General features: G+C 36.7%; 2 protein-coding genes across 5 annotated transcripts; both read left to right on the top strand.

The window, feature by feature from the left end:
* Positions 1 to 15,359: 15,359 nt before the first annotated feature.
* On the top strand, positions 15,360 to 35,008 carry sertad2b (SERTA domain containing 2b). Of its 4 annotated transcripts, XM_067386230.1 has the most exons (3): positions 20,386 to 23,022; positions 23,130 to 23,953; positions 30,764 to 35,008. In XM_067386230.1, the coding sequence occupies exon 3, from the start codon at positions 30,768 to 30,770 to the stop codon at positions 31,893 to 31,895; it is 1,128 nt and encodes a 375-aa protein (XP_067242331.1). In that variant the 5' UTR covers positions 20,386 to 23,022; positions 23,130 to 23,953; positions 30,764 to 30,767; the 3' UTR covers positions 31,896 to 35,008. The 4 variants fall into 4 exon arrangements, with proteins under 4 accessions (XP_067242332.1, XP_067242328.1, XP_067242331.1 ...); XM_067386231.1 differs by lacking the exons at positions 20,386 to 23,022; positions 23,130 to 23,953 and adding an exon at positions 15,360 to 15,571 and having other exon boundaries at positions 30,761 to 35,008; XM_067386227.1 differs by lacking the exons at positions 20,386 to 23,022; positions 23,130 to 23,953 and adding an exon at positions 15,360 to 15,571.
* A 6,736-nt stretch (positions 35,009 to 41,744) lies between these two features.
* Positions 41,745 to 49,068, top strand: lgalslb (lectin, galactoside-binding-like b). The gene is made up of 5 exons (XM_067385253.1): positions 41,745 to 41,783; positions 42,209 to 42,295; positions 42,374 to 42,462; positions 45,992 to 46,181; positions 48,925 to 49,068. Exons 1-5 carry the CDS (start codon positions 41,751 to 41,753, stop codon positions 49,066 to 49,068), a joined length of 543 nt encoding a protein of 180 aa, XP_067241354.1. The 5' UTR covers positions 41,745 to 41,750.
* Positions 49,069 to 52,437: the final 3,369 nt, after the last annotated feature.

The following is a 52,437-nucleotide window of genomic DNA, read 5'->3' on the forward strand; positions in this document are numbered from 1 at the left end:
GTTGTGAACCATCGGAGCATCTACTTCTAATAGCGCAGCAGCTGTCTCGGAGAAAGGCAGACCATGCAGACGCCTTCACCACTTCATCAAACAGATGCTCGATATCTAATCCGACTCATTCACGTAGCGTGTCAGGGTCAAAATCATGGCCGAGTGTGAGAAAAAGCTGTGGGCACTGTGTGCCATATGAGATTCCCGCCCTCCTGCTTGTCGTGATAGGGTGGGTTGTCAGCGTTGTGACCTGCTGTTTGACAGGCCCTGCTCCTCCCTTTTGTCAGCTGGCTATTAGGAAACTGAGCACCTTAAAGCTCTGTTTGGAGTCACATATTATATTTCTGTTTAATTCTCATTATGGTAGCCAACATAAATAAAGTTTGGTAATAAGAGATAGACAGCTATTTACTGTCCTGCCTGAGTACAACATCAAGACAGAGACACCACCAACCGCCTTATGTCAGTCTATGTTTTTTACAAACCGGCAGTGGGGTTTAAAAGTCAAAGGTCATATTGAAAATCTGGGATTCAAAGACTAATTTAAACTGGAAATAAGCCAAAAGTTTTATAGCATTTTCACTATGGATTAGTGTTGCAAAAGTACCAACTTCCATACCATGTGATGCTTTTAGTGCTGTTGAGCAGATTCTATAACACCTCTGATTGGCCATTGTGTTCAAACGCTCAACATATATGTCTGTGATTGGCTACAACAATCAACGCAGATTTTGAAAGCACACAGAAGTGTTTGAATTTGAAAGCGGGAGCGTGTATCAGTGTAAGCACTTGGTGAAGAGTGTCATTGATGTCTATTTACAACTTGTTTTGAAGTGTTGATTATTGTAGCTAATCACAGACATATCTGATGAGCGCGTGAACACAATGGCCAATCAGAGGTGTTATAGAATCCACTCTTACAAATCCGCTCAACAAATGTTTTTAAGTTGGTACTTTTGACAACACTACATAAGATGCATTGTTTGATGTCTATGATAATATTGCAATCCTTCAAAATTCAAGATATAGGTGCAAAAATGCCCCTGTATGAGTCCTTGTTTTTTATATGTATATCATATGATATAACAATATCACACAAACGAGTGCTGTTTTTTACCTAAATATCAGCACAATTGCAAATGTGATATTGATTGACTTAGATTTTAAACACAATATTGTCAATGTTGTATGTTTTCACCAACAAAAATGCCATCTCTAAGCAACTGTTGTCAATATCACACACCCCTACTATGGATGCACAATATATTAGTACCTTAACAGTTGATATTATACTTTTTTTATTTATTAAACTAATATTGGGCAAGTTTGGACCTATTTATGTCCTTCTCACTGTATCTTGTGTGACTAGCAATATGTCTGCATTAAGGAGGGCAAGATACCTTAAAAATGCCTTCAATGTTTCAAGCCAATGTTATATTTACCATATTAGTTCAAATAATGCTCTGTGTTTTCATTTAGCCTGGGTCTACACATTTTGTCAGGACGTAGTCCACATAAAAGTGTATATTTCTTTTAGCCTCATATATTCAGTCTTTGTTTCCCAAAATTATGTTGGCAGATTAGACCTGTGACAATGTGTTTACCTAATTAAGATATTTAGCAAGTGAACCAAAACAGCAAGAAAAATAAGTTGGAATGGAGATTTACTTTGATTTGTTTAGTTATTGGTTTGCTTCAGCAGAACATGACTTGTTCCTACTACTTTTCTGGCTAGACTCCTAATCACTGTTAGTGCAGAATATATATATTTTGCCAAGTGAATGTGGACAAAGGACTTGGTGTTTGTGTGTGAGGATGGTGGGAGGGGTGAGGGTATGAGGACAGAAGGGGTGTGTGTGTGTGTGTAGAGCGAACAGTTTGTAATGTGGCAGTGGTGCTGGAGAGGATGGGAGGAGATGGAAAGGGTTGGAGGGGAGGGATGTGCTTTTGTTTTGTTCTCTGTTGCTGAGCAATGGGGACTAAAGCATTGGGAACAGCTGTGATGGCCAAAGCTTTTCTCTTTCACTCTGCCGGAGAAGCCCTGAGGCACATACACAGATACACACACACACACACACACACATTAAGCTGTTTTGTGTGTGTGTGTGTGTGTGTGTGTGTGTGTGTGTCTGTACCAGGGAGAGGGAAAAAGAAAGGGAAAAGGAGGCTGATATTAACTGAAGGAGGCATTAGTGCTCTTATGAAGCTCAGGTAATCACTGTGTAAGTGAGTGCAATTAGTACAAAAAAAAGTGACTGCTGAAGCAAATTAGTTCAGATGGCTTTGTGTTGAAGAGGATGCTGGGAAATGTAGTCACAGAAATGGAACGAAACGTAGAGAGTTAAAGGCATATATACACTACCATTCAAAAGTTTGGGGTGAAATTTTTAAGATTTTTTTTTTTAAGAAATTAATTATTTTATTCATCAAGGAAGGATGAATTAAATTGATCAAAGTGACAGCAAAGACATTTATAATGTTACAAAATATTTATATCTTTTGAACTTTCTAGACATCAAAGAAAAAATGATCACGCTTTCCACAAAAACATTAAGCAACACAGCTGGTTTCAACATTGATAGTAATAAGAAATGTTTCTTGTGCACCAAATCAGCATATTAGAATGATTTCTGAAGAATCATGTGACACTGAAGACTGAAGTAATGATGCTGAAAATTCATCTTTTACATCACAGGAATGATGTGATTATATGGACTATGTCCCAATAATGGTTGTAAGATAATTTGTTAATGTGAACCTCTCATATTATCAGGCTCTGCAAAGAGGCTTTTATTTTGAAGGATTTAACAGTTCTAAACTTGAAGCTTGTGTGTTTACACTGAATTTTTGTGCAGTGAATATTCACAGAATGTGTTTTCTATTGTCACCTGATTTGCTGTGTTTGTTTGCTTGGTTTTTATTGTATTTATTTGATATTTGTATTTTTAAATTGAGTTTTTGCTATGAGAATAGCCTCAGATGCTAACATGGCATTAAATAAAATTATACCATGCTATACTATAGTCACCTGACTACAACTTGAACATTCTACTGATATTTTTGTGCATTGATACACCTCCTGTCAGATACGTATGCTGCTTAATGCATGTGAGACCTGCTTTCCTCAGCCTATTACCTATGTCTTACAGTTATATCATTATCTATAAATGTTAGAAAGTCTAGTATTTACATTTAGCATAAAGGTTTGTCCTGACAGCAAATGAGTCTCTGTTAAACTTTACTGACAAAGCGCCAGCATGCATGCACATCTAACAGACAAAGCACGATAGAATGAGAGCACAATAATTCTGATTAAATTTACATTTTGCTAAAATGTTTTGCACTAATTTTAAGTTAAAGACAGCACCATAGTTTTTTCAGTAAATCACTGTTTAATAAAAAAGAAACTCAATTTAATATTTTCCCTCTGCTGTACCAAAAACATACCGAACCAAATGTACTCTTAAGGTTCTACAATAAACCTTGAAATTGTATATAAGTTGCAAAGTTGTCCCTATAAGGGTTCAGCCTCAGTGACAAACTGTGGTGCCCCTAAAGGTACAATCTTTGCACTTTTTTTGCATGTTTTGCAAAAAGTAAAACATAAGTGTTTAGAAAAGTGTTCTTGGTGACCTTAATGTTGTATTCATGTTGTAGTAAGTCTGGACTTTAGTTATTGGAGCAGCAAACTCTCTCCATAGGGGTCTTCCTCCATCCATTGTAAACAGTCTCTCCATACGCACCCACCACTAAGCTCACTCCACTGTGCTCCACCAACTGCCACATTGACCAGGCTGAACAATGTACCCATAATGGCTTGGCTCAGGGGAGTCTGGACTACAAATATGAAATTGTGTCATATTTCTTTTTTTTAGAAGACATAAATTGGGTCATGAAACTCTGAATTTGGCTAATATTGATACTGGTATGAAAGCATCACACCGTGATCAGTGATTATTGGTGGAGCTCTTATCCCAAGTGACATATATCAGCGGTGGCTTTGGTCCAGGGTTGTCTAATCATTTCATTACCCACAATCCTAAGCACTCTGGTGCCTTTCATTTTTCTGTGTTTGATGTTCTTACTGACATCTGTGGCTTCATTCTCTTCAACAGGCCATTTCAGAGAGAGCAGACACGGCAACAAATGCTGTAGTGTTTTCAGCAAGTAAACAGAAACTAAAATAACTGAAGCAGTCGACCACAAAATACCAAAATTAAATGGGGGAAAAAAGAAGAACATGGAAATTGGGATTTGAGACATTCTTTAGGAGCCCACAATTTTAAAAACACAAGAGACATGTTGAATACGGAGGTGCTGGCATGCAGAAGCCCTAAATACCAAAATGATTGCTTTTTGCTAGGAGTTGTTTTTCATCAAGACATTTGATCTTTTTCATTTAAAACCTGCTGTTTTTCTTTTCTTCTATCATGTCTTTTAGTTCGAAGCCATGTAGCATAAAACTCTTGCCATGTTGGTGAAAACATGTTCTTTTATGACTCAGGCCATCTTCAGCTATGACTAATATTCATAGATTCATGCTTTTTTTAATCAGTGGTGCTATGGGCTGTCAACTGTACCCCATCAAACAACTGCTTGATGTGAGGAAGACCGATATATGATATGTTTAGAGAAGAAGTTTCACTATTTGTAGATGGTGCAATGTCCAACGCTAGAATGTTTATTGAATTAGTCAGCCTGCGAAAAAAAAAAAAAAAAAAGGCAAATCATGATAGGGGAATGTTTGCCGTCAAGTGTGACCTGACCACTCTACAAGCGTACCTGTTTTCTGCAATTATTGTCTCTCCCAACATGGGTTTGGTACTGTTACATTAGTCGTGAGTATATGAATAGCACACTAGGAATGTAATAATTCATTGAGCATTAAGTGTACAGACACACACCAGAAAGACTTGCTCAGTTTTTCGTGCTCGCCCATGCAATTATGCTTTTATTTACAGACATTATGGCAGATTACTCACATGCACACGTGATATTGGCGCCAGTGGACATACTCACAAAATTTGAACGCACCAATGGCAAATAAGAGTGTCCACAACAACAAAAACATAGAAAAATCTAGTTTAAAACACAGTCAAGTTCTTAGAAATGTGCACGTCATATATATATATATATATATATATATATATATATATATATATATATATATATATATATATATATATATATATATATATATATATATATATATGTATGTATGTGTGTGTTTTTTTGTTTTTTTATTAACATTTTAGACCAAGACAAGTTTAAATGTGATGATGGGAAATGTAATATTTTATGTGGTGGAGCCATATCAAGTAAAAAGTATTTTCCTTACACCTTGAAAACATGTGAATGTACACATTTTAATTATTATTTTCAATAAAGTTTTTAATTTTTTCAAAGTAAAACATTTATCAAATATCATGAATTATTAATTCATAAATATATATGTATGTATATGTTTTGGGTGAATTGCACCACATGAGTTTTTACAACCTGAACTTTGCGTTGTCAAAATTATTTGCTATTTTAAGATTGACTCTGACTTTAACTTCATGATATAGTTTCCTGTTTTATGTTGTTTTTCTGCATTTTCTAAGAAATAATAATAAAAGTTTATACCCAACTTCTTAACATGGTTTTCTTTTCATGAATTTCATCTTTATAATGAGGATTTTTCTTTATTATGATTTCAGGACAGTTGTGTCAGTAAATTTTAGACTTAATGGCGCCCAAAATTAATCAAAATGTATTTATTAAAATAAAAATATACTCATCATAGAACTCATTAGTTATATAAGTATTTGTGAATAAATTAGTAGATGCGGACAAAAAAAGAATGACATTGACCCTTTTACTTCATATTTCTGTTGAATTATTATCTTTTTATCCTCCCATAGAGAATTTCGTTTTAGTCGTGGCACCAGCCTTTAATGAAATATCTTCCTTTTCCTGCAGTATTTTATTGAGGATACTCTGTGCCAAAAGTTTATGCCTTTAATGTAAGACCTTTCCGCTCGTTCTTGGTCTTTGTGTCCACTCAAAAATTTGGCTCCCAATAAACACATCTTGAGCGTTTTGAAGTTCTCCAGCGCCAGCCAGGAGAGTCACAGAATGAAAAAGAAAAACAGCATGATGTATGATGTCCTGTCATATATGGAGTCCACTTCCAAAACCACAACCATCACTGCATTGGTTTTTCTCCAGCCGGGGTGTGTAAGTGTATTTATGTGAGCGTATGTTCATGTGAGACGTGCAAACCTATTAATGTCTGGAGGAGGGTAGGAAAACCCTGTGTTATATCAATATTGTTCTACATAATCACCATGGAAATGGGATAAAACACAAGCGTGTGTACACAAAGTTCGGCGTTCGTTCATTTTTTTTTTTTTCGGAAAGCACAGCATGCTTCATAGCACAGCCTGTATTTCTTTGCCTTAATACACAGCACCTTAGGGAGAGCAGTAATGGATGACTTAAAATAACATTTATCTTCTGTTCCCTTGCTATTGAGATGATGATTGTTATCAAGCTATCACATTTTCTGCTTATTTCAAAATAACTGTTATCAGCAAATTGCTAGTAGGCTTACTTGTAAATTCCCCCTCTTGCTCATGTTAAGATGATCCCTATAATTAAATATCTGTTTTCTTTGTGTTTCCACTCTTTATCTTGTCCTCTTTTCTTTACCTGCCCACTATCTGCAAGGCAAGAGTGTTACACACACTCTCATATCTCCTGGTTTTCCCTCCTGATTTCTCTTTCTGAAATGTTGCATGACTCAAGATTTGTAGCATTGCTTCACACATGTATGCAGTAAGAGGAGGTTTCGTGAGGGTCTGAGTGATTCTGATGTGGAGGTGGCGCAGTAGAGAAATGCTATAATGTTGGCCATTGGGGAAGTGGGCAGCTGGATTCGCAGGGGGAGAATTATGCCATGCTTGTCCGGCGGCATGGTGCACCTCAGACATGGGCTGACCACGGCAAATAATAAATAAATGAGGAACAAAAAGGGAATCAGATTTCAGACCGGCTCTAACTTCTCAACTTCCTTGGCCACAATGCTGGGCAATATACTCTAGAAAATCTCCCAAGAAATGTTTTTTAGAATTTTTTTTTTTTCTTTGCATTCGGTGGAAACATCATTTCAACCAAACAGCCATTATGGCTAACAATCTTTAAATAAGTAAAACAATTAAAGGTGCCCTAGATTCAAAAATTGACTTTATCTTGGCATAGTTAAATAACAAGAGTTCAGTACATGGAAATGACATACAGTGAGTCTCAAACTCCATTGTTTCCTCCTCCTTATATAAATCTCATTTGTGTAAACGACCTCCGAAGAACAGGCGAATCTCAACATAACACCGACTGTTACGTAACAGTCGGGGTGTACGCCCCAATATTTGCATAATGCCAGCCCATGATGTTCCCAACATTATAAAAGGCATTACACAAGGGCAGCCAGTTAACGTCTGGAGCTGCACACAGCTGAATCATCAGACTAGGTAAGCAAGAACAATAGCGAAAAATGGCAGATGGAGCAATAATAACTGACATAATCCATGATAGCATGATATTTTTACTGATATTTGTAAATTGTCTTTCTAAACGTTTCGTTAGCATGTTGCTAATGTTCTGTTAAATGTGGTTAAAGTTACCATCGTTTCTTACTGTATTCACAGAGACAAGAGCCGTCGCTATTTTCATTTTTTAAACACTTGCAGTCTGTATAATTCATAAACACAACTTCATTCTTTATAAATCTCTCCAACGGTGTAGCAATAGCCATTAGCCATGGAGGACAGCCTCAAATTCACTCAGAATAAATCTTTTAACATCCAAATAAATACTTTACTCACATAATTCGAAGCATGCATACAGCATGCATGATGAACATCTTGTAAAGATCCATTTGAGGGTTATATTAGCTGTGTGAACTTTGTATAGTCGACAGCTCGTGTGGCAGGAAGCACACGTCTTAAAGGGGCGGCGTCGAGTGTAAATCAGTGCATTGTTAATGATGCCCCAAAATAGGCAGTTAAAAAAATTAATTAAAAAAGATCTATGGGGTATTTTGAGCTGAAACTTCACAGACACATTCAGGAGACACCTTAGAATTATATTACATCTTGTGAAAGAACGTTCTTGGGCACCTTTAAATCTAATCTTAGTTTTACACTAATTGAATCAAGGTTTAAAATGTTTTTTTGATTATTTTAATTTATATGCATCTATATACATATTCTTGGTATTAAACAGCAATATTTACTTGCATATATGTTTTAACAAAATATTTTAATATATGAAGTCACACAGAACATTTTGAGTGATGATGAATCATTGAATCGGTTTTAAATTGATTCACTGAAGCCAACTATTGGAACTGATGTTTTTTTTTTTTTTTTTTCTGTTTTGGAGAAATGAATAGTACTTTTTCCAATCCCAGTGCTATGAAAGCATGTTTTAACATGCTCATATTTATGAATAACAACAAGACAAGGAACAATTTGCAAAACTTTTTTCCAGGCCACTGATATAAGTAGCTATTTATCGATGGCTCCAATCAGGTATGGCGTTAAGATGAGGGAGCACCCCCTGCTGAAGTGTGTCTGCATAATAATGAGCCAAATTAGATAATGAGGGAGACAGACGTGCCAAGGGTACTCGACAGAGTGTAGATGAGGAGTGGAGTGGACTGTGGCGTAGAAAGGAGGGTTTAGCAGCAGTTTAGTCAGGGCCGTTTCTGCTGGCACCAAAACTCTGTGTCTGTGTCACTTGGACCCTAAAGAGGCCTGTAATTAACAGCACTGCAATCAAGAGGCTCTTTTGTTTGCATAACTGTGTGTAATAGAGCAGAATGATTTCACACCACTTTTGGTGATATCAACACCAAATATCTGTCATCATATCATGGACTAAAAGGCTTCACATTTACTTGGGTCAGGCATGACCTGTTGATCTGCTGCTTTTCACTTAAAGTGACAGCTCACACATAAATTAAAATTCTGGCAGTATTTACTTATTGCAAACCTGTGTCTTTAGGGGCTTTTGTACTAGTTAGTTATAGGAACTAGCCAAGGTCAGTCCCCTGAGAACTTTTCCCTAGGGCCATTTTCCTGGTTGCATTTGCAGCACCAGTAGGAACTCTGAAGTGACTTAAGAGGGCCGACAGAGATTGGAGCTGTGTTTTTGTTGTGTGTCACGGGTTTTGTGATTACAGAGGTGGGATATATAAATTATGCATTTGAAAGAGCAAAAAAGTGGGCTAAGAGACTAAATCTCCTATGACAACTTAGTGCTACATATTATTGAGCCTGAGAAAAGAACACAATGCCACAGACAAGCAATTACCTGTCGCCCATCTATTGCTGTGTTTCATGTTCCTGGAGTAAGTATATGAAAACTGTGTTTACACAGCTTTTTAAAAATGGCGAGTGCCGGTGTTTCTTATGGTATACGTTCGGACAATCAATGTACACTTACGTCACTGGTAGTTCATATTGTTCAGGGATACACCCTACTCTGAAGTAGGAGCTAATTTAGGCTGTTTCTAAATATGCGCTCTTAAGTGATCTTGCGCCTCGTACTACGTCATCATCAAAAGTTCAATTCCAGTACTCAAGAATGGAAGTACAGAGGATGCATGGAAGTACCCAGATGTGTTCTTGATATTGAGGATGCATCAAATGCGGAATTGAGAGAATCGAACCGTTAGAAATCCCAGAAGACAGTACAGAAGCCTGTAAGCTTTACTCTTCTTTCTCCCATTATAGACTCCCGAGACTTGCGTTCTTGGAATTGAGAAACGGCCTTAGTCCTCCCAAAACACCCGTAAAACCTCCGTTCATCTTCGGAACACAGTTTAAGATATTTTAGATTTAGTCCGAGAGCTTTCTGTCCCTCCATTGAAAATGTATGTACGGTATACTGTCCATGTCCAGAAAGGTAATAAAAACATCATCAAAGTAGTCCATGTGACATCAGTGGGTCAGTTAGAATTTGTTGAAGCATCGAAAATACATTTTGGTCCAAAAATAACAAAAACTACGACTTTATTCAGCATCCTTTCCATTGAATTGATTCCATTGAATCCTTTCATCTGTCAGAGTTGGTAATGCAATTTACGTCGCCGTGGTTGTTTTTGGCGATTAGGGCATCCGCGACATTTTGAGGCATCGAAAACATCGTTATTCAGCATTGTATTCTCTTCCGGTTCTGTTGTCATTCCGTGTTCACGACTCCGCTTCTTCTTCTTCTTCTTTCCTGTTTTACGGCGGTTGGCATCCAGCTTATTGGTGCATTACCGCCCCCTTCTGCTCCGGAGTGTGGTTCACGAAGTAAGACGCTGCTGACGTGTTATCCGGTACACCAGAGCTTCGTTTACAGTCTGAGGGAGACGCACACTGTATTCAAGCTATTCTACATTTTTTGTATTTTGGTATTGCTATATTTTTTAAAATGGTGCATAAGTGTGCATGTCGCAGATGTCCTAATAGCTAAAAACAACCACAGCGACGTACAATTGCATTACCAACGCCGACAGATGAAAGGATTCAATGGAATCAATTAAATGGAAAGGATTCCAGAAGAGAAGACAATGCTGAATAAAGTCGTAGTTTTTGTTATTTTTGGACCAAAATGTATTTTAGATGCTTCAAAAAATTCGAACTAACCCACTGATGTCACATGGACTACTTTGATGATGTTTTTATTACCTTTCTGGACATGGACAGTATACCGTACATACATTTTCAATGGAGGGACAGAAAGCTCTCGGACTAAATCTAAAATATCTTAAACTGTGTTCCGAAGATGAACAGAGGTCTTACGGGTTTGGAACGACATGAGGGTGAGTCATTAATGACATAATTTTCATTTTTGGGTGAACTAACCCTTTAACTGATATAGTTAAAATAACAACCTACTGAAGTACTAATTCTGTTTTATATACCTTTTATAATATACGTACAACCACCAAAAAACACAGGTGTAATGGGAAAGCCACATGTTGAATCAAAGCTTCTCATAAGCTGAGGGAAATATTAATATGTAGAAGGTACACTGTGTCATGCACACAAATAAACACAATCATGGTAACACACAACACTAAAATAATGTAATAAAAATTAATTTAACAACATAAGATTATAAAAACCATAACTGATAAGAAAAAACTAAGAAACAGTTATTTCAATGAAAAACTTTAAAATGTGAAGTGTCACACGTAAATTATAAACGACCTGTTATTTTTCACTTCTAAAAACTGTAATTTAGTTTAATAGTATTTTACTGTAAAATGACATTAAATGTCCCATTAGATTTATTACAGTCTTTTTTTTTTTTCTTTTTTTTTTTATAGTGCAGTGCACATATTCATGTGTATGTAATGCAAAAATATCTGATTTTTTTTTTGTTTCTCATCTTAAATATGAAAGACTTGCACATCATAGTAGGATTAGTCCAGGAAGTAAAGCAATTGCTCATTATTTGGTAGTGACTCATATGGGTTTTTTTTTTTTTTTAATGGATGCCCACACTGTTCGTGCCATGTTCAGAGCTCCTGCTGAAGGGGCAATTGTTGGGAGGTTCCCACAGCAAAAGATCATACACTGTGACAATGTATAAGACAGGTTTTGTAAATGAAGGCAGGAGAGATCCGGAGAGAGAGAAAGGGAGGGGAGAAAGAGAGACACAGGGAGACAGAAACAGAGGGGGAGAGAGAGAAATGGAACAGGCTGTGTTTCCTTGCTTGCAGTGTGGGGGAACAAAGGGGATGTTGTAGATGCCGCCCAGTGGCCAGCACTTCTCCGTCCTACCTCGACTGCTCACTGAGCCATTTCCTGTTTTTGACCTGAAATCTTTATTTAGAACCACCCTTCTGCTCAGCACTCTCCTCCTCATTTATAACAACTCAGAGATAGGCAGAGGAACATGGATTCACACCGCTGCTTTTTTGTCTCACATCTACTCCAGTGATGTTTTTGTGTGGGATATTTGAGGGCTGTAGCTATAGTGAAGTGTGAGATGTGACTTTAGATGAGGAGCTATTATGCTTTTTACATTTTCTTCAGTGAAATGTTGCTGTTTGAACATGAAAAAGGTCTGCAAAGTTAAAAAGCATGAAGTCCTGATAGAGTAAATCAAGAGACTGATTCACTATATCAGTAAGCACTGTTTCTGAATTCCCTGAAAATTGTAGTCTTCAGTTTTCTGACCGTATAAGTGACAATATACCTCATTTAAATAATTCCCGCCCAAAGCTTAGTAGTAGTGATGAAAGTGTGATGAAAATAGCTGTTATGGTAAGGAGTTTGACATTACTGAAAGAGTTGACCTATCACAACACACTGATCCGGCCAACCAATCAGAGCACAGTGCGCTTTACAGAAGGAGGGGCTTCATAGAGGCAGGAAATAAACAGGGGTGCGTTTCCCAAAGCGAACTATGGTCGCAAGTTCCGTCATTACCAGTAAAGTTCAATGGGACTTACGACCATAGTTGGCTAATGATGCTTTCGGGAAACGCACCCCAGAGCGTTACTGACAAATTGGGAAGAGAGGTGCTGCAACAATGTAAAATGTGTGAAATATAGTGTGTTTTTTTAAAATTCAAACATGAAAACCTATTCTAGTAAGCCCTAAAAACAAAATCAAGACTTTGTAAAAGGGCAATTCACTGCTGCTGTTGTTGTTGTTGTTTGTACAGTATGCAAGGCTTTGTTCAACATTCAAACAGGCAATATCCTAAAGTGGCTGAAACTTAAAATAGGTGAGTTTTGTGCCCGTCAAATACACTAGCAATGGTACATGAACGGTGTACTGTATACGTGCCCTGTGTTATTGCAGTGGTAGCAATAAATCACGCTGCATTGCTGAACTGTGCAAACAGTGTTAGTTGGTTCCCTCAGAGAGTTTATTTATGTGTTTTGGATTGCGTATTTATTTTGGAAATAATACTTAATTGCAAGATAAATACAGTGGATCATGTCTAAAAATAAGAGCAGACACTGAAGCATTTTATTCTTGGATGATGCATTGCTTAAAAAAAGTGTGCCACTTTTATGATCTCATATGTCGTCTTGTGTCCAGTTTAAAATGATGTGTATTTATATCTGGCAAAGCAATCATTTAGCCAGTTTTAAATGTTTACAGAAAGGATGATTTTTTTTTAATCAGATATTATATTCTCTTTCATGTTGTGTGTTATTCTCCTGGCAGAATTGACAGTGTGAACAAGGTTGGCAACATATTTGTCAAAATGCTTTCTGCATTTGAGCTGTTTGTTATACATTTGAATTTTATTGTTTAATTTAACTGTCTGGGTTTTATCTGTTAATATACAGCTGGAGTTCTAATGTACAGGAATACAGTATAAGGCGGTCTTGAACCATGCAGTGCTTGTCCTTGCCATGTGGTGGCAGTTTGATAGCTTGAGGCCTCTATAAGAACATCATCAGTAAGGTCATACAGTATATGCAGCTGGAGTCATGCATGCATATTACTCTTTTTACAAAGAAACCCTTTTTCATTACATGAAATCTACTTAAGAACATCAGCCTTAACCATTTGCATGACAGTACACTAAAAGCATTAAAGCATCTGTTGAATTTATATAGATAATTAATATTTATTTACTATCAATATGCAATGTTTAGCAGTTTCCCTCATTTTGTGCAAAACCTTTTTATCACTTGATTACAAAAAATGTAACATTCCTTCTGCATCCTTGTTGGATATTAACTGTATTCGTACTTTTATTTTAATTTTAATACAAACTGTAGTGTTGACTGCATTCCTCATGCTCAACCTTCAACCCTGTTACCTAAGTAAAAATGATCAAATAATTTCCTTTAGCTAGCCTTTATCTACAGCTTGATTTAAAGGTGCCATCGAATGTTTTTACAAGATGTAATATAAGTCTAAGGTGTCCCCTGAATGTGTCTGTGAAGTTTCAGCTCAAAATACCCCATAGATTTTTTTTAATTAATTATTTTAACTGCCTATTTTGGGGCATCATTAAATGTGAGCCGATTCATGCTGCGGCCCCTTTAAATCTGGCGCTCCCCCGCCCACGGAGCTCGCGCTTGCCTTTAACAGCATAAACAAAGTTCACACAGCTAATATAACCCTCAAAATGGATCTTTACAAAATGTTCATCATGCATGCTGCATGCATACATCGGATTATGTGAGTATTGTATTTATTTGGATGGTTACATTTGATTCTGAATGAATTTGAGGCTATGTTCTGTGGCTAACGGCTAATGCTACACTGTTGGAGATTTATAAAGAATGAAGTTGTGTTTATGAATCATACAGACTGCAAGTGTTTAAAAATGAAAATAGCGACGGCTCTTGTCTCCGTGAATACAATAAGAAACAATGGTAACTTTAACCACATTTAACAGTACATTAGCAACATGCTAACGAAACATTTAGAAAGACGGTTTACAAATATCACTAAAAATATCATGTTATCATGGATCATGTCAGTTATTATTGCTCCATCTGCCATTTTTCGCTATTGTTCTTGCTTGCTTACCTAGTCTGATGATTCAGCTGTGCACAGATCCAGACGTTAACACTGGCTGCCCTTGTCTAATGCTTTGAACATGGGCTGGCATATGCAAATATTGGGGGCGTACATATTAATGATCCCAACTGTTACGTAACAGTCGGTGTTACATTGAGATTCGCCTGTTCTTCGGAGGTCTTTTTGAGACTCATTGTATGTAATTTCCATGTACTGAACTCTTGTTATTCAACTATGCCAAGATAAATTCAATTTTTAATTCTAGGGCACCTTTAAGCTAAAATTGTAATCCCATTACCCATTCTTGTGTAGTTTTTTTTTATTTATTTGTGTATATTTTATATAATGTTTATTTCAAGATAATTGCTAAAATCACACATCTGTTTTAAACTGTAACAAATTTGAGTAAAAAATCACAACCCCTATAGAAAAGTAAATCAAACCACATGAAATTTAGTTTGATCTCCTGAAATAGTCATTAACATTTTCTGCAGACAAAAGTGCCTGCTTTCACTGACCAAAGCTTCAGGTCCTGTTAGGTTCAGAAGAAAAAAAGACATGTAGACTACAAGAACTTTTGTCAGTCTTATTTATAATGTGCCTATGTAGAGAGACAAAGGCTGTGTCTCGAAACCTATTGAGCTGCCTGCTTCACCTAACGCGTTCGGCGTCAGTTCAACTCACGCAATGCGCCCGTGAGGCTATCTAGGTAGGCAGCACGCTAGGTTTTGAGACACAGCCCGAGAGTTAGTGGGTGGACGCGTGGAGGGTGTGCTTGCGTGTGTAGGGGTTGGACTTTTCCGAGGCCAAGCTCTGTGTAGTCGAGCACAAGTCTCACTCGACGTCATTCGCTTTCGAAGGCGATTGTCGGTCATAGTGACTGACTCCGGGCTCGCGGATAGTCTGCCGTCCTTTTCTCTCTCCACAAACTCACTGCCGACCTTCCTCATCAACTGCGAGAGTTTTATCGGTACCGACTGTCAACAATAAAACAAAGATCCATCCCGATGCTTCAATTTATTCCTCCACTTGAAGTAGACGAGGTAAGCGTGCGGCTTATTCATAAATAACTGAGATCATGTAAGTGGCGTGGAAACGCTGCGGCGTCACTGATGTTGCACATAGCAGAGGCAACAGTCATACATGTATTCGTGCATTGTTGTCTGGCGGTCGGTGCGATCTTCGGAAAGTTCAGAGGCATGTCGCAACCCAAGGCAGAACCGCTCTGTAGCCGAACCGAGTCGTTAGTTTAATCAAATTAAACATTTTAATGTTTCTTAATGTTTATGCTTGCTCTCTGTTTTACTGATATTAAAGATACAGATAGGCAACTGGCTAAAGAGTTCAGCTCTGGGACAGAGGTCCAGAACCAGACAGACACTTTACACTGAAACCGATAAAACATGATGTTGGGCCTTACTGTAACTAACTGGAAAGTTTATTTATTTAAATTTTTTTATTTATTTTTTAGGTAAAATCAAAGTGACAGCCTGTTCATTGCACTTTTCAACCACTTTTAACTGCTAATGAAGTTGTAACTCTGAAATTATTGTGACAGGTTAAATGAATGAAAACAAAGCTATTAATATGATTATTTTTACAGCCTCATTGTGTATTTGAGGCTTGCATGTTCACTTCTTTGTTGCTTGTAAATTGGCTTTTTGGTTTTGATTAGATGGTAAATTTTCATTGAATAGTTTGGACACAATTTTATTTGGCATCTGATTAAGAAAAATGTATTTGGTCGTCATGGAACAAATTCACATGCTGGAAAATGGCAGTGGGGGGATTGAAGGACAGTGTCTATATGTCTGTGTGTGAGCAAAGTTGTTCGTTTTGGTTTTTGAAAAATTGCTTTAAACTAACACTGTAAAAAAAACCTGCAGAAGTTTATTTTTTAAAGTAAAATCTTAAGTCACAACCTGCAGTGATAAATTCATCACAATGTAGTGAAAAATACTACATTGTTTTCATAACTTAACCTGATTATTTTTTATCTTTTATTGTAAAGACGTTTGTGAATCTGTGGCGACTCAGAGCTGCAGTTATTTTGCAGTTGCTATCCTTGTCAGACACACTGGCATTCAAAGTCCGAATAACTCACATGCACGCACACACACGCACACACTCAGTAAATTCAGAGGATCAAGGTCCAGTTGGATTTTCTAGTGAATGCACGGTTCACATTAAGCAAAGTAGATTACAACCCCTGCTTTCGTCAGTCTGCTCATCGTATTGCTGTCTTATTTCCTTCAAACAAAAAACCTGACATTTACATGTTGTACTCTCTGTGTCATCTTTAAATGTGCACTTCCTTCCTGCAACAGTCACAGAAGTAAAATGAGGTTTTGTCCCTCAATTAATCATAAATGTCACATATAGTGGGTGTATTGAAGGTCCAGAGAATTTCAGCTTTTTGACTTTTATAGTGTTGTGCGAGTGGACAAAGTTATTCTTTGCTTTTATATATATTGATATATTTTCTATAGAGTTTATGCTGCAAAGTTAGTATTATTAATTAGTGTTGTGAATTAGATATTGTTCTAGAGAGGATATCCTTTAAACATAAGTTTCAGTTATATATTGCTATTTCAGTTGCAAATAAAATAGCTTGTTTTACTATCTAGTCTCTTAAAATGAGTTATGACACTAACTGATTAGTAGTGAGGAGGACTAGTAATGAAAAGAAGGAAGACTAATAATTTCTGTTTATTAGTTTCATTTCACGTCACCTGTTGCTTGAGTTTTATTTTCGTTTAAATGGTGTGTGTGCGCCTATCTTACGCCTTCACATAGTGCTCTAAGACTTCTGCCCCTCTGGTCAAACCGGTTTGAATTGCGTTCCTCTCTATGCTACTGTTTAGCTGTTTTTTAACAGGACTCTGACATTTAGGAGAAGTTCAAGGGAAGCTTTTATCTTTCCACGTGTATATTGCACGCTTTTTTTTTTTTTTGGTGTTTTTGTTTAGTATATATTACAGCACAGTTTAGGGTACTCCAAAAACTGTGGTATTTTTTAGAGAATAATTTTAGTGCCAAACTACTCAGTATTTTCTGTTAAAATAAGTGCAAAGCTTTCATACATCCTTCATTCACAAAGTGAACATCTCCAATCTAATTTAAAAAGTATGTATATGAGTGCATAATACAGTGATTTGCAACATTCATTGCCTGTGGAAATCTGTAATGTGGGTTGTCTTGTTTCTCTTGCTGACGTAAAGCAGCTTCTCAGAGTAGGCTATGTGTTGCCTCTTTGCTGGTCTCTAAGACCCGCAGCTCTGCCTACTCTGAAGTGTCACCCACTCAAGCCCATACTTCATTTATGAGTGACTTCCATAAAGGTTTATCACTTTTATGCTTTTATATATTTTATATATATAATATATATATACTGCCCTCCAAAAATTTGGAAACACCGCTGGCAAAGTGTGGTTTTGGACAATGTCAGCATAAATCCTTATAATTTTTTGGTGCAAATACATTAAAGTAACTTGACATTATTATTGAAGACCAGCAATAATAATTTTCATTTAGATTACATAATAATGGCAATATATACATGTCAAAGTCAGACATGCCCCTTTGCCAGCTGTGATGCCTGGTTACTGGTTTAAACTTGGCCTAGGTTTGTAAAAGACTTTGGGTCAGCGCACCTTAATAGCTTTAACAATTGATTTCCAATTAAGTTTAGAATACAATGCACCAGTTAGAACCCAGTTGAGGTCAGATAGCTGCTAATGGTGGATATTGTGATGAATCGAAAATGTAAGTTTTCTATGTATAAACTGTTTATATAATAAAATATGTTTTCGTAGTTTGTGTTGTCCCTTATTAGTGCAAAATTATCACAAATTAAAAAGGATTCATGCCAATATTGTCATTGTTCATGCCTATATATAATATACACACAATGAAAATAGAGGGAATGCATTAAATTGAACAAAAGTGTTAGTAAGGACATTTATAATGTTACAAAATATTTGTTTCAAATTAATGTTGTTCTTTTGAACTGTCTATTTATTAAAGAATCCTGAAAAAAGTGTCACTGTTTCCACAAAAATATTAAGCAGCAAAACTGTTTTGAACTTTGATAATACGTTTAAGTTTACTTAAACTTAAACATATTGATAGTAATAAGAAATGTTTCTTGAGCAGTAAATCAGCATCTTAGAATGATTTCTGAAGGATCATGTGACACTGAAGCCTGGAGTAATGAGATGCTAAAAATTCAGCTTTGCCATCACAGGAATAAATTACATTTTATAATCGATTAAAATAGAAAACAGTTCAAATTTTAATAATATTTTACAATATTGCTGTTTTTACTGTATTCTTGATACATTTGGTGTGTGTGTGTGTATATATATATATAAATATATTAGTCATTAGTAACTCTTTTTACATATCGTTACTAGTTATGACTCACAGTGGTCAAAAAAAGCTGTTGCAGACATCTTATCTTCTAATTTGAAGAGCATCAGTTGCAGAATGAGTTTTCATCAGCTTTCTGAAAGTAAAGACAGGCAGCTCTAACGTTTTATATGGCCACATGTCTCATTTTTCTGTTTATTGATGTTTGCTTTTATTCTCAATTTTGGGCAAAACAATTGAGATCAAAGTCTAATAAACAGCAGTGCAGCAACAGTTGTGTATCTGTCCGCTTGTTTGACTGTCTTTAGTATTGTAAGTCTTTGCTGTGAAGTAAAGATCGTAAGGCAGGCATGGGTGAGGTACAGTACAGATCCACCATGCGACAGTTTTACAGACATGTTATTTTGTTAGTTTTTAAGATGTCAGACGGTTGTCTGACCCCTGCAGCTTTCGCTCAGTGCTGTGTGAGAATGTGGTGTCTGGGCCTTCTCCATCTGTCTGTCTCAATCGCTCTATGTTTACCGTCTCACACATATCTCTCTCCTTCGATCTTTTCTCTCACTGCCTTTTCCTCTGTTTTTCTTAGTCTGTCTCATTTTCTCATTTATTTGCTTGTTTGTTCAGTGTCATTGGGCCTTCATCAGGAGTTCCCGTTAAATTGCACTCCAACTTTGCACTGCTACAAATTACACTAAGTAGAGAGCCCAAGTGGAGAGAAGATGGTGAAACATGTATCTAAAATGTTTCTGTCTCTCCCCTCTCTTATCATATGTTTTCAAAGACCCCATTAAGGAAAAAATTGTTTTGTGCCTGTTAGATGATATGTGCTAACTTTGAGGCTTATCTGTTAACTCCTAATTTTTAACAAAAATCTTTTATTTAAAATTTAAATCATTTTTCTAATCAGGGAAAACAGACTAAAATGATTGATTACTCATCCTGAACTACAGTTTTTTTTTTTTTTTTTGTCTAATGAGATCTCTAGAATGTGAATGCCCCTCCCCTTAATTAAGTGCAACTGACTAACAATTGCAAGTGATTGTTAATGGCTGTGGCATAACTAATATTCATTTTCTCCACAGATAATTTTTTTAATGCTATTTTATAAACCTTCAAAGACTGACCTAGTGCAAACTAGGTTGTTAATCAATGGGATATGCCTTTTTTTTAAATAATTGTGTTCAACAGAGGAATTTCTGGTGAAAACCACATTACCCATGATTCTGCAAAAAAGAATGAAAACAAGCAAATCATGCCAAAACAACTTTTAGTGCCCACCCACTGCCATGATGCATTGTGAATGACGCTATCGTGTCAGTGTCTCTACACTTTCTCTACACAGTGTCTCTTCAAATATTTGTGTGAATAATATGCATGCTTTGCAATAAATGTAAAATTTGTAACAAATTTAAATCAGTTCGCTTTTAACTAGTTTTTCACTCAGTTGTCATTCACTTAATCATTAAAGTCATTAATTAAAAGTCTTGTTCTTTGGTCTTTTTATCTGTTTTTCAAATGCTTGTTTGCCTTAAATCAAAGTTTGTAATGTTGTGATTCACCTTGTAGCTGGTTGGTTTGGTTCATAGCTTATGACTCTTAAACAAAGACTCTTAAATCCCTGTGGGGAAAAATAGCATTATCCATTCCAGTAGCATCATCCAGATCACTCTTTCACGCTTCATGACTGGTGTTGTCCTTTATATGTGTGTGCAAATTATTAATGTCTGTATTTGTGCTTGTCATCTGATGCACCCACTTGCCATTAGTGAATCTCAGTATTTCTCAGTATACATTCGACTTTGTCTATGTTTGTGCTTTTGTATCTGCAGGTGTTTGAGAGCTAGAGACAGTGTGAGTGTGTGCTTGTGTGAATCAGTACCCTCCGGATCTGAAATAGCACTGTGTGGAGGTGAAGGGGGAGGGGAGCTCTGAAGCACAGGCATGGAAACGTGCAGATCCTGTTACAGGATCATAATATCACTGAAAACTCTGCGCTCTGTGCTCCATCCTCTCCGCTGCACTTGTTCGCCTGCTCACACCATCCTTTCTGCCGCATTCTCTCACTCTGTCTCCACCAGTACACCAAGTGCCGAAGCTCCGGCGTCACACCCGGTCCCTCATGTGCCGTATGTGTTATGTGTAGGATTGGAACAGAACGTACAGCCTGCCTAGCAGCCCTGACATATTTCCAGGCTCTGCTCTGACAACTCAGTCGGAGCTCTCCTCCGGAAAGGTCTCTGCCTTCATTTTTACGCTAATTCTACCGTTATCCGGTGCTGTGTTTCAGAAACGTACTTACTGGCTGGAGCCATATCCAGGAACTAAGTTGCTCTTTTGCAAGTGTCCTTTAAAGGTGGGCTTCTGCCAGCCATTTTGTCAAACTCTATAAAGCCTGTCTTGCACTATAGACATTTTTTGACGTTGTGTCTTTTCCTCTCCTTGGAGAGTTTTCACTCAGGATCATTGCTCAGCGCTGGTGCATTAGGGAGCATGGAGACAGGTTGTCTGTTTATGAATGTCTCTTTGCGTGAGGGAACACGGTGTGCTGCCCCAGCACTTCTTACTGAGGAGAATTCAATATTCCCCTTTTTCCTCATTCTTTCTGTTCTCTTCCTGTGGTTAGTATATCCAGGTCAGGAGCCAAAGTACAGGTTCAACAGTTAATCTGGTAAAGGCAGCTGGCCAGCATATGGAGTAAAAGAACCAAGAGAACCGAGAAGCCACAGTAGTGGTGAAGGTCTTCACACTTATATTGTCTATCTCTATGGTTGGGTCTCATTATACTTCTTAGTTCCCTTCTTAATTCCCCATGATGTGAATCACTATATATTGAACACAAAATTGGGCTCTAGCAAGGGCCTTTTATCCTCTAGACATTGATGACTTGGTTACCTATGACTTGATTACAAGTTATCACATTAAAACATAGCAGGTAATTAAATAAAATAAAATAATTTATATTTATATCACACACACACACACTCACACATTGTATTTATCATACATATACAGTGCTGCTTGTAAATTTGTGAACTCCTTCCTGAATCTGCTAAATGATTTTAATAAAATAAGAAGGATCATACAAAATGCATGTTATTTTTTTATTTCGTACTGTCCTGAATAGGATATTTTACATAAAAGATGTTTACATAAAGTCCACAAGACAAAAAAAAAAATGCTGAATTTTAAAAAATTACCCTGCTCAAAAGTTTACAGGTTGTCTGTTCATGAATGTCTCTTTGCGTGAGGGAACACGGTGTGCTGCCCCAGCACTTCTTACTGTGGAGAACTTAATATTCCTCATTCTATGATTTTCCTCATTCTTTCTGTTTTCTTCCTGCGGATAGTATATCCAGGTCAGGAGCCAAAGTACAGGTTCAACAGTTAATCTGGTAAAGGCAGCTGACCAGCATATGGAGTAAAAGAACCGAGAAGCCACAGTAGTGGTGAAGGTCTTCACACTTATATTGTCTATCTCTATGGTTGGATCTCATTATACTTCTGATGGTTGGGTCTCATTATACTTCTTAGTTCCCTTCTTAGTTCCCCATGCACTTTTCCAACATGACAGTGATCCTAAACACACATCTAATAGCCAGAACACACCAAGCTGACGCGTACGAACTAGTGGCGACGAAAGCAGACTGCAGGGTTGGCTCACGTTGGCAGCGTCTGTGTCCAAAGTTGCCCTGACACACCAAACTGACGCTAAACAGCCGATGGCCAAGTTACACATCCGTTCTGCGCCTGCGTGAGATGAAATGCCTTTCCGAACCAGCAGACGACAGTATCTGAACAGCCAATCAGAATGATCAGATGGCCAGACGGACCGACGAGCTCCAGCACCGATTCAACATTTTGACTCGGCCGAAAAAAAGCCGATGAGGACCAACTTCAGCCGACGGTGCGGAACACACTGAGAAAACTTAGTCGGCCGATGAAGAAAAACTGCCCGACGGCCGACCGTCGGCTTGGTGTGTTCCTGCCATAAGGCCACCGTTGGATTTCTGAAGAAGAACAAGGTGAAAGTGATTCAGTGGCTCCTGATCCGAACCCAATCGAACACCACTGGGGAATTCTGAAGAGACAAGTTGAGCATCACTCTCCATCCAGTCTCCTCCAGGTTCGAACACTCACTGATGCATCAAGAGCCGGGGGCTGAGAACTTTTGAACATGATGTCCAAATTTTTCTTGTTTTGTTTAAATATCTTTTTTTTTTCCCCATTTAGAACTGCCCTTCGGAAGCAACAGAAGACACTTGCAGAAGACAAATTATGTATAATTTACCTTGATCTTCAATTTCAAAGTCTACACCCCCTGGTTCTTAATGCATCGTGTTTCCTTCTGGACCGTCACTGAATGTTTGAAATGTCCTTCAATTGTCCTCAGTGTGAAAAGATGGATCTACTATAAATGTTAGCACCTCAGTACAAGTAAATAGACAAATAAAATGAAAATTATCTTTTCAATCTTCTTAATTCCTGAATAATACTTGCTGCAGTTTCATGCATGTTAGTGGGGGAAAAAATAAATTACATACAAACTCGCTTTTAAAGACCGAAAATAAGCTTTTGTCTTTGTATATTGGTACTTGTGCTTGTCCTTTGATGACATTTCCAGTAAGTGAATATAGTGAGCAGCCAATCTGTACTGGCTTTTACAACACATTCTGGGAATTTCTAGGGAGTGAATGTTTCAGTGCACTGAAGTGATTTTGACAATGGAACCGAACAGGTCTAGAAACTCCCTGGCCAGTGTACTTCTGTACTAGGGAGCAGAATGATACACACTTTGACCTTTTACACTGAAGATGAAAGTGAAATGATGGAGGGAAGCAGAAGCAGACAGAGGCAAAATCAGAAGGAATGTGTAGGGTGGGGCGGCAGTGGCATTTGAGTGCTGCAGACAGTCGTATCCACTCCTCAGCGTGAGTCACAAGGACGCGTTCAGCTGCCGTGGCATTCCTCTGTGTGGATTACTGTGGGAAACTTTATTTGCTTGAGACTTTCTTGAAAGCTTCAGACAATGGCATACAGTTCTAGGGCCACTCTTGGTGAGTTTATAGCCATAGCGAATGACTAAACACTTCTGTGGTACTGATTTTTGCCTGTTATTTACTGTCATATTTGTGTCTGTCTCTCCGAAATACTCATAGATCTCTACCCAAATTTGCAGTGACTTTTTAGCTGCGTAGTAAGATGCTATTTTTAATACTTGAGTCATTCTTACAGCCTTTTTCTTTTACTCATCCTGCAAAAAACCTCTCAAAACAGCCTGAAATTGTCTTCTCTACTGTAACACTTTTCTGTAAAATTTGTCTTTCAGTCTGACATCATTATAGACGTTACAATTGTAATTTCTGATCCTTTACTGTAGCAGAAAAGGGGTTTAGAAGTTAAACTAATTGGTGATCATATCTATGTTACAATATTTTATTTTATTGGTTATTCTTCCAATTTCAGGCTTATTTTATCTCATGCCTTATTGTTTTAAACATCAGATATCTTTTTAAACTGAAACATTCACTCTGTGTCCACCCTAAATGTTACTGAAACTGAACCAAATGGCATATGACTGTAAATCTGCATCTTATGAATTATGTGTTCTCTGCATGTAAACTGCATGCTTTGGAATGTACATCCAACTCGGGCAGATGTAACCTGTTTTTCTTTCCAGCTGGTCGTATGTTGTTTTAGATTCATCTGCTCAGAAGCAGTCCAGTCAAGGAAGAAACATTTCTTTCTTTAACTTTCCTCAGCCCCTCTTCTCCCCCAAACTCTCTCTCTCTCTCTCTCTCTCTCTCTTTCTCTTGCTCTCTTTGTCAAGTCTTTGGGTGGATTCCCAGCTGACTGTGTTTGTCATGGTAACAGGCAGCAAGGCAACAGGCCCAGCCACTTGCACTTCCTGAGTGAGAGGAGCTGCCTGACAGATCTGCGCCTGCGCTGTGTGTGTGCGCAGGCAGGGCTAGGGTGCGTGAGGCTGTCAGCCTTTATTAGGTTCAAGCACACTGCAATGCTGCCTACTGCTACCGGGCTTCATTTTATGCTAATGAGGGGAGGCCTCAGGAACGGGCTTCCTTGTCTTTCTGTCTCTCTCACTGACTCCTTGCTGCCATCTCTGTGCTTTCCTTGTGGGCTAGAGAAAAGATTGATGTGTTGTTTTAAATGACTCATACATGTTTTACTCGATAAATAACCCTCATTCTGACCTTAAAGACAATTTGAAATCAAAATAGACTCTCTTTACTTTCCTAATACATAGACTATTCATGGTCTTTTTGTGAATGATTCATTGGCACTTTTTATTCCAAAGGAAAAAAGTATTGGTCTTAATAATCTTTAATATAAAATGTAATAAAATGCTTTGCTTCTGAAACTACTTGCATCACCAAATCCTCTCTTATAGACCAGAGTCAGCTTAGACACCATATTTAATGTGTGTACTGTCTTAAGGTATACAGTCAGAATTTATTGCCTCTTTAAAAGTTTTACACACATTAAGTTAATTGTAGTTTTATGAAAATGTTTAAAATCATGTACACATACATGAGGTGAAGACTTCAGTCATATCAGTTGCATAAAAAAACTTTTTTATTTTAGATCTTAGTCAAGTGCCATCTTTCTTTTTTCTTTGTAGGAAATCCTATTTCACTGGAACAAACACTACCATTTGTGGTTAGTAAGATTTTTTTTATGGAAGAAATTAATGTTTTTTTGTTTTTTTTTAGCAATAATGCATTAAGTTGATAGTAAATGTGTTTATAATTTTACAAAATATTTATATTTCAAGTAAATGCTGTTTATTCATTAAAGTACCATATATTATATTATATTATATTATATTATATTATATTATATTATATTATATTATATTATATTATATTATATTATATTATATTATATTATATTATATTATATTATATTATATTATATTATAGAATGACATTTTAAACATACTAGAGTCTCAAAGAATGAATGAAATGTATTAAAGGTGCAGTATGTAATATTGACAGCTAGTGGTTGACATTGGTACTGCAGTCCAATTTAAAAAAAAATTGGAGAGGGTTGTTTCTCCTGCCCCCTCCTCCTCAGACTCAATGCTCAGGCTGGTTGCCAGATTGAGGACATGCAACAGGAATGAGTGCAATTGACAATGGAAGGCGACAAGCTTTAAGGCTGATTTATACTTGACGCGTCCGCAAGTTCGCTTGGGTGCGCACAACAAAAATTATTACATACTGCCAACATTCCGCCAATGTCATCGCGACGTTGGCGAAAGTGCGCATTAGGTGCGCACAAAGTCATTTCACGTAGCGGTGTGCACATCAGATTTTGTAACTCTGCGTGGCTACGCATCCTGAAATTGCACGAGTGCGAGGCGAATCTGGCCGAGTATGTACATCTCACCACACCAGCGCCAGTTTTCGCATCTAAATTAATCGTTTACCATTTACATTGTCAACAATACCAGAAATAATCCCCTTTAACGAAAATAAATGTCCATGTTTAATAAAAATGTTCACGAAACTAAATGAAGATGTTTAGTGAAATTAGAAAATATTTGAGATTAATTTAGTTGTATACGTTCTCATATACGATATATATGAGAACGTATATATACAATATGTTCTCATATCCATATATTTTGTTCTAATGTCAAAAGTAATAATCAAGGTTTTACTTGGTTTTAAACGATTCTTTTTGCTGTGTGGTTTTGGTGAAGTGTAAACTAGAATAAACAGCGTCACATGTACCTTGTACCCACATGTACTGCTTACTGATGATCGAGTGAACAATTTCTACTAGTGGGCCCCTGTCGTTTCAAAGAATAGAACAACGGCGAGCATAAACTCCTCGTCCGTTTGGGGAGATGCGCGTGCAGTCAGCGGAGGCTCGCGGAGCGAAGCGAAAGTATAAATCCAGCTTTGCACTGTAAGTTGATGAGTTGATTTATCTGCATTTGAGATGGATGCTGAAGATTTCTAGGTGGGGTAGTATCTGCGACCTCTGAGTCAGACCTAGTTTGTTTTCTTGCTTCCGTGGCTATAAAGTATGCTGTGCTTTCAACCAAATGGCAACCCGGGGTGTCCAAATATTATTGGGTAAATTGGCAGCGGGTGGGATCACACCGAACAAAACAAAAACAGACATTGCAACACGGAATGCACATTTCAAAGTAGAATAACTGGCTGTAGCATTGTTTTTTCAGAGAAACTTGGCATGAACTTGGCATGTTTCCTAAATCTCTGCAAACATATTATGGTAATTTTGTGCTTTATACAGTCAAAAAAATTACATACAGCACCTTTTAATGTAGCTCAACTAGAAGAGCATGGTGCATCAGATTCCAAGGTCATGGGTTCAATTCCCAGGGAAAACACATCCTGATCAAATGTATGGTATAATTTGAATACAGTGAAAATCACTTTGGATGACAACAGCTAGCAAATTGGTAAATTTACAATACATGAAAAAAACCTTTCATTAAAGGGTCTTTTTCAAAATAGCTCCCACATACATGTGAGTCACGCTAAGTTGTAAACATGGTGAAACGTTCCAGTGTACGTTTAACACTCAAGTTGATTGGACCATCTGTGTCTCCACACCCCCACACCCTTTTTGTCCTCTCTCCTTGAGCAGTGCACTGTAATATTACGGTGGCCCATGTGATCTGATTTAAATCTCTTGTATCATGAACCTAGAGCTACAGTATCTGAGCCTACATTCAAAGCTCAGCATAGGTCAGGCACTCGCTCCTCCTCTCCGTCCCCCTTTTCCACCAAACACTCAGCTGGATCTTGTCTTCCTGCAGCCAACATGTATTTAAGCAGGGAATGATCAGGGCTTTGCGCTCGTGTGACACATTCTTACCGTGAGTACTTACTGAAAGTCTGACACACATTTGCCTCCTTCTTCGCTGCAGCACGGCTCAGGAAGGAGTAGTCAGAACTGTATTCCTGTAAACGCTCCTGCGGTAGCGACTCATGGCGTACAGTTATTTTCAGAAGCACACCTTTCCCCAGCAACTCAAAAGTTTGAATTCTTATGTTTGGAGATTGTTGTTGCTAATGTCCTGTTGGAGACTGTGTGTACATCAAAGTGTGTTCCTATATTGTTACCTTCTCTGTTTGGCACAGTTAACGTGAGGCATTGTGGGCTGTTAGCGACTGATGCCCAGGGACTGTACTGACTCTCACCCCAGAAACGGCACCGAATGCTAATTTTTACCATGTCTGTTTGGTCAACTGGGTCAAAACAACTGCTGTGGCCTGTTTTGTTTGTATTTGTTATTCATCTATTGGATATATAGTCTAAAAATATGTACATAAGTTAGTTAAAACACTATATTATCTTTATCGAAAAACAAAAATGTGGGCAAAAATAATCGAACATGTTTCTCAAACTCCCCCTTCCTGCCATTGGTCAGATAAACAGATGGCCTCGCCCCCAAACTCACACTATTGGTTGAGCCAGTGTTGCTATATTGGACTGGTTGGAGTTCTCAAACACGAGTGACGCGTCTTGTGTTATTCTATAGTCTTTGTTATTATGCAATGTCACATATTCATGTAGAAAAAATAACACAGAAGTAGCCTCAACAAAACAAAACAATTATATTGTGAACAATAAACCCAAATAAATAACTAAATCTGAAATGTCTGATATAGTTTTTCTTAATTGTATGAATTTTGCCATTTATTCTGTTTTCGCCATGAAAATAGCCTTGTTGCTGACATGGCGTAAATAAATAAATTACTTATTTATAAATAATATCAATGTTTTTGTTACTTAAAGCAAATGGTGAAAGTTTTTGATATGACTTGCTTTCCTCTCACTGATCTGTATATGGGGGAAATGCATTTTTGTCCAAGTGCGTTATTTCCTTTTAAAATAATTTTATAAATTCATGACATATATCACTTTATTCTATAAAACCTATTTAGTTTGAATTCATTTTTAGTACATTTAAATAATACATATTAGGTGGTGCAACTGTCCGAACAAATGAACAGACTAAGAAAACTATTTAAAATGGTGTCTTAATAATAAAAATACTGTGGCATCATTTTGGGTTTGAAACCTTACATATAAACAAATTTTATAAATATCAGTAGTTTTAAAGGTGCCCTAGAACCAGTTTTTACAAGATGTAATATAAGTCTAAGGTGTCCCCTGAATGTGGTTGTGAAGTTTCAGCTCAAAATACCCCATAGATTTTTTTTTTTTAATTAATTTTTTTTAACTGCCTATTTTGGGGCATCATTAACTATGCACCGATTTAGCGCGTGGCCCCTTTAAATCGTGCCCCCTGAGCTCTCGACTATAATACAGTGCATTTACAAAGTTCACACAGCTAATGTTCGTCATGCATACTGCATGTATGCGTCAGATCATGTGAGTATAGTATCTATTTGGATGTTTACATTTGATTCTGAATGAGTTTGATATATGCTCCATGGCTTAAGCTAACATTACACACTGTTGGAGAGATTTATAAAGAATTAAGTTGTTTATGCATTATACAGACTGCAAGTGTTTAAAAATTAAAATAGCGATGGCTCTCTTGTCTCTGTGAATACAGTAAGAAACGATGGTAACTTTAACCACATTTAACATAAGCAACATGCTAACGAAACATTTAGAAAGACAATTTACAAATATCACTAAAAATATCATGTTGTCATGGATCATGTCAGTTATTATTGCTCCATCTGCCATTTTTCGCTGTTGTTCTTGCTTGCTTACCTAGTCTGATTCAGCTGTGCACATCCAGATGTTAATACTGGCTTGTCTAATGCCTTGATATGCAAATATTGGGAGCGTACATATTAATGATCCCGACTGTTACGTAACAGTCTGTGTTATGTTGAGATTCGCCTGTTCTTCGAAGGTCTTTTAAACAAATGAGATTTACATAAGAAGGAGGAAACAATGGTGTTCGCGAATCACTGTATGTCATTTCCATGTACTGAACTCTTGTTATTCAACTATGCCAAGGTAAATTAAATTTTTGATTCTAGGGCACCTTTAAAGCTGTTGAGATAATTGAAAACTTTTGTTCAGCAATTTGTATATTCTCAAATGTCAGGGTCACACAACTGCAAACATGGCTCTTTCATTATGAATTGACAAGGTAATAACAGTAAACATGATAATGCATCATCCAAAGGACCCCAAATGATCCTTGGGGCAGAGAGAAAAAAACCCTGCTAATTTCAAGTATGGGTAGGTTGGTACACTTTCCATGTCAGGTGATATAACTACAGTGTATATATATTTATATAACTATATGATTGTAACATAAAAACAGCCAAAAAATGAATTTAAATACTTTAAAATGATATTTAATAACTGAAACGTGTTTAAACACATTGTTCATGACTCAAAAATGAATGAAAAATATTTCCTCCATGTTTCAAATCAACATGGCCCTTTTAACGTCACTACTTGGCAACTGATGTATCATCCAGAATTCACAGTTTCCCACTTGTAAAAATAACTTTGCTCGGGTCACTCATGTGCTTGTAACTCCTAAGTACAACATTTCTGACTCCACTTGAAGGGCATGTAACTTAAAATTGACTAACTTGTTGTCTCTCTATATTCAACTAGCATAGAGAAAGTATTTTAACATAGAATTACACTTTTACACCTTTAACATGTCAGTTTCTTGAAATGTGTATGTTTGACATTTTTTGCCATTTAGATATTTTTCTGTAGATCAAGAGATTTATATGGAACCAATGTTGAGTCATAAGAGAGATAAACTGCAATGAGTCATGAACGTAATGAGTGGCTGTGTGGCTAACACTCTCTGTCTCTCTCTCTCTCTCTCTCTCTCTCTCTCTCTTTACTCTAAGCAGATATATGTTGGGTAAAGGGGCAAAGCGGAAACTAGATGAGGATGAAGAGGGGCTGGAAGGCAAAGCGTTGGCGGCAGGGCCCGGAGCGATGGTCGACGGGCTCTCAAAGGTCTCCTACACGCTGCAGAGGCAGACCATCTTCAACATGTCTCTGATGAAGCTGTACAACCACCGGGCGCTCACTGAGCCCAGCTTGGAAAAACGCGTGCTCATCAACAACATGCTGAGGCGCATCCAGGACGAGCTGAAGCAGGAAGGCAACCTGCGGCCTCTCTTCTTCCCTCCTTCCCCTCCACCCGACGACCCCGTGGATGAGGGTTTCCGTGAGGCGCAGCCTGCCTTTAGCGTGTTGTCCATGGTGGCACCGCCGCTGTCCCAATCCACAGCACTCTCCGCTCCAGTCCTTACATCGCCTTCGTCAGGGCTGTCAAACCCAGCGCCTCTGGAGGCCTGTCTCACCCCAGCTTCACTTTTAGAGGAGGACAGTGTCACGCTTTGCACATCACCCTCTCCGCTTGCTCCTCCTCCTCCTCCTCCGCCGCCGCCAACCCTGCCCAGACTCCCTTCACCTGTGGCCAGAGACAGTTTTTCTTCTGCCCTGGATGAAATTGAGGAACTCTGTCCTTCGCCCTTACCTACAGCTACATCAGCGCCCGGTGCTACCTCCCACTCGTCCCTTACAGTGACCCTCCAAATGCCGTTGTGTCTCCCCAGCTTAAACTCAGGGGCCTTGGACTCCAAAGACTGCAGTAAGCCTTGCAGCCCAAAGCTTGAAGGGCTGGTCCCGCTGCCCGAGGAAAGCTCGGCAGCCCCCAGTGCACCAGAAACTCTTCCTCCTAACAGCCTGGACATGAGCACCTCACCCTCCGCCTCGTCCTCGGGCTTTCTGACAGACCTGGCCCTGGACGACATTCTCTTTGCAGACATTGACACCTCCATGTACGACTTTGATCCCTGCACCTCATCCTCAGGTGCCGCTCCCTCAAAACTGGCGCCCATGGTGACGGCGGACGAGCTTCTCAAGACTCTTTCACCCTACAGCGGTGCTGCTCCTGCTGTCAGCTCAAACCAACCTTTCAAAATGGACCTCACTGAACTGGACCATATTATGGAGGTGCTTGTAGGATCATGACCGGGTTTAGAAGGGAACTGGGGAAGACAATGCAAAACCAATCAAAGAGTTTTTAAATAGAAACTGAGAAAGAAACTGAAGAATCACTTTGTGAGTGTTTGGATTTTTTTTTTTTTTTTTGTACAGTTTTGTGATCGTTTTGTTTTTAAAGACAACTGAAACTGTCCATTTTAATGGTGATGTTGCCCAGTACTACTTCTCAACACTGTGCATGCACTGTGCTTGCCTGTCCCAAAAATGAACATGAAGAAATTTTATGGAACACACTTTGGCCTCTGGCATATCTGAGTGCCTTCATTTTTGACCACTTGGTAAATTACTCTGTTTGTCTTGTCCCATTTTTTTTTTTTTTTCTCATCATTTCTAATCGAACAAGATGGATTATCAGGCAGTAGCATCTCTCTTACCCCTCCTCAGCATACAGGTGCAAAAATGTGCAACGGCAGCCCTATTTTCATATTTTTCTGTCATTTTCACAAAGCACAATGATTCTAAAAGAGGAACTTGGTTATTTTGTTTGTATGTTTTTCTATCAAGAGGTGTTTTATTGCTTTTTAGTAATATTCAAAATGGTCTGTTAATATGTGGTCATTTATTCATTTTTTTTTTTATATAAATATTCATTAAAGGGATAGTTCACCATGTACTCACCCTCATGTCCTTTCAAACCTGTATGAGTTTTTTTCTTCTGTGGAACATAAAAGAACATATTTTGAAAATTTTTTTGTCTATATAATTAACATCAGTGGGGTCCAATGTTGATTTGCACCCCACTGACTATTTTTTAAAATATCTTTTTATGTTCCGCAGAAGAAATAAAGCAATGCATGTTTGAAGTGACATGAAGTTGAGTAAATGATGATAGGATTTTCATTTAGGGTGAACTACCCCTTTAAACTTCCTTCAGTGAAACATATACATTTATGAAATGTACTCATTTATGGAACATGCTTTACCAGGTTATTTATACATGGATGTGTGTAGTGGTTAGATATTTACAGTCAACCAACCAAATTTCTTGTGATCTGCCATAACGGCTCAGATTTCATGTGTTTACATCTCAGCTGGCAATGTATTTTTTTTTTTATTTAACAGGTGCATTTCTTTGATTAGCCAATGCTAAAACCCCTTTATGCTACAAATAATGTATGCAATCAATGCCTTCTGATCAGTAATAAGCAAACTGTCAACTTCTCTCAGCCATTTCCTTTTTATCCGAGTCAAGGAATTGCCGTAACTTCCTTATTTTGGCCTTTGTTTTGGCTTTATATCATAACTCTGACTCAGTGGCTGGTTCAGTTTTAATGCTACACTAATGCACATCAAGAGGGTCTATGCATGTCTGTTCATGCAAAATGAGGAAAAAACTTTGCCGCACATGTAAGTTTCATTTTCAGTCATTTCCATCATCATAATCTTTTTGCCAAACATTTCCTTCATAATCATCTCTCACCAGTACAACGGTACATTTCTGTTAACATACTAATGCATGCAGGATTATAGCTCATAATTGTACAGATGTCAGATGATTTTTGTATGGTTTGGTCTTATTTTATCTTATTTATACCATTGTTTGTTTGAGTTGTATTAATGGTAATGTTCCAGACAGACTCTCTCTCTGATGCCCTGCTGGGTTTTAGTGTCGTTTGGCCAGTAGGTATGGTCACATTACATTTAAGTGGAGTTTATTTGGGGGAGTTTAAGTATGCACAAGTTTGGCGGGAGAGTATTATGCATGTATGTGCAATAGACGGCACAGTATATTCGCTAAAACACTTGCTATAAACCACTGAAGTTGATCAGATTGGTTGGAAGGATTATTTTATGTGCACCTGACATAAAAGGGAAGGGACCATTTATCATATCACCTGTATTAGTTTCACATAGCTGTTTGTCGCACTAAACTAGCTCTCATTAATAATGTTAGATTTACATACCGACAAAAACTGTGCATTATATGCCTTCCTGGTAAGTGCAATGTCAGTGAGGGAAGAAAACTTGTCAAATGTGTATTTTTAATAAATATATTATACTTAAAATGTGTGACCATTAATAATCTGAGATTTGAACTTCCTGTCACAGAGACCTAAGCTAGAGGTGACGGTTTGGATTTGCTACCCAGAGTTCAAAAGAGAGATTGTCTGAGAAATAAAAACACGAGTGAATGAGAGCAGAGCGGACAAAACTATGGAATCAAAACTATGATTACTGTTTCTTATAGGATTTTTGGATTTGGAGTGTTTGTTTTAAGTTATTTATTTTTTTGTTTCCTGTGTAAATATATTTATTTTTTATGTTAAGCTAACATCCAGATTGTAATTTGTACAGAATATGAGATAGGAATGTATTGTGCTTATGGGAATGTATCACTGCTTATTAATTGGGGTGGAAGCCATTTTTTTTTTTTTTTTTTTTTTTTTTTCATCTTGTTTTAATAATGCATTATTTTGTGTCTGTTTAGTTTCTTGTATTATAATTTGGGGGGGTGTTTGTGCTAGTCGTCTAGTCAAACACTCCCTGCCGCTATTTAATTATAAGTATTTAATGTTTTATGTATTTCAGATTGTGTGCAAGGGAAAGGTTTGTGAAGCAATACTTTATTCTCTACAAACTTCAGAATTTCAATCTTCCAAAGCCTATTTCTGGGAAAATCTTTTTGATAACCCTCAATGCCAAATGTAAAAAAAGAAAGGCAGCATGATTTCTGATGATATTGGTGGTTGTTTTTTAACGGTATCTCACTGTCCCATGGTTCAGGCCATACATTCGGGGAAGTTTAAAGTGGTTTCAGGATAGTGACCACTGGGATTGTGTGTGCGTGCGTGTGTGTGTGTGTGCGTGCGTGTGTGTGTGTATGAGAAACAGAGAGACAAAATGTGGTGGAGGGTCTAAACCCTTTTTCTGCTCTTTAAGGAAGGCTGTATCTTCAGGCCTTGGAGCTGTGCCTTTTTCTATGCAATATTACAGACACATTCATTTTGAGAAAAATAACCCATCAACTGATGATCACTGTATTTGCATCAAGGTGTGGACTGTAGAATATATATAAAATATGGACATGTGTCTATGAATTTGAAACAGTCTTACTTTTCTAGTTTTATATCATACAATAAACGGATAAAAATTACATTGTGTTTGTTTTCTTCATTTTCCATCTAAATATAGCATGCTACAGATTGTATAGTGAGTACATAACAGACAAATGAACAGGTTGCTTTGTATGAAACGGCAGACATTTCTCTGCATCAACAGTTGCCTCCATTTTGCACCTATGACTCATGGCCTGGTAGCAGGAGTCTATTTCCAGTATTGGGGCCACACAGCTGTGTAGCAAGGACAGTTTTAGCACGTGGCAGTGTCTGTGTGAACTGTAGGGGGATGACCGGCTCAAAACATGGCGAAGATCTCAGATCTCAATGTTTTCCCCCTGTGGATCATGTTGCTTTTTATGAGATTGGTGAGTCAGTATGTGATCTGTAGGATCACTCACGCTGACCATCTCACTTTTACTATTTGTTTTTCTTTCCTTTATCTAAAACAAGTCTTGCAGTTACGCTGTTCAGGAGGCTCTGGACACGACCTTAATCCTGTGTTGTCAGACAGGGCTTGTTTTCACTTTACATCCCTCTGAAGTCAAGCTTCTAACAAGTTTCGTGTTTCATGTGCAGATAGCGGGTGAAATATTTGCCTTCTCATACTGTATTGTTCCAGTAAGCGCTATGGGGCCTGTGTCATGAAGCTGACTAATTTGCTGTGGTTAGTAGTCGTCCTTTCCCTTCAGTGTTCTTTGTTGGCCCACTTTTATCCACGTGAAGAAATGGGTCAAACCAAAGAAAAAAAGAATCTATGCTTCTTAACTGCAACTCATTGTAACGCTTCACTGGAAAGGTGCTGCAGTGTTTGCAGTTTCGATAACTTCAGACATTTTTGAATAGCCTACCTAAGCAGCACTCAAAATGACTGACAGACAGCACCTCATTGTATTTTTTGCTAAAAAAGTATAATTAAAAAAAAAAAAAAATATATATATATATATATATATATATATATATATATATATATATATATAATATATATATAATTTATTTATTTTTTTTTAAATCAAGACTTGCATTTAATACGGAACAGGATTAGGGCCAAGCAATAATAAAAAAAAAAACATCTCGAGATTAAAGTTGTTAAATTTCGAGAAAAAACTCGTTAAATTTCGAGAAAAAAGTCGAAATAAAATGTTGAGAATAAAGTCATTAAATTACGAGAAAAAAGTCGTTAAATTACGAGAACAAATTCATTAAATTATGAGAAAAATGTCGTTAAATTTCGAGAAAAAAAGTCGAGATAAAATGTTGAGAATAAACTCTAAAACTACGAGAAGAAACTCGTTAAATTTCGAGAAAAAAGTCGAGATAAAATGTTGAGAATAAAGTCATTAAATTACGAGAAAAAAGTCGTTAAATTACGAGAACAAATTCATTAAATTATGAGAAAAATGTCGTTAAATTTCGAGAAAAAAAGTCGAGATAAAATGTTGAGAATAAAGTCATTAAATTATTAGAATAAAGTCATTAAATTACGAGAAAAAAAATCGTTAAATTATGAGAACAAATTCGTAATTTAACGAATTTGTTCTCGTAATTTAACGACTCTTTTCTCCTAATTTACTGACTTTATTCTCAACATTTTATCGCGACTTTTTCTCGAAATTTAACGAGTTTTTATCGTAATTTAACGAGTTTATTCTCAACATTTTATCTCGACTTTTTTCACGAAATTTAACGATTTTTTTCTCGAAATTTAACAACTTTAATCTCGAGATGGTTTTATTTTAAGTCAACATGAAATAACTTTCCTCTGAAACAACTTTTTGAACAATGCTCAATGCTTACTTTTCAGAATCCAGTCAATGATGAATAAAAGTCCTACCCTACATTTTTCCACATGGAATATCTTGTTTCACTCACAAGTAGGCTACATCAAACTACAGGCGTAAGTGAAGTTTTACACTAACAATTTCTTATTTTCTTTAATACTTCATTAAAGTTGGGGGGGGGGTCTTCAAGCCTCTTACTTAGAATAAGAATACTATATAGGCTAGGCCTACTAAGAATAGTCACTTAACAATAGTCACTTGACCAAAAAAATACACCAAAGTGGTTTTTAAACTCCTTTTCGTGGGAGTTGACACCTGTCCGAAGGGCCTGCATGGTTAAAATAATCCAAATTATTTTACTGTGAGCCTTAATTAACCGCAGTTGTCCCTAGTCTTCGTCCACTTTCCCTGTTTGGGAAAAAAGCAGCTCGGACATTCTCCTAGATTCATCTAGAACCACATGAGGATGATGAGTAAACGATGGCGTAATATTTATTTGTGGGCGAACTCTCCCTTTAAACTGAACGCGAGGTAGAAAGTAGCTAAACTGTCCGTGCAGCTGCAGCTCTAATTTGATTCTGCTCACTTCACAGGGCATGAAGTAGACAGTCTTCCTTGTTTCTGTGGAGGTAGAGAGAGAAGAAAGAAGAAGAAGAGTGAGAGAGACTGCAAAAGCCTTGCTCTCCCTCTCTCTCCTCCCCCTTATCCCTGTCAGGTTGGCTTTGTGCAAATATCTGAATGATCTTGTTCGGCTGTGACCACGGAGGGGAAGAAGCCACACCTACTCTCCGCCAACCACAAGCCCAGCTCAGCAGGCACACAAGCAGTTGCACGTTTATGTAACACACACACCAGCCCATAGCTGCCCCCGCTGGCTGGAATTTGAATTGTGCACTACAGCGGCATCTTCACCCCTCCTCTGAAGAATACATGGTAACACTTCATTTACAGTGTCCCTGTTACAGATCTTAGATTACTTACAGTTATAGGCCTGCCAGTCAGTTCATCATTCAGCACTTTTGTAAATACACACATTCAAGTCTAAATCATAAATCATATAAAGAAAGAATTTCAACAGGGAGAGATATTCATCGGCTTGATGTCTGACAGTCAAAGGAAAATCAGTTTTCATTTTCAACAAGCAATTATTTAACTAATTTACACTAAAATAATAGATGGGATTTGTGTTTGGCAAGTATTATTTAATACAGATACATATGGTTAAACACTGTCAAATTAAAGATAAGTGACTTGGAGTTATAAACTTATTTTATTCTCCCAATTTGCCTTTATGAAATGCATAAGCTGAAAAAATACCTAATTATTGTTATACAACATCTATATTTCCTTGCAAAAGAAACAATGATCATCATAATAGTTACTTCAGACTGATATATAATATATGTATATAATATATATATATATATAAATACATAAATAATTAGTGTTACGATACGCATAGATTTCCCTGTAAAATATTTATTATAATTTTATTTTATAATGTAATATCAGAATTAGGGCTGTTCATTATAAATAAACATACATTCATGTATATATTTAAGAAAAATATCTTATATTTCTATACAAATATTTACATTTATATATTATATAATATAAATATATATATACAAATACAAAAATATGCATATATTTATAAATACATGCATATTTTTCTTAAATATATACATGTATGTGTGTGTCTTTATATAAACACCTAATACTTATACATAGAACAAACACACATATATTACGTAAACACAGACTCTTATTTTGTACACAATAATCGCGATTATCGTTGAACAGCCCTAATCAGAATACAGTTGTTTGCATTTGTTTCAGTTAGCCTAATTAAATTATTTAATATGATTCAGCTGTATTAATATTCTTGACTTGAATAATAATGTAATAATTGAACTAAATCTAATTATTAAGAAATGTTTTTAAAGTTAAAGGGATAGTCCATCCAAAAATGAAAATTCTGTCATCATTTACTCACCCTCAGGTTGTTCCAAACTTTACATTTTTTGTAATGTTGAACACAAAGGAAGATATTTTGAAGAATGTGGGAAACTAAACAGTTCTGGAGCACCATTGACTTCCATAGTATTTTTTTTCCTATATATGGAAGTCAATGGTGGCCCAAAGTAAAAAAAAAATTTTCATAATATCTCCCTTTGAACAAAGAAATTTATACAGGTTTGGAACAACTTGAGGGTGAGTAAAAGATGACATAATTTTAATTTTTGGGTGAACTGTCCCTTTAACTGAACCACAAACAAGGACTGAATTAAAATAATGGCGATGAAACAAGATTTAAAGGCTGCAGACATACAGACCCCACAGGAGCTAAGAAGTTTCACTAGAATGAAAGTTTGTGCCATATAACAGTGAGCTTATGCTGGGTTACATCTGTATCAAAGGTCACTGAGAGTTAATTATTATGAAGGACGCTGAGCTCTAAAGGATGGAGCCAAGACTGTCAGGCTTGCTGGATTTTTTAAACCCATTGCATAACAGGGAATTCATTGTCAGACACTTTATTCAGATCAATGCGGTGGACAGTTTTATACAGCGGTGCACTGCCGTCAATGTTTGTGATGTTGTTGCGGGCATGTGACTATATAAGTTCATGTGATCTTGTATCTGTGTGTGTGTGTGTGTGTGTGTGTGTGTGTGTTAAGGGGAAAGGCCCTGAGTGAGGAGCCAGAACAGGAAGTAAGAAACAGACCACACACAGCTGCTGCATGGAGAGAGTGGGTGTGAGGAAGTGTGTGGGAGCTTGACATTCACAAAAACACACAATAAGTCATATTCAGTGAGGGAGAGAGACAGAGAAAAATAGACAGATTGCAATATATTGATATTGGGGAAGCAGACTGAGATAAAGTACTTGAATATGACATGTAAATTCTAAGTTTATTACAAAAAAGGTCTGTGCCCAAAACACTTTGAGATATCCAACAGCTATTGTACAGTTAGTCATATTAGTGACGGTTAATGTCAGCTGGAGGTTTGGACATTGGCATCATGTGAGGCAGGTGGGCGAGGTGTCCAGCAGGCCCAAGCGGGCACGGTCAGAGCATGGCGGGCAGTGCCAGGTCCGTCTGTGGTGCTTTCCGCCTGAGCAGGTGAGGAGAATGGAGCTGTGGGAGAGCAGTGCAGAGAGACTGCAGCATTAACCTAATTACAGGCTGGCCCTGCTAAATAAACACTTATTAAATTTGCATGCTCAAATACACTTCTGGTCAGAGCGGGTCACAGTGCATGATGCAGCCTTTTGCTGTCACCCAAAGGTCCACACTTTAATATTGAATATTCATTAAGGCACATAATGCATGCTGCTAAAATAAAATAAAATAAAATATTTTGGTCCGAGATGCTGGGATAAGGTCCACGACCCTGATAAACTGTATTGAGAATGGATGGATGAAAATTAAAAAATATTAATATTAAAAAATGATAACATCACATAAAATAACATCCATCCAGGGTGTCCACTGCATTAGGCCCGAGATGCTGGGATAAGCTCCACTCCAGCTCTCACATGACCCCATAGGATAAGCAGTATCGAGAAAGGATTCATGGATATTTTTTATAAAAAATAAAATAATTAATTAATAAATCTGAGATGTTGGGATAGGCTTCAGCATCCCTGTGAACCTGCTTAGGACAAAGGGTTTGGAAAATGGATGTATATAATAAAATAATAAAAAATAAAATAATAATAAAATGAAATAAAAAATCCATGTAATTAGAAGATATAGGATAATAAAATTATTTATAAAAAAAAAAGTTTATTTCCTTATGTATCCTTATTAAAGGTATTTAACTGCAGACCAACTTATTTTGTGTTAAGACATCACAGAACCAAATCATCAAGCTCTTAGATGGTTAACTGCACTACAGTGCCCCCAGTGTAACAGTTATTTGTACCAAGTTAGCAGAATCCTGTTAGCCCCTGCTGGTAGATGCTGTAACTGCACCAACTGCTACTGAAAAGCATCTTTCTGCCATTTAAAATTAGCCATGTGCTCTGACTTCAGGCACTGACCATATATATCAGACACTTCAGTGCTATATTGATTACCTGTCTTGAAAAGACCCACTGTGTATTAACTGTGAATGACAATCATTATTATGATGATGATTATGACTTTTTATATTCGGATTCAGAGCTACAAAACAGACTTAAATCACAAAAACTGTACATCTATGGCAATTTATATTACTACATTATATTATATTAGCTACTTATTGATGTATATTATCTCCATATTTATTTCCATTAAACATATTTTTATAGATTTCCTATAGTAGCATAGTAAGAATGAACCGAGGATGTATGAGTTTCTATATACACACACTACTGCCACTAGGTGCCATTGATCACAAGTGCCACTAGGGGTCTCCCTCTGACCGCTCATTGAGGCGCACATTTCAAAGATCAGAAACACTGGAACAATGTCAATTCTTTCTCTCAAAATTAACAAACAAAATCACCACAACCAACAAAAACTGCAAAGTACAGAATGTGTTTGAATACCAACACATATTAAATCAATATTTAAAAAAAAAAAAAAATACTGTGTTAACGTTACTGTAAACAATATTACAAATACTGGTGTCAGTAATCTGCACAGTTTAAGCAAGCAAATAGTCATGTTTTAAAATACCAAAGTGGTAAAATGTGGTCACTCATTATTCTGTTGGTAATTATGCTCAGATGATCCAATGAGATCTGAGCAGATTAGGTTCATATGGAGGCTGGATTAACCTCCACCCGTACGATAATCCGCGTCAGCATATTTCTTTCTCACGTACAGACAATAGAGTTGCTTCTTAATTCATTCATAGAATTTGTGTTTGTTTTATCATTTTCTTCTTGAACTTAGACACCTTGCAGCTCCCTGTCCAGTCTGCCACGACACTGACAGATTCCTAAACTGGACCGCCTTTGATAAGCATCCTATGGTATTTTGTTCAAGATGGCGGTGGCGAGCATGGAAAAGGACGCGATAGTAAGTCACAGATACCTTTATAATCTTACAGTGCTTCAGATTTTCATAACATAGCAATTATAGGTAATAGTAAGGGTATATTTAATACGAAGCGCAGTGGAAATCTGCATGCATCACATAAGGGGAGACGACTCGCTCCTCTCTCATACATAGAGTTGAAGAAAATCACAATGATTTTGTTGAAATGCACGGCAGACGTGGTAGATAGCAATTGACAGAATATCTCGAGCCTTATGTTATCGCTTCGTGTATTTGGTGCACATTCTGTGTTTGTTTTTTTAAAGATGAAATACAGATGCGGTGAAGGCGTGTCGTTTTATTGTTAAAATCTGCATGTACATCTGCATTACAGCGCTCGCGCTGTGTTTCATCCTGCATCTTCAAGTGCTTTTTAAACTTGTAAATCTTCTCTTTCTCATTTGAAGAACACCGAAGATGATCTTCACCTTAATAATTCATTTGGAGATGCTGGGCTTATCTCCCCTGATAAAGAAGACATCTCTCGTATTCTGGTAGAGTAATGTTTAAAAGCAATCTTTGTTATGCTGTAGTTTATGTGGCATTGATGTTTTTCTGATCTGATATACCAGACAGTTCCTTTCAGTGGACGGATTAGAGGTGGGATGAGGCCTGGGAAGAAGATCATTATAATGGGCATCATTGATCCAGAGCCAGACAGGTATGTTTTCATATTAAGATTGCATATTTAAGACTTTACACATTCTAGCATTAGCAAATAGTTACATTAGACAGAAGCTTTGTCTCAGAACCTTGTAAGATTCCTTAAACTGCATTTTTGGGCATCGTGGGCCCATATGCTGTCCAGATTGGCAGCAGTTTTTAGACTCGCTTGTTTCTTAGGTTGTAGATCTGCCTAAGACACAGGCTGTATGGGTGTGTGCAAAGCTTAGAATTGATGGGAGTTTACATTAGCTGTTAAGGAAACAAATTTCAAAACTGTGAGAGCATAGGGTGTGTCTTGGAAACGTTTTAGTATGCTGATGCAAATAATCAGTTGTAAATCACAAGATGGGGTGTTATTCAGCCTGTGTGTGTGTGTTCTATATACACACACATATAAATGTGCATGTATATATTTTATAAAATTTACATTTTATGATACAACACTACTGTCCAAAGGTTTAGAATAGATAAGATGTTATTTAAAGGTGCCCTAGATTGTTTTTTTTACAAGATGTAATATAAGTCTAAGGTGTCCCCTGAATGTGTCTGTGAAGTTTCAGCTCAAAATACCCCATAGATTTTTTTAAATTAATTTTTTTAGCTGCCTATTTTGGGGCATCATTAACTATGCACTGATTTTTTCAGCACGGCCCCTTTAAGAGATGCGCTCACTCTGCCCCACGAGCTCTCGACTATATATACATCGCATAAACAAAGTTTACACAGCTAATATAACCCTCAAATGGATCTTTACAAGATGTTCGTCATGCATGCTGCATGCATGCTTCGAATTATGTGAGTAAAGTATTTATTTAGATGGTTACGTTTGATTTTGTGTGAGTTTGAGGCTGTGCTCTGTGGCTAAAGCTAACATTACACACTGTTGGAGAGATTTATAAAGAATGAAGTTGTGTTTATGAATCATACAGACTGCAAGTGTTTAAAAATGAAAATAGCAACGACTCTCGTCTCCGTGAATACAGTAAGAAACGATGGTAACTTTAAACACATTTAACAGTACATTAGCAACATGCTAATCAAACATTTAGAAAGACAATTTATAAATATCACTAACAATATCATGATATCATGGATCATGTCAGTTATTATTGCTCCATCTGCCATTTTTCGCTGTTGTTCTTGCTTGCTTACCTTGTCTGCACAGATCCAGCCGTTAAAGAAACACTCCACTTTTTTTGAAAATAGGCTAATTTTCCAACTCCCCTAGAGTTAAACAGTTTTACCGTTTTCGAATCCATTCAGCCGATCTCCGGTTCTGGCGGTACCACTTTTAGCATAACTTAGCATAGTTCATTGAATCTGATTAGACCGTTAGCATTGCGCTTAAAAATGACCAAAGAGTTTTGATATTCTTCCTATTTAAAACTTGACTCTTCTGTAGTTAAATCGTGTACTAAGACCAACGGAAAATAAAAAGTTGTGATTTTCTAGGCTGATATGGCTAGGAACTATACTCTCATTCCAGCGTAATAATCAAGGAACTTTGCTGCCGTTCCATGGCTGCAGCAGTGCAATGATATTACGCAGCGCCTGTGAGCCCCTGCTTGCACAGGGAACGTGCCTTGCAACCATGGAGACGTTTGTGAGAGACGCTGCGTAATATCATTGCACTGCTGCAAAAAACGGGAAAACTCAACTGTTTAACTCTAGGGGAGTTGGAAAATGAGCCTATTTTCAAAAAAAGTGGAGTGTTCCTTTAATACTGCCTTTCCGTGTCTAATGCGTCAAATGGGCTGGCATTATGCAAATAATGGGGTCATACATATTAATGATCCCGACTGTTACGTAACAGTCGGTGTTATGTTGAGATCCGAGTGTTTTCTGGAAGTCTTTTAAACAAATGAGATTTACATAAGAAGGAGGAAACAATGGGGTTTGAAACTCACTGTATGTCATTTCCATGTACTGAACTCTTGTTATTCAACTATGCTGAGGTAAATTCAAATTCTGATTTGTTCTCACCAAGCCTGTATTTATTTGATTAAAAAAAATACAGTAAAACAGATATATTGTTTAATTTTATTACTATTTAAAATGTCTGATTTTTCTATTTTAATGTTTTAAAAATATAATTTATTACCGTGATGTCAAAGATGAATTTTCAGCATCATTACTCCAGTCTTCAGTGTCATATGATCCTTCAGAAATCATTTGAATATGCTGATTTGGTCCTCAAGAAACATTTCTCATTATTATCAATGTTGTAAAGGGTTGTATCACAGTTTCCACCAAAAATATTAAGCAGCACATTTTGTTTTCAGCATTCTTTGGAATAGAAGTTTTGGTCCCACTTTATATTAAGTGGCCTTAACTACTATGTACTTACATCAAGAAATGAGTACAATGTACTTATTGGGTTCATATTGAATTGCAAAACACCTTTGCTGCGTTTGAGGTGGGATACGGGTAAGGTTAGGGAAAGCTTTGGTGGTATGGGTAGGTTTAAGGGTAGGGGTAAGGTGTAAGGGATGGGTCAACAGTGTAATTATAAGTATATAAGTATATAAGTATAATGTAATTATAAGTATAATGTAATTACAGAAAACCATTACAGATGTAATTACATGCAGGTGTTTTTAAAATATAACTACAATGTAAAAACATGTATGTACACAATAAGTGCATTGTATCAAATTATTAATTTAAATGTAAGTACATAGTAGTTAAGGCCACTTAAGTGGGACCGAAGTTTTAAAAGAACTGCAATTATTTGACAGAAATTTTTAGCAACATAAATGTCTTGACTGTCACTTTTGATTAAATTAATGCATTTTTGCTGAATGAAAGAAAATCTTAACTTTTAAATGGTAGTTTAGTTATTTAATATTTGTTTAATACTAGTCCCAAAAGCGTTTTGTAGCACTTTACATTTATTAATTTGGCAGACACTTCTATCCAAAGTGAGACATTGTGTTCAGGATCTGCATTTTGCCCCTATGTGTGTTACCTGAAAATCATTTGATTCGATGCTCTATCAGTTTAGCTCATGGAGTTTAATGTGCTGGTAATTTTATTGATAGTATAGTAAAGGGGATGGAGCTGTTTATTATTTTGGTGGTGTAGCCTTTACATTGTAATTATGCTGCATTTTAACTAAATCACACATTATGGTTCTGATATATCAATGGTTAAGTGGTACTAATGTGTAATTTCAGCTCAGGAATTTATCCTTTCAAAACAGTCTGCTGATCCATTAAGCATGCACTGTGAGGCTCAGTCAGTGTGATAAAGGATGCCAACGCAGGCCTAAATCGCTATGAATTTATGTAAAATAGATGCTTACAATTTCTCTGTATTGTCTGGCATATTAGCACACAGTTTGTAATGCTTCATCATTCAACACATTTTTATTAACAGTAATGGCTAGTCATACGGTTAGGCTGACATACATAACATATTAGTAAGGATGAATAAATCTTGAGAAAAGATGAATAACTTTATAGTGGCAAACCAGCTGTTTGCATGTTTAATTTTTTTATTATTATTTATTTCTTTTTACACAGCTTTGACATCAGTTTGAACTGTGGCCACAGTGAGGAGAAAGATGATGAAGAGCTCACTGATGTGGCCCTTAAACTCAGTGCAAGATTCACTGAAAGGCAGTTCCTGAGGAATGCACGAGTCTCTGGGAAATGGAGTGAGGAGGAGGCACCTATATCTTACTTCCCCTTCATCCCGGACCAGCCTTTCAGGGTAATGAGCTGAAACACTGACATCTTCTTGTTCTAATCTGAGATCTCTAATCTGCACAAAGCATGAGTCCAGGGTTGTGTCCAAAACCGATGGCAGCTTCCTCGTTGCCTAGTCAAACTTAACAGATACAGGCCCTGTTTCCACCTGGTATTAAGATGTATTTTGGTCAATCAGATCACAAGTGGATGACAATAAATACAGGTGTAAACTGAGTCTAAAACATTTTGTTTGTTCATTTAAATGTGTTCGAACAGCCACTAAAGACCCCTACTCTCCGCCTACTGACCTAATGCGTAAACATTATGGGAAGCGCACTAGCAAGACGGGATTTAAACTTTGTGCTTGGTACATTTTTCATCTTCAAACCGACAATGTTTTCTCACAATTCCTGATTTCTAACATGTACTCACAGCGTTCAGCGTGGTCTTGTGGCTATCAGAGCAAGATGCTGCTCTCCGTATGTTTTTCCGTCATCTCTGGGTGCGTTCGTATGTAAATTGTGCAATCTCATTTTGTCCACTAGATTGAAAGATCTGAAAAAAACATAAATTTACCCTCCCTTCGAAGAAATCAGGACAGAAGTGTTTGAAAGTGGACAAAAGAGACAAATTAAAATGCCAGTTGTAAACGGGTATGTGTGTTCCTCGTGTACTTGTGATCCGATCGACCGAAACGCATCTTCATACCAGGTGGAAACATGGCCGCAGATGTTGTATGAAGGTACAAGACGCTGACGCTGTAATGTGATGTCTAAGGCAAAACCTTTCTCCTATCTCCTCCTTTTTCTCCTCCAAGACTATTTGTATGTTTGTAATTTATGTAGCATTAATTAAAATCAAGATACATCAAAGGTTTTTTTTAAATAATGTTAATAATGCATACAATAGTAGAATTAAATGCACAATATTTTGTGTAGCTTTTGTTTGCGTGTGTGTGTGTGTGTGTGTGTATATATATATATATATATATATATATATATATATATATATATATATATATATATATATATATATATATATATATATATATATATATATATATATAATATATATATAATATATAAAATAATATAATATAATATATATACAGTACAGTCCAAGAGTTTGGAACCACTAAGATTTTTAATGTTTTTAAAAGAAGTTTCGTCTGCTCACCAAGGCTACATTTATTTAATTAAAAATACAGTAAAAAACAGTAATATTGTAAAATATTATTACAATTTAAAATAACTGTGTACTATTTGAATATATTTGACAAAGTAATTTATTCCTGTGATGCAAAGCTGAATTTTCAGCATCGTTACTCCAGTCTTCAGTGTCACATGATCCTTCAGAAATCATTCTAATATGCTGATTTGCTGCTCAATAAACATTTATGATTATTTTCAGTGTTGAAAACAGTTGTGTACTTTTTTTTTTCAGGATTCCTTGATGAATAGAAAGTTCAAAAGAACAGCATTTATCTGAAATGCAAAGCTTGTGTAGCATTATACACTACCGTTCAAAAGTTTGGGGTCAGTAAGAATTTTTTTTTGAAAAGAAATTAAAGAAATGAATACTTTTATTCAGCAAGGATGCATTAAATCAATCAAAAGTGGCAGTAAAGACATTTATAATGTTACTAAAGATTAGATTTCAGATAAACACTGTTCTTTTGAACTTTCTATTCATCAAATAATCCTGAAAAAAAATATTGTACACAAATATTTTGTACAATTGTACACATTAAATGTTTCTTGAGCAGCAGATCAGCATATTAGAATAATTTCTGAAGGATCATGTGACACTGAAGACTGGAGTAATGATGCTGAAGATTCAGCTTTGCATCACAGGAATAAATTACTTGAAATACATGAAATATTTTCAAATAGTTATTTTAAATTGTAATAATATTTCACAATATTACTGTATTTTTAATTAAATAAATATAGCATTGGTGAGCAGACGAAACTTATTTTAAAAACATTAAAAATCTTAGTGGTTCCAAACCTTTGGACTGTACTGTATATATAATATAAAATAAATATATACACATGCGCATTGCTGAAATTTGGGTTTAGTAGGTTTTTATGCTTTTTTTTTTTTTTTTTTTTTCTGGCAAAAATCATTTAAATTGATCAAACGTGACAAACAATTTTATTTCAAATATGTGCTGTTATTTTGAATTTTATATTTATCAAAGTATCATAAAAATGTATCACGGTTTCCACAAAAATATTAAGCAGCACAACTGTTTTCAACATTGATAATATTGATAAATGTTTCTTGAGCAGCAAACCAGCATATTAGAATGATTTCTGAAGGATCATGTGACACTGAAGACTGGAGTAATGACGCTGAAAATTGGCTTTGACAAGCCTAAGAGTGATTGTGTAGTGGCTATATAATATTGTCATTTTTGTAAGTTTCTTTTTTTCCAGAAAGTATGGTTGCTTTTGTATGTCGGTTTATTCCCATAATAGGCAATTACAGAATTATTCCGTATGGCAGAGAGTTGTACGACCAAAGTGAGTAAAGATGCTGAAAGATAAAGAGTGCTTATTGTTTGTAATTGGGGTTGAAGGCAAAGCAAAAAATGGGTCACTGTTTCCAAATGTTGAGCTGAGATAAGCAGTCATGCAAAGTCAGACAAGCACTTCCTTTCAACACACTGTCCACACAATGCGTCTCAGTGACTGACAAAGGATTCTTTTGATTTGATCTCATTTCACTCTTTCTCCCCTCTCCTTTCCCCATTTGTACAGATTGAGATCCATTGCGAACACCAGCGTTTTAGGATCTTTGTGGATGGACACCAGCTGTTTGACTTTTATCACAAAGTAAAGTCTTTGCTGGCCATTAATATGATCCGGATAGTTGGGAGTCTTCAGATCACCAAGCTGGGCTAAGCAAGCACACCCGAGCACGCTCCAGAAAGGACTTCTCACAGGTGACCATGTGCACCTGTGCATTTGCCACAGGCAGTGAAGGCCTCTGGGCCGCAGCTCACACAAAGACATCAGCAACATCTGCATTTTCACTCGTTTTGCCCTCTAACCTCTCATTGGAATGATTTCTGAGTATTGTATCATAACAGGTTGGTGAATGGTTGCAATATCAGATGTGTGTTTTCCAGTATCCTTGCTTCACATTGTAGCTTATTTGTTTAGCTTTGATAATTTTTCAGGGATCGCACATTTTGATATGCACTCTGTGGCAGTACCATGCGCCACTGGGATTTAGCTGCTCTCCATAGACACTGCCAATGTAGTCGTGCTTGTAGTCTAGTCAAAATGATCCAAAACTCAGGAAATCAGATAAAGTTGATTTACTTCATTTCATTCTGATGACAAAAATGCTTTAAATTGTTATTAGATAGACTATCTTGACATACTTTGGCTGCTAGAAAATTGGAGCTCAGATTCAGCATTTGCCGTACCGTCTGGGTTTGATTTGCGTTATTTTATCTCAGTAATTTTTATGTTTTTGGAAGGAAGATGTTATTTGATCTCCAAATTGTGTAGTAGGGTGTATGGCAGACATGCATAAATAGCTGTTACCTCCTGTATCTGGTCATTGCAACTATTCATTTTTTTTGGGAGATATACAGTGATATGTCACACGAAATTGTTGTAGAATGTCACATTTTATTTAACTTGAGGTTAAGAGGGAGTTTTTATTTTTGGAAATGAAGCACTGAAATTTGATCATCCAGCCATTCTCTTCCAAGCTAGTGCAGTATTTAAGTACAACTATATAATGTAAAATCCTTGGCAACCAAACCAACAAATTACTGCTTTTGGACACAGATGTTTATTTAGATTGTATTCTGTGAGGAATGACAGTGATTTTTCCACTCATCTGTTTACGCTTTATTATAAGCACCTAGTAAAAGTTGTTGAAGGAGCAGAAATAACAGGGCTAAATTGTTTCTTGAATGTACCATCATCCACTCATAGGCTTCGTAATAGCTTAGCTGTGGATGTAAAGTGAGTGTCTTCACAGGAAAAAAAAAGATCCCGTCCTCCTTATTCTTACTCCTTATGTCACTCCTCTAAATATAAACACAGAAAAGGGTCAGCATATTTCCTGTGTTCAGCAATGCTTTTTGCCCCTCTACCCTGCAGTGCACACCCACATTCCCACAATCCTCTCAGTTGTCTTCTGCTCCACCTCCACTTGTAGGACTGAATTAGTGTGATATCAGTGATTATTATTGCTACTAATTACATTAAATTATAATACCTGAGAAATGATTCTTGATTTGCATTTTGCATGACATGCATAAACTACTGTTCAAAAGTTGGGGGGCAGTAAGCATTAAAAAAAAAAAAGAAAAAGAAATATATATATATATATATTTTTTTTTTTAATGCTTTTGAAAGGTCTCTTATAATTACCAAGGCTGTTTATTTGATCATATTTGATCAAATGAATATATATATATATAAAATATATATTCCTGTGGTGGTAAAGCTGAATTTTCAGCAGCCATTCCTCCAGTCTTCAGTGTCACATGATCCTTCAGAAATCATTCTAATATGCTGATTTGGTGCTCAAAACACATTTCTTATTATCAATGTTCAAAACAATTGTGCTGCTTAATATTTTTGTGGAAACCGTAATTCATTTTTTTCATGATTATATAATGAATAGAAAGCATTTTATTTGAAATATAAATCTTTTTTTACAAATGCAAGTCTTAACTGTCACTTTTGATCAATTTAATGCATCCTTGCTAAATTCAGGTATTAATTTATTTTAAAATAAAAAATCTTAATGACCCCAAACTTTTGAACAGTAGTGTATGTAGTACTGCGGTCATGTCAGCCGTTGTGTTGATCAATGTGCTCCGTACTGTAGTGAAGAAGCTGCCAATGCTTCTCATCTGTCAGTATTTATTCGGGTCAGTATTGTAATATTTTATAATATTATAATTGTGTCCTGGAACACATGGAAACCGAGTCAGTGATGAATGAAGTTGAAGGGCTGCTGTTTTTGTCTACTTTACAGGCCGATCTGCTTGACTGAATTTCATGTGATGGAATAATGCTATTATTTGCCAGAGAGTACTTAACACCAGCCAGAAACCATCAGTGTTTGGGTTAGAATATTTATCGACTGCAGTGGGGAACTGTTCTATTCTAAAGATCCTTAATGTGTTGAGAAGGTACTCCTGATAGAAAACTCCAGCTGAATAAACTATTGTACATTTAATGTGAAGTAGGCCATTTTTACACTCTGAATATATTGGCCAATTTTCTCTGCAACCGTTCATGTCACAAACTTATGCAGTGTTTATTTAATGAGAACTGATATTGCAATACAAGCAATGTGGTCCTTGACCACACACCCATCTGACATGTTGTGGCAAACACACTCTGATAGGACACATTTAGCAGCTGAAACCTGGTCAACAGGACCAATACAATACATTTAACAATATTGCAGTTTAAATGCTAAATCTGTGAGTTGCTTCATTTTGTCTGGTGCTGTTTTAATGTTGACCATCATTTGGTCTCTGAACAGTGAGTGTGTGAAATTACACCTGGATAATTGAAAAATGGGGAGGGAGAATCTGTTTTTACAAATATAACAGGTGAGAAAGGAGAGAATGTCAAAAGTGTTGACTGTGCTGTAAGAAACCTTAGTATAGTAATGGATTTCATTAATGTATTTGGCAGAAACTGTTATCCAAAGTGACTTAAAGTGCATTCAAGGCATATCAGTATGATTTCATCAGACTCCCTATGATCCTTCTAATATTCGCTATTACAGATACCAGTTCTAATGCTTCCATTTTCCTTGCTGTTTCTTGTCTTGTATCTCAAAATAAATTAACAATCTTTCCAACTGATCATATTTATGAGGATTCAAAATGAATGTCTTGGTTGTAAACTATTGTTATGAAGCCTTCGAATTTTGGATGTACATATACTAAACAGGGCCTCTATATGCTTCATTGTTTTATATATATATATATATATATATAAACTTTTTTGCTACTGCAATAATGTCTAGACACTAAAGAGAGTGTTTATGGTGTATGTGATATTTAGTTTGAGTGTTTACCAATTCATCAACACTTCAGCTGATTTCTTTATACTCTAGGTAGCATGTTTTTTTTTTCTTTTTCTCTCTCTCTCTCTCTTTTGGATATTCAGAGCTTTTCTTTTAGAGCCCAATATGTCACTTATTTTATTTGAAGATTATTTCAGAGGTGTATGTGTATTTCTAAAGTGGCCCATTATTTAGAGCTAGTTTGTGATGTTGGATGT

This window comes from Chanodichthys erythropterus, chromosome 5 (assembly GCF_024489055.1).
Source record: "Chanodichthys erythropterus isolate Z2021 chromosome 5, ASM2448905v1, whole genome shotgun sequence".
NCBI classification, from domain to species: domain Eukaryota; kingdom Metazoa; phylum Chordata; class Actinopteri; order Cypriniformes; family Xenocyprididae; genus Chanodichthys; species Chanodichthys erythropterus.

Bases quoted from the DNA above. Each gene is read 5' to 3' on its own strand.
- sertad2b (XM_067386231.1), top strand. From the start codon at position 30,768: ATGTTGGGTAAAGGGGCAAAGCGGAAACTAGATGAGGATGAAGAGGGG.
- lgalslb (XM_067385253.1), top strand. From the start codon at position 41,751: ATGGCGGTGGCGAGCATGGAAAAGGACGCGATA. The intron at 41,784-42,208 runs GTAAGTCACAGA...TCTCATTTGAAG, and splicing joins GCATGGAAAAGGACGCGATA to AACACCGAAGATGATCTTCA. The intron at 42,463-45,991 runs GTATGTTTTCAT...CTTTTTACACAG, and splicing joins ATTGATCCAGAGCCAGACAG to CTTTGACATCAGTTTGAACT.